Source organism: Salmo salar, unplaced genomic scaffold (genome assembly GCF_905237065.1).
Source record: "Salmo salar unplaced genomic scaffold, Ssal_v3.1, whole genome shotgun sequence".
NCBI lineage: Eukaryota > Metazoa > Chordata > Actinopteri > Salmoniformes > Salmonidae > Salmo > Salmo salar.
Window position 1 is genome coordinate 1205 of NW_025547481.1, and position 71802 is coordinate 73006.

Genomic DNA, 71802 nt, shown 5'->3' on the forward strand with positions numbered 1-71802 from the left:
GACTATCCCCTCTAGTGATGGTGTTGTAGTGTGTTAGTTAAACCAGTTAGATAATGAACTGATGGACCATCCCCTCTAGTGATGGTGTTGTAGTGTGTTAGTTAAACCAGTTAGATAATGAACTGATGGACCATCCCCTCTAGTGATGGTGTTGTAGTGTGTTAGTTAAACCAGTTAGGTAATGAACTGATGGACCATCCCCTCTAGTGATGGTGTTGTAGTGTGTTAGTTAAACCAGTTAGATAATGAACTGATGGACCATCCCCTCTAGTGATGGTGTTGTAGTGTGTTAGTTAAACCAGTTGGGTAATGAACTGATGGACCATCCCCTCTAGTGATGGTGTTGTAGTGTGTTAGTTAAACCAGTTAGATAATGAACTGATGGACCATCCCCTCTAGTGATGGTGTTGTAGTGTGTTAGTTAAACCAGTTAGATAATGAACTGATGGACCATCCCCTCTAGTGATGGTGTTGTAGTGTGTTAGTTAAACCAGTTAGGTAATGAACTGATGGACCATCCCCTCTAGTGATGGTGTTGTAGTGTGTTAGTTAAACCAGTTAGATAATGAACTGATGGACCATCCCCTCTAGTGATGGTGTTGTAGTGTGTTAGTTAAACCAGTTGGGTAATGAACTGATGGACCATCCCCTCTAGTGATGGTGTTGTAGTGTGTTAGTTAAACCAGTTAGATAATGAACTGATGGACCATCCCCTCTAGTGATGGTGTTGTAGTGTGTTAGTTAAACCAGTTAGATAATGAACTGATGGACTATCCCCTCTAGTGATGGTGTTGTAGTGTGTTAGTTAAACCAGTTAGATAATGAACTGATGGACCATCCCCTCTAGTGATGGTGTTGTAGTGTGTTAGTTAAACCAGTTAGATAATGAACTGATGGACCATCCCCTCTAGTGATGGTGTTGTAGTGTGTTAGTTAAACCAGTTGGGTAATGAACTGATGGACTATCCCCTCCAGCTAGATGTCCTCCTTCCAACCTGGTTTATCTTCAGTTGTATTCAGACCTTTCCCAGTCATGTCGATGGACATGGGAGAAGAGAGCATCTGTTAACAGCCTTGCATCCCCATCACCTTCAGGCATAAGCCATATTGGCTGACAGCAGTGTGACTCATTTAGCTAACTCTGTCTCTTTCTGTCTCTCTGTTTCTCTCCCTCTCTCTGTCTTTCTCCTCTCCAACCCCCTCCCCCATGTTTCTCTCCCTCTCTCTGTCTTTCTCCTCTCCAACTCCCTCCCCCATGTTTCTCTCCCTCTCTCTCTGTCTTTCTCCTCTCCAACCCCTCCCCCATGTTTCTCTCCTCTCTCTGTCTTTCTCCTCTCCAACCCCCTCCCCCATGTTTCTCTCCCTCTCTCTGTCTTTCTCCTCTCCAACCCCTCCCCCCATGTTTCTCCCCCTCTCTCTGTCTTTCTCCTCTCCAACCCCCTCCCCCATGTTTCTCCCTCTCTCTCTGTCTTTCTCCTCTCCAACCCCCCTCCCCATGTTTCTCTCCCTCTCTCTGTCTTTCTCCTCTCCAACCCCCTCCCCCATGTTTCTCTCCCTCTCTCTGTCTTTCTCCTCTCCAACCCCCTCCCCCATGTTTCTCTCCCCTCTCTCTGTCTTTCTCCTCTCCAACCCCCTCCCCCATGTTTCTCTCCCTCTCTCTGTCTTTCTCCTCTCCAACCCCCTCCCCCATGTTTCTCTCCTCTCAACCCTCCCCATGTTCTTCCCCTCTCTCTGTCTTTCTCCTCTCCAACCCCCTCCCCCATGTTTCTCTCCCCTCTCTCTGTCTTTCTCCTCTCCAACCCCCTCCCCATGTTTCTCTCTCCCCTCTCTGTCTTTCTCCTCTCCAACCCCCTCCCCATGTTTCTCTCCCCTCTCTCTGTCTTTCTCCTCTCCAACCCCCTCCCCCATGTTTCTCTCCCTCTCTCTGTCTTTCTCCTCTCCAACCCCCTCCCCCATGTTTCTCTCCCCCTCTCTCTGTCTTTCTCCTCTCCAACCCCTCCCCCATGTTTCTCTCCCTCTCTCTGTCTTTCTCCTCTCCAACCCCCTCCCCCATGTTTCTCTCCCTCTCTCTGTCTTTCTCCTCTCCAACCCCCCCCCCATGTTTCTCTCCCCTCTCTCTGTCTTTCTCCTCTCCAACCCCCTCCCCCATGTTTCTCTCCCCCTCTCTCTGTCTTTCTCCTCTCCAACCCCCTCCCCCATGTTTCTCTCCCCCTCTCTCTGTCTTTCTCCTCTCCAACTCCCTCCCCCATGTTTCTCTCCCCTCTCTCTGTCTTTCTCCTCTCCAACTCCCTCCCCCATGTTTCTCTCCCTCTCTCTCTGTCTTTCTCCTCTCCAACCCCTCCCCCATGTTTCTCTCCCCTCTCTCTAGGCTCGGCCCTGGCTGCCAGCGTGTGTAAAAAGATCACAGGCCGTCTGACCAGTGCCATCGCCAAGCAGGAGGATGTTTCAGTTCAGCTGGAGGCCCTGGACATCATGGCTGACATGCTCTGCAGGTTGGTGTGTTCTCACTGTCTGACCGCTGGCCTGGACCCAGGTTGGTGTGTTCTCACTGTCTGACCGCTGGCCTGGACCCAGGTTGGTGTGTTCTCACTGTCTGACCGCTGGCCTGGACCCAGGTTGGTGTGTTCTCACTGTCTGACCGCTGGCCTGGACCCAGGTTGGTGTGTTCTCACTGTCTGACCGCTGGCCTGGACCCATTATACACTATAGATGGGTCTTTGTTATTGGATTAGGTTATTACAGTGAATTGAATATCTGAAGTTATTTCTGATTTCTGCCTGTAATGGTTATATATATAACGGTTGCTGGATCAGGACAGTACGGGAAAATATTTGACAAGACAGGACAGGAATTCATTTTCACTCCTGCTGCCAACCTCTAGTCTGCTGGTGAACTTTCACCCCTCCATCCTGTCCTGCCTGCTCTCCCAGCTGACCAGACCCTACGCAGCCTATCATACCGCCTGATGACACTACATAACACTACTTAACATAGTGCTAACCTCTCTCCCTCTCCTCTAACAGACAGGGTGGTCTCCTGGTGAACTTTCACCCCTCCATCCTGTCCTGCCTGCTTCCTCAGCTGACCAGACCCTACGCAGCCTATCATACCGCCTGATGACACTACATAACACTACTTAACATAGTGCTAACCTCTCTCCCTCTCCTCTAACAGACAGGGTGGTCTCCTGGTGAACTTTCACCCCTCCATCCTGTCCTGCCTGCTTCCTCAGCTGACCAGCCCCCGCCTGGCGGTCAGGAAGAGGACCATCATCGCTCTGGGTCACCTGGTCATGTCCTGTGGGAACCTGGTCTTTGTGGACCTTATTGAACACCTGCTGTCAGAGTTATCCCGTAATGACTCCATGTCCACTACTCGTACCTACATACAGTGTATCGCAGCCATCAGCAGACAGGCCGGACACAGAATCGGTGAGTTCCATAGAGACACACAGACATGGGCTAGTGATATCACTAATGTACATAACATATTCCAATAGGTTTCTTTTTCTAGTTGAACGGTTGAAAAACAAACCCTGCAGTAATTTGTATGAGACACAATGTCAGAACATTTTGGACCTTTTTTATATTTGGAAATGTCAAACAATTTAGCCAACATTTTCCAGTTAATGACCCCTTCTTTAGGTGGCAGGTAGCCTAGTGGTTAGAGTGTTGGACTAGTAACCGAAAGGTTGCGAGATTGAATCCCCGAGCTGACGAGGTAAAAATCTGTCGTTCTGCCCCTGAACAAGGCAGTTAACCCACTGTTCCTAGGCCGTCATTGTAAATAAGAATTTGTTCTTAACTGACTTGCCTAGTTAAATAAAGGTAAAACAAAGAAATATATATTTTTTGGCTTTCTCATAATTACATGATGTAATATTACTGTAGGAGCTAGGAACACAAGCATTCACACTACACCCTCTAAATATGTGTATGTGATCAATAAAATGTGGTTTGAGTTGTGCAGTTCATATAAGAGATGTTTTGGGGTATACATAGTGTCATTTCTCCAGGAGAATGAAATGACTCGCCAGCCAGCGTCTTGTGACCTGCTTTAGTTGCAGTCAGCTACAGGAGAATTAAATTGGAGCTCACCGGGGTCGACGTTGAATCTTGATTATATTTTGGGATGGGCTGAATTAATATGGATCAGTTAGAGCTGTTCTGTCTTCTCTCTCCCATCTCTTCTCTCTCTCTGTCTCTGTCTCTCCCATCTCTTCTCTCTCTCTCCCATCTCTTCTCTCTCTCTCTCTCTCTCTCTCTCTCTCTCTCTCTCCATCTCTTCTCTCGTCTCTCTCTCTCTCTCTCTCTCTCTCTCCCATCTCTTCTCTCTCTTCTCTCTCTCCCATCTCTTCTCTCTCTCTCTCTCTCATCTCTTCTCTCTCTCTCTCCCATCTCTTCTCTCTCTCTCTCTCTCTCTCTCTCTCTCTCTCTCTCCCATCTCTCGCTCTTTCTCTCTCTCTCTCTCTCTCTCTCCCATCTCTCTCTCTCTCTCTCTCTCCCATCTCTCTCTCTCTCTCTCTCTCTCTCTCTCTCTCTCTCTTCATCTCTTCTCTCTCCCATCTCTCTCTCTCTCCCATCTCTTCTCTCTCTCTCTCTCCCATCTCTTCTCTCTCTCTCCTCTCTCTTCTCCCATCTCTCCTCTCTCTTCTCCCATCTTCTTCTCTCTCTCTCTCTCCCATCTCTTCTCTCTCTCTCCCATCTCTTCTCTCTCCCATCTCTTCTCTCTCTCTCTCTCTCTCCCTATCTCTCTCCCATCTCTTCTCTCTCTCCCATCTCTCTCTCTCTCTCTCTCCCATCTCTTCTCTCTCCCATCTCTTCTCTCTCTCCCATCTCTCTCCCATCTCTTCTCTCTCTCCCATCTCTTCTCTCTCTCTCTCTCCCATCTCTTCTCTCTCTCTCTCTCTCTCCCATCTCTCTCTCTCTCCCATCTCTCTCTCTCTCTCTTTCTCTCTTTTCCCCCCCTAGCTTTTATTGACAGCCAGACTGTAGCCAAGTCCATCTGGGAACACCTTTTGGATTTCAGTTAGGCTAGATGTGTTTGTTTTAGCTATTTTACTTAGTCATGCCCACTGCTCCTCGGGGAGCCTAGGCTATTGACAACATTGAAGTATTTTATCATTTTCTAGGTGAAAGAATATATTAGACTATTTCTTTTCCATTAGACTTCTTTTAAAAGAACCCCTGAAGGAAGTCAGTGTCTCCTTGATGTTTGAGAGAAGCCATTACTCCTGGTCAGGGACGTGGAGGGACGTGACACTTTGTGACAGGAGGCAGGAGAGTCTCCTCTTTCTGTCCTTATTTACCTGTCAATCTGTCACTTTCTCCTCTCTCTGGAAGAGTGGTGGAGGGAAATGGAGAGATGAGTCATTGAGGCTAGCCTAGCTCCTCTTTTCCTCTCTCTGGAAGAGTGGTGGAGGGAAATGGAGAGATGAGTCATTGAGGCTAGCCTCGCTCCTCTTTTCCTCTCTCTGGAAGAGTGGTGGAGGGAAATGGAGAGAGGAGTCATTGAGGCTAGCCTAGCTCCTCTTTTCCTCTCTCTGGAAGAGTGGTGGAGGGAAATGGAGAGAGGAGTCATTGAGGCTAGCCTCGCTCCTCTTTTCCTCTCTCTGGAAGAGTGGTGGAGGGAAATGGAGAGAGGAGTCATTGAGGCTAGCCTAGCTCCTCTTTTCCTCTCTCTGGAAGAGTGGTGGAGGGGAAATGGAGAGAGGAGTCATTGAGGCTAGCCTCGCTCCTCTTTTCCTCTCTCTGGAAGAGTGGTGGAGGGAAATGGAGAGAGGAGTCATTGAGGCTAGCCTCGCTCCTCTTTTCCTCTCTCTGGAAGAGTGGTGGAGGGAAATGGAGAGAGGAGTCATTGAGGCTAGCCTCGCTCCTCTTTTCCTCTCTCTGGAAGAGTGGTGGAGGGAAATGGAGAGAGGAGTCATTGAGGCTAGCCTAGCTCCTCTTTTCCTCTCTCTGGAAGAGTGGTGGAGGGGAAATGGAGAGAGGAGTCATTGAGGCTAGCCTCGCTCCTCTTTTCCTCTCTCTGGAAGAGTGGTGGAGGGAAATGGAGAGAGGAGTCATTGAGGCTAGCCTCGCTCCTCTTTTCCTCTCTCTGGAAGAGTGGTGGAGGGAAATGGAGAGAGGGGTCATTGAGGCTAGCCTCGCTCCTCTTTTCCTCTCTCTGGAAGAGTGGTGGAGGGAAATGGAGAGAGGAGTCATTGAGGCTAGCCTCGCTCCTCTTTTCCTCTCTCTGGAAGAGTGGTGGAGGGAAATGGAGAGAGGAGTCATTGAGGCTAGCCTAGCTCCTCTTTTCCTCTCTCTGGAAGAGTGGTGGAGGGAAATGGAGAGAGGAGTCATTGAGGCTAGCCTAGCTCCTCTTTTCCTCTCTCTGGAAGAGTGGTGGAGGGAAATGGAGAGAGGAGTCATTGAGGCTAGCCTCGCTCCTCTTTTCCTCTCTCTGGAAGAGTGGGGGAGGAAATGGAGAGAGGAGTCATTGAGGCTAGCCTAGCTCCTCTTTTCCTCTCTCTGGAAGAGTGGTGGAGGGAAATGGAGAGAGGAGTCATTGAGGCTAGCCTAGCTCCTCTTTTCCTCTCTCTGGAAGAGTGGTGGAGGGAAATGGAGAGAGGAGTCATTGAGGCTAGCCTCGCTCCTCTTTTCCTCTCTCTGGAAGAGTGGTGGAGGGAAATGGAGAGAGGAGTCATTGAGGCTAGCCTAGCTCCTCTTTTCCTCTCTCTGGAAGAGTGGTGGAGGGAAATGGAGAGAGGAGTCATTGAGGCTAGCCTCGCTCCTCTTTTCCTCTCTCTGGAAGAGTGGTGGAGGGAAATGGAGAGAGGAGTCATTGAGGCTAGCCTCGCTCCTCTTTTCCTCTCTCTGGAAGAGTGGTGGAGGGAAATGGAGAGAGGAGTATGAGGCTAGCCTCGTCCTCTTTCCCTCTCTGGAAGTGGTGGAGGGAAAATGGAGAGAGGAGTCATTGAGGCTAGCCTCGCTCCTCTTTTCCTCTCTCTTTTCTCCCTCTTTTTCTCCCACCCCATCAACCAATCACACGCTGTGTTTGATGAGCCAAAGACGGCAGTGATTAAGATGTGCAAGATTACTTCAGTGAAGAGCAACACTCCAAAACTATTTCTCTCCCCGCTCTCCCTCCGGTCTCTCCATATCCTGCTATCCCCTGTTTTAATTAACTTTTCTTGTGATCTTGAAAGAGCTCGCTCTACAATTTTGCTTAAAACACAAAAGCCTTTATCTAGCTGTAACTTGTAATTTGCTATTCTCAGTGAGTTCTGGGCTTTTTTTTTTGAAGTCAGAGGCTTGCTTCCCTTCATGTCACATTAGATGAAAGAATATGAAGTTGTTACTAATGGATTGACAGCTAACATTCAGTTTTAATGGAATGATTAACATGTGTGTCCTCAGGTGAATACTTGGAGAAGATCATTCCTCTGGTGGTGAAGTTCTGTAACATAGACGATGATGAGCTGAGAGAATACTGCATCCAGGCCTTCGAGTCCTTCGTCAGGAGGTGAGAGAGAGACGTCCTATTTTAAACGGCTTCAGAGCTAGTGAGGGGTATTGTTTTTATGTTCAGAGAAACAAACACAGAAGGACAGAAAAATGAATCCCAGAATTCTCAGTGAACTGGGTAGTTTATTCACGTTCACCCTAAAGTGTTTGACCTGTGTTGTGATTGGATACTCTAGTCTCTCTTCTCTTCTACGTTTAGCCTCCCACTGTTTCTGTGATTAGAAACCCTTTCATCCGTTCTATCTTGTGCCTTTTATGGATTACATCAAACAAGTGTTTGGGAGGGAGAGAGGGAGAACTAGTGTTGAAAGATTACTGTGGTGCTGTCTGTCCTCCCAGATTACCACGAGGAGAAGAAAGGCTGAGAGATGGGAGTCTTTTTATTAGTAGTGGAAACTAAACGGAACTCAACCATGACTTTTCAATCTCTCCCTCTCTCCAGGTGTCCAAAGGAGGTTTATCCACATGTGGGCACTGTCATCAGCATCTGTCTGAAGTATTTGACCTACGACCCTAACTATAACTACGATGATGAGGATGAAGATGAGAATGCCATGGATGCCGACGGAGCAGACGAAGACTATCAAGGTAAACACTCACTCACTCACTCACTCACACACTCACACACTCACACACTCACACACTCACACACTCACACACACACACACACAAAGAAGACTGAAGGTACTGCGAGCTCATGGTCATTCAACCTCAGGTTTATGTATCCAGGTTAGTGTCATTCAGATTATCAAGAAGTCTTTGGTGGTATTTGTAAATAGCCACAGGATAGTTTTTCAATACCGTCTATTATTTTATTTTTTAATAAATGTGAATATCTGTAGCTGCTTATTAAGTTAATACTTCAACGCGTTAGGAGATAAAGCAGGTGGCGTTCTTCACCTGTCACATTATTTTCCATTAGTTCCCCAGAACAGTTAAAGTAGTCAGGTGTTTTGTAAAAAGCACAACAGGAGAAAGATGGAGCTGGTGAGTCCGTAGAGTTCTGTGTTTATCGCTGAGTCTGTTGTCCAGCACATCAGGTGATGAAGTTACACTTGGATGTAATTCACTACTAAATCTTTACCATCAGATATCTTCTGATGGCTTTCTGCCAGAAGTCACAGAGCTCTGGAGGAGGTATCTGAACAGCTGCCATTTTGTCCCTGTGCTTCCTGCTAGTTTTGTTTCTCATCCGTTCTTCTCCCCTCTGCTCCGTGTGTACACGCTGCTCTTCTTTCAGAAAAGCATGTCACAACTTTGTTCATTTGCAAAAAAATTCACTTTTGCTTGTAAATGTCCACACTCACCGAAAATGACATCCGCTAGCTATGCTTGTGTAACTTTACATCCACTAGCTACTAGCTATGCTTGTGGAACGTTACATCTGCTAGCTATGCTTGTGGAACTTTACATCCGCTAGCTACTAGCTATGCTTGTGGAACTTTACATCCGCTAGCTACTAGCTATGCTTGTGGAACTTTACATCCGCTATCTACTAGCTATGCTTGTGGAACTTTACATCCGCTAGCTACTAGCTATGCTTGTGGAACTTTACATCCGCTAGCTACTAGCTATGCTTGTGGAACTTTACATCCGCTAGCTACTAGCTATGCTTGTGGAACTTTACATCCGCTAGCTACTAGCTATGCTTGTGGAACTTTACATCCGCTAGCTATGCTTGTGGAACTTTACATCCGCTAGCTACTAGCTATGCTTGTGGAACTTTACATCCGCTAGCTACTAGCTATGCTTGTGGAACTTTACATCCGCTAGCTACTAGCTATGCTTGTGGAACTTTATGAGCTGGATTTGCCTGTCTTCGCAATTAGTTTATGCTCGCGTACGCTCGTTAGCGTTTAACTATGTGTTTTTTGCGATTACTTGTGCTAATTTTGTTAGCGTTCTGGTAGCAGAGACCCAGTGGGCTTATCTTTATAGCGCCACCTTGTGTGCTATGTTGGTAATGGTCTAAATCCCGGGATGGCAGAAGAGCGGTATGACTGTATGAAAATCTGTATACCGCCCAAGCCTACTACAACTTTATTTACATCCCCTCAAGGACAATCATGAAAGGTACTGCCACAGCTATAATTATAACCTCCTCCACTTGTTAAGAAGAGAAACATATAGGACTCTACATCACTTCAGGAGAGACCTATAGGACTCTTCATCACTGCAGGAGAGATGTGTGTACAGTATACAGTTGAAGTCGGAAGTTTACATACACTTAGGTTGGCGTCATTAAAACCCGTTTTACAACCACTCCACACATTTCTTGTTAACAAACTATAGTTTGGCAAGTTGGTTAGGACATCTACTTTGTGCATGACACAAGTCATTTTTCCAACAATTGTTCACAGATGATTTCATTTGTAATTCACTGTATCACAATTCCAGTTGGTCAGAAGTTTACATACACTAAGTTGCCTTTAAACAGCTTGGAAAATTCCAGAAAATTATGTCATGGCTTTAGAAGCTTCTGATAGACTAATTTACGTAATTTGAATCAATTGGAGATGTGGATGTATTTCAAGGCCTACCTTCAAACTCAGTGCCTCTTTGCTTGACATCATGGGAAAATCAAAAGAAATCAGCCAAGACCTCAGAAAGAAATGTGTAGACCTCCACAAGTCTGGTTCATCCTTGGGAGCAATTTCCAAACGCCTGAAGGTACCACGTTCATCTGTACAAACAATAGTATGCAAGTATAAACACCATGGGACCACGCAGCCGTCATACCGCTCAGGAAGGTGACGCGTTCTGTCTCCTAGAGATGAACGTACTTTAGCGCGAAAAGTGCAAATCAATCCCAGAACAACAGCAAAAGACCTTGTGAAGATGCTGGAGGAAACAGGTACAAAGTATCTATATCCATAGTAAAATGAGTCCTATATCGACATAACCTGAAAGGCCGCTCAGCAAGGAAGATGCCACTGCTCCAAAACCGCCATAAAAAAGCCAGACTACGGTTTGCAACTGCACATCGGGACAAAGATCGTACTTTTTGGAGAAATGTCCTCTGGTCTGATGGAACAAAAATAGAACTGTTTGGCCATAATGACCATCGTTATGTTTGGAGGAAAAGGGGAAGGCTTGCAAGCCGAAGAACACCATCCCAACCGTGAAGCACGGTGGTGGCAGCATCATGTTGTGGGGGTGCTTTGCTGCAGGAGGGACTGGTGCACTTCACAAAATGAATGGCATCATGAGGCAGGAAATTTGTGGCTATATTGAAGCAACATCTGAAGACATCAGTCAGGAAGTTAAAGCTTGGTTGCAAATGGGTCTTCCAAATGAACAATGACCCCAAGCATACTTCCAAAGTTGTGGCAAAATGGCTTAAGGACAACACAGTCAAGGTATTGGAGTGGCCATCACAAAACCCTGACCTCAATCCTATAGAAAATTTGTAGGCAGAACTGAAAAAGTGTGTGTGAGCAAGGAGGCCTACAAACCTGACTCCATTACACCAGCTCTGTCAGGAGGAAAGGGCCAAAATCCACCCAATTATTGTGGGAAGCCTGTGGAAGGCTACCCAAAACGTTTGACCCAAGTTAAACAATTTAAAGGCAGTGCTACCAAATACTAATTGAGTGTATGTAAACTTCTGACCCACTGGGAATGTGATGAAAGAAATAAAAGTTTAAATAAATCATTCTCTCTACTATTATTCTGACATTTCACATTCTTAAAATAAAGTGGTGATCCTAACTGACCTAAGACAGGGATTTTTTTACTAGGATTAAATGTCAGGAATTGTGAAAAACTGAGTTTAAATGTATTTGGCTAAGGTGTATGTAAACTTCCGACTTCAACTGTATGTGACGTGTAAAGTGACACGTTCAGGAACATGGAAACATGTCACACAGCTGTATATAGGACTCTTCATCTCTTCAGAAGAGGTGTGTGTGTGTGTGTGTACAGGACTCTTCCTCTCTTCAGAAGAGACGTGTGTGTGTGTGTGTGTGTGTGTACAGGACTCTTCCTCTCTTCAGAAGAGACTTGTGTGTGTGTGTGTACAGGACTCTTCACCACTTCAGAAGAGGTGTGTGTGTGTGTGTGTGTGTGTGTGTGTGTGTGTGTGTGTGTGTGAATGTACAGGACTCTTCACCACTTCAGAAGAGGTGTGTAGGACTCATGTCTTTAGGACTTAGGTTTCTGTTTAGAGATCTGCCTCAGTGTGAGAGAAGTTAGTTCTATCTATTAAATGGTCTTCCATTTTCAGGACTCTTACTGTGCACAATAAACCCCCAGTTGTAAGTCCCCACTGCACTGACACTGTTAGTGTGTCGTTTGTTGCTATGACTGTAAGAGCTCAGCCAGAAAGACAATCTGTTGCTTGGCCACGCATGAGCACTGTGAAATCAACCTAGAATAATGCTAGTAAATATTGAAGCCAGCCAGCCAGCCTCTCTCTCTCCCTCTGTCTCTCTCCCTCTGTCTCTCTCCCTCTGTCTCTCTCCCTCTGTCTCTCTCTCTCCCTCTGTCTCTCTCTCTCCCTCTGTCTCTCTCTCTCCCTCTGTCTCTCTCCCTCTGTCTCTCTCTCTCCCTCTGTCTCTCTCTCTCCCTCTGTCTCTCTCTCTCCCTCTGTCTCTCTCTCTCTCCTCTGTCTCTCTCTCTCCCTCTGTCTCTCTCCCTCTGTCTGTCTCCCTCTGTCTCCCTCCTGCCTTGTCATGAGACTGAATGTTATTATCTACAGGCTGAATGGAGGACTGCTATTGGAGCAGGTAATGCAGCTGCTTTCAGCAGACCTCCAGTCATTACTTCTACTACAACTCATAGAGATGGCTCTTGTCATTACTTCTACTACAGCTCATAGAGATGGCTCTTGTCATTACTTCTACTACAGCTCATAGAGATGGCTCTTGTCATTACTTCTACTACAGCTCATAGAGATGGCTCTTGTCATTACTTCTACTACAGCTCATAGAGATGGCTCTTGTCATTACTTCTACTACAGCTCATAGAGATGGCTCTTGTCATTACTTCTACTACAGCTCATAGAGATGGCTCTTGTCATTACTTCTACTACAGCTCATAGAGATGGCTCTTGTCATTACTTCTACTACAGCTCATAGAGATGGCTCTTGTCATTACTTCTACCACAGCTCATAGAGATGGCTCTTGTCATTACTTCTACTACAGCTCATAGAGATGGCTCTTGTCATTACTTCTACTACAGCTCATAGAGATGGCTCTTGTCATTACTTCTACTACAGCTCATAGAGATGGCTCTTGTCATTACTTCTACTACAGCTCATAGAGATGGCTCTTGTCATTACTTCTACTACAGCTCATAGAGATGGCTCTTGTCATCACTAGCAGTGTGAGGACTGAGGACCAGACAGGCTTTTGTGTTGTCACCTTGTTGAAGCTTTCGCCTGAGTCTTCTCCTGTAACACTGTTCCTCCCAGATGGGTGCGTCTTGTACTGTGTTGCTGAGTCGCTCCTCTCCCTCCTCTCTGTCCCTTCCTCCTCTCTGTCCCCTTCCTCCTCTCCCTCCTCTCTGTCCCCTCCCTCCCTCCTCTCTGTCCCTCCCTCCTCTCTGTCCCTCCCTCCTCTCTGTCCCTCCCTCCTCTCACTCCTCTCTGTCCCCTCCCTCCCTCCTCTCTGTCCCCTCCCTCCCTCCTCTCTGTCCCTCCCTCCTCTCTGTCCCTCCCTCCTCTCTGTCCCTCCCTCCTCTCTGTCCCTCCCTCCTCTCACTCCTCTCTGTCCCCTCCCTCCCTCCTCTCTGTCCCCTCCCTCCCTCCTCTCTGTCCCTCCCTCCTCTCTGTCCCTCCCTCCTCTCTGTCCCTCCCTCCTCTCTGTCCCTCCCTCCTCTCTGTCCCTTCCTCCTCTCTGTCCCTTCCTCCTCTCTGTCCCTTCCTCCTCTCTGTCCCTCCCTCCTCTCTGTCCCTCCCTCCTCTCTGTCCCTTCCTCCTCTCTGTCCCTTCCTCCTCTCTGTCCCCTCCCTCCTCTCTGTCCCCTCCCTCCTCTCTGTCCCCTCCCTCCTCTCTGTCCTCTCCCTCCCTCTCTGTCCTCTCCCTCCCTCTCTGTCCTCTCCCTCCTCTCTGTCCTCTCCCTCCCTCTCCCTCCTCTCTGTCTTCTCCCTCCTCTCTGTCTTCTCCCTCCTCTCTGTCTTCTCCCTCCTCTCTGTCTTCTCTGTCCCCTCCCTCCCCTCCCTCCTATCTGTCCTCTCCCTCCTCTCTGTCTTCTCCCTCCTCTCTGTCTTCTCCCTCCTCTCTGTCTTCTCTGTCCCCTCCCTCCCCTCCCTCCTATCTGTCCTCTCCCTCCTATCTGTCCTCTCCCTCCTCTCTGTCCTCTCCCTCCTATCTGTCCCCTTCCTTCTCTCTGTACCCCTGTCTCACACACTCTCTGGTTGTCATGTCTCTCCACCAACCATAATGTGTGCTCCCAGAATGCTGAAGTATTTCATTTATAAAATGGCTCTTGACAACAATGAGTTTTTGTGGAGCCTGGAGTGTTGCTCATATCGTCTACAGCACTATGTTTTAGCACAGTTTGCCAGTCATCCATAAATCATATTCCTACTTATTCCTATTGGCTGGTTCCTTTAATAATTCATGGTGCTGACTGACTGACTGACTGTGTGTAGCTAGCTTGTAAACAGGCCCAGGGCAGCACAGTGCTGGGACTAGCCTCCTAGTCTTATTAGGCCCAGGGCAGCACAGTGCTGGGACTAGCCTCCCAGTCTTATTAGGCCCAGGGCAGCACAGTGCTGGGACTAGCCTCCCAGTCTTATTAGGCACAGGGCAGCACAGTGCTGGGACTAGCCTCCCAGTCTTATTAGGCCCAGGGCAGCACAGTGCTGGGACTAGCCTCCTAGTCTTATTAGGCCCAGGGCAGCACAGTGCTGGGACTAGCCTCCCAGTCTTATTAGGCCCAGGGCAGCACAGTGCTGGGACTAGCCTCCTAGTCTTATTAGGCCCAGGGCAGCACAGTGCTGGGACTAGCCTCCTAGTCTTATTAGGCCCAGGGCAGCACAGTGCTGGGACTAGCCTCCTAGTCTTATTAGGCACAGGGCAGCACAGTGCTGGGACTAGCCTCCTAGTCTTATTAGGCCCAGGGCAGCACAGTGCTGGGACTAGCCTCCTAGTCTTATTAGGCCCAGGGCAGCACAGTGCTGGGACTAGCCTCCTAGTCTTATTAGGCCCAGGGCAGCACAGTGCTGGGACTAGCCTCCTAGTCTTATTAGGCCCAGGGCAGCACAGTGCTGGGACTAGCCTCCTAGTCTTATTAGGCCCAGGGCAGCACAGTGCTGGGACTAGCCTCCCAGTCTTATTAGGCCCAGGGCAGCACAGTGCTGGGACTAGCCTCCCAGTCTGTGATGAGTGTATCTCTGTCAAACTTCACAGGTCAAATGTCATTGGAAGGATTTGAGGTTAGGCAGTGATAATGTCTTGACCTGGAACAACCATGTGATGACAGTAGTGTTTGTGGTAGTCAGGTGGTCGTTCTAGACTGGTGGATGAGCTGTGTATAACCTGTGTTTGAGATGTTTGTGTTTTCTACCAGCTAATGTGCATATCTGACATGGTCACAATGCTTACAGAAGCATTTAACTCTTTCATTCTCTGTAATAACTACTGCTAGACTGTGTTAAGTCTCTAACCTCACACCACCACCACCCTTTGACCTTTACAGGAAGTGATGATGAGTACAGCGACGACGACGACATGAGCTGGAAGGTTCGCCGTGCGGCCGCCAAGTGTCTGGACGCCGTGGTCAGCACACGCCACGAGATGCTGCCAGAGTTCTACCGGACCGTGTCGCCCGCGCTCATCGCCCGCTTCAAGGCCACACACACACACACACACTACCCCGTGTTCCTCTAGGTCTACATCTTCCAGGGAGTTTTACCTAGCCGTTGGGCATCTGTTTTGTGTTTTTGTTTGCTCTCTGAGTCTAGGCTGGGTTACTAAAAAGTAAAAGCACTTTAATATCAACAGTTGTCACAAAAGGGCTTTATCAATACATTTGATTGATTGACTGATGTATTGGCTGATGTATTGATTGCTGGATTGTAGGAGCGGGAGGAGAACGTGAAGGCTGACGTGTTCCATGCCTACCTGTCGCTGCTGAAACAGACACGTCCTGCTCAGAGCTGGCTGTGTGACCCAGATGCCATGGAACAGGGAGAGACTCCACTCACCATGCTGCAGAACCAGGTAAAACACACAGAGGGAGAGGCACTGCCCAGACCAAGGGTGTGATATTTCAGAATACACAATTTCAGTCTAGTTTGGCACGTTCCCTGCTAGCCTGGTCTTAAAAGTACTACCTGGTTACCTGTATTAACTTCTATGGGCTAGGTGGGACGTTAGCGTCCCACTCTATTCAACAGCCAGTGGAATCACGTGGCGTGAGATACAAATACCTCAAAAATGCAATAATTTAAATATTTCAAACATATGACTATTTTACACCATTTGAAAGATAAGACTCTCGTTAATCTAACCACATTGTCCGATTTTCAAAAAAGCTTTACAGCGAAAGCAAAACATTAGATTATGTTAGGAGAGTACATAGCCACAAATAATCACAGCCATTTTTCAAACTAGCATATATGTCACAAAAACCAAAACCACAGCTAAATGCAGCACTAACCTTTGATGATCTTCATCAGATGACACTCCTAGGACATTATGTTATAAAATACATGCATGTTTTGTTCAATCAAGTTCATATTTATATCAAAAAACTGCTTTTTACATTAGCATGTGATGTTCAGAACTAGCATTCCCACCCAAAACTTCCGGTGAATTGACTAAATTACTCATGATAAACGTTGACAAAATACATTAAGAATTATAGATACAGAACTCATTTATGCAACCGCTATGTCAGATTTTAAAATAGCTTTTCGGCAAAAGCACATTTTGCAATATTCTGAGTACATAGCTCAGCCATCACGGCTAGCTAATTTGACACCCGCCAAGTTCGAGGCAACCTAAACTCAGAATTACTATTAGAAAAATTGGATTACCTTTGCTGTTCTTCGTCAGAATGCACTCCCAGGACTGCTACTTCCACAACAAATGTTGTTTTTGTTCCAAATAATCCATAGTTATGTGCAAATACCCCCGTTTTGTTCGTGCGTTCAGGTCACTATCCAAAGGGTAACGTGCGAATGCATTTCGAGACCAAAAATTTCAAAATGTTTCATTACCGTACTTAGAAGCATGTCAAACGCTGTTTAAAATACATTTTTATGGTATTTTTCTCGTAAAATAGCGATAATATTCCAACCGGACAATACTGTATTCATTCAAAGAGGAAAATAAAAAATGGCGAGGTCTCGTGAACGCGCATTTCCATTCCCTTTGTCCTCAGGCAGACCACTGACAAACTGAGTTACTATACTTTGCCCAGAGATAGGAGATGCCCCAATCCGCTTTCTGGCGGCTTTAGAGAGCCAATGGAAGCCTTAGAAAGTGCAACACAACCCCATGGATACTGTAGTTTCGATAGACAAGCAAAAGGACAACTACAAAATCGCAGACAGGCCACTTCTTACTTGGAATTGTCTCAGGTTTTTGCCTGCCATATGAGTTCTGTTATACTCACAGACACCATTCAAACAGTTTTAGATACTTTAGAGTGTTTTCTATCCAAATCTACTAATAATATGCATATTCTCGTTTCTGGGCAAGAGTAGTAACCAGTTTAAATCAGGTACGTTTTTTTATCCAGCCATGAAAATACTGCCCCCTAGCCCAGACAGGTTAATGCATCACACCAATGTAATACTCCTATGTTAATACACACACACACACAGAGGGTAGAGAGAGTTGTATGTCTATTTCTCCTTCCTAGTGGTAGTTCTAGTATGTATTAGTCAGTAGTATGTCTGATATTTCTCCTAGTGGTAGTTGTAGTATGTATTAGTCAGTAGTATGTCTGATATTTCTCCTAGTGGTAGTTGTAGTATGTATTAGTCAGTAGTATGTCTGATATTTCTCCTAGTGGTAGTTCTAGTATGTATTAGTCAGTAGTATGTCTGATATTTCTCCTAGTGGTAGTTCTAGTATGTATTAGTCAGTAGTATGTCTGATATTTCTCCTAGTGGTAGTTCTAGTATGTATTAGTTAGTAGTATGTCTGATATTTCTCCTAGTGGTAGTTGTAGTATGTATTAGTTAGTAGTATGTCTGATATTTCTCCTAGTGGTAGTTGTAGTATGTATTAGTCAGTAGTATGTCTGATATTTCTCCTAGTGGTAGTTCTAGTATGTATTAGTCAGTAGTATGTCTGATATTTCTCCTAGTGGTAGTTGTAGTATGTATTAGTCAGTAGTATGTCTGATATTTCTCCTAGTGGTAGTTCTAGTATGTATTAGTCAGTAGTATGTCTGATATTTCTCCTAGTGGTAGTTGTAGTATGTATTAGTCAGTAGTATGTCTGATATTTCTCCTAGTGGTAGTTCTAGTATGTATTAGTCAGTAGTATGTCTGATATTTCTCCTAGTGGTAGTTGTAGTATGTATTAGTCAGTAGTATGTCTGATATATCTCCTAGTGGTAGTTGTAGTATGTATTAGTCAGTAGTATGTCTGATATTTCTCCTAGTGGTAGTTGTAGTATGTATTAGTCAGTAGTATGTCTGATATTTCTCCTAGTGGTAGTTGTAGTCTGTATTAGTCAGTAGTATGTCTGATATTTCTCCTAGTGGTAGTTGTAGTATGTATTAGTCAGTAGTATATCTGATATTTCTCCTAGTGGTAGTTGTAGTCTGGATTAGTCAGTAGTATGTCTGATATTTCTCCTAGTGGTAGTTGTAGTATGTATTAGTCAGTAGTATGTCTGATATTTCTCCTAGTGGTAGTTGTAGTATGTATTAGTCAGTAGTATGTCTGATATTTCTCCTAGTGGTAGTTGTAGTATGTATTAGTCAGTAGTATGTCTGATATTTCTCCTAGTGGTAGTTGTAGTATGTATTAGTCAGTAGTATGTCTGATATTTCTCCTAGTGGTAGTTGTAGTATGTATTAGTCAGTAGTATGTCTGATATTTCTCCTAGTGGTAGTATGTATTAGTCAGTAGTATGTCTGATATTTCTCCTAGTGGTAGTATGTATTAGTCAGTAGTATGTCTGATATTTCTCCTAGTGGTAGTATGTATTAGTCAGTAGTATGTCTGATATTTCTCCTAGTTGTAGTATGTATTAGTCAGTAGTATGTCTGATATTTCTCCTAGTGGTAGTTCTAGTATGTATTAGTCAGTAGTATGTCTGATATTTCTCCTAGTGGTAGTTCTAGTATGTATTAGTCAGTAGTATGTCTGATATTTCTCCTAGTGGTAGTTCTAGTATGTATTAGTTAGTAGTATGTCTGATATTTCTCCTAGTGGTAGTTCTAGTATGTATTAGTCAGTAGTATGTCTGATATATCTCCTAGTGGTAGTTCTAGTATGTATTAGTCAGTAGTATGTCTGATATTTCTCCCTCCCGCCGGGTGCTGCTGCAGGTGCCAATGATCGTTAAGGCCCTGCATAAGCAGATGAAGGAGAAAAGTGTCAAGACACGGCAGTGCTGCTTCAACATGCTGACGGAGCTGGTCAACGTGCTGCCTGGGGCCCTCACACTACATATCCCTGTCCTCGTACCAGGTAGGTTACTACCCTACCCTCACACTACATATCCCTGTCCTCGTACCAGGTAGGTTACTACCCTACCCTCACACTACATATCCCTGTCCTCGTACCAGGTAGGTTACTACCCTACCCTCACACTACATATCCCTGTCCTCGTACCAGGTAGGTTACTACCCTACCCTCACACTACATATCCCTGTCCTCGTACCAGGTAGGTTACTACCCTACCCTCACACTACATATCCCTGTCCTCGTACCAGGTAGGTTACTACCCTACCCTCACACTACATATCCCTGTCCTCGTACCAGGTAGGTTACTACCCTACCCTCACACTACATATCCCTGTCCTCGTACCAGGTAGGTTACTACCCTACCCTCACACTACATATCCCTGTCCTCGTACCAGTTATGTACAATATAACTTGCACTCAGTGGGCAGTTTATTAGCTACACTACCCCGTTCAGAAAACATGTTTTGCTTCTACAGACAGTGAGTCGTGTGGCTGTGGCTTGCTATATAAAGCAGGCAGACAGGCATCAAGGCATTCAGTTACTGTTCCATTAGAATGGGTAACCTAAGGTGTGACGGTTCCACTATCTCAGAAACGGCCTCCTGGAATTTTGACGCACGACAGTGTCTAGGGTTTACAGAGAATGGTGTGACAAACAAAACACGTCCAGTCAGCAGCAGTGCTGTGGGTGAAAACAGCTCGTTGATGAGAGAGGTTGAAGGAGAATGGAAAGAATGGTGCAAGCTAACAGGTGGAACACAAACAGGCAAATAACGGCTCAGCACAGCGTCTCGGAACTCACAACTCGTGGGTCCTTGTCACGGATTGGCTATTGTAGCAGACGACCACCCTGGGTTCCTATCAGCTAAAAACAAGAAGAAGATGCTCCAGTGGGCAGGCCATCACCAACACTGGGTTCCTATCAGCTAAAAACAAGAAGAAGTGGCTCCAGTGGGCAGGCCATCACCAACACTGGGTTCCTATCAGCTAAAAACAAGAAGAAGATGCTCCAGTGGGCAGGCCATCACCAACACTGGGTTCCTATTAGCTAAAAACAAGAAGAAGATGCTCCAGTGGGCAGGCCATCACCAACACTGGGTTCCTATCAGCTAAAAACAAGAAGAAGATGCTCCAGTGGGCAGGCCATCACCAACACTGGGTTCCTATCAGCTAAAAACAAGAAGAAGATGCTCCAGTGGGCAGGCCATCACCAACACTGGGTTCCTATCAGCTAAAAACAAGAAGAAGATGCTCCAGTGGGCAGGCCATCACCAACACTGGGTTCCTATCAGCTAAAAACAAGAAGAAGAGGCTCCAGTGGGCAGGCCATCACCAACACTGGGTTCCTATCAGCTAAAAACAAGAAGAAGATGCTCCAGTGGGCAGGCCATCACCAACACTGGGTTCCTATCAGCTAAAAACAAGAAGAAGTGGCTCCAGTGGGCAGGCCATCACCAACACTGGGTTCCTATCAGCTAAAAACAAGAAGAAGATGCTCCAGTGGGCAGGCCATGACCAACACTGGGTTCCTACCAGCTAAAAACAAGAAGAAGTGGCTCCAGTGGGCAGGCCATCACCAACACTGGGTTCCTATCAGCTAAAAACAAGAAGAAGTGGCTCCAGTGGGCAGGCCATCACCAACACTGGGTTCCTATCAGCTAAAAACAAGAAGAAGTGGCTCCAGTGGGCAGGCCATCACCAACACTGGGTTCCTATCAGCTAAAAACAAGAAGAAGATGCTCCAGTGGGCAGGCCATCACCAACACTGGGTTCCTATCAGCTAAAAACAAGGAGAAGCAGCTCCAGTGGGCAGGCCATCACCAACACTGGGTTCCTATCAGCTAAAAACAAGGAGAAGTGGCTCCAGTGGGCAGGCCATCACCAACACTGGGTTCCTATCAGCTAAAAACAAGAAGAAGATGCTCCAGTGGGCAGGCCATCACCAACACTGGGTTCCTATCAGCTAAAAACAAGAAGAAGATGCTCCAGTGGGCAGGCCATCACCAACACTGGGTTCCTATCAGCTAAAAACAAGAAGAAGATGCTCCAGTGGCCAGGCCATCACCAACACTGGGTTCCTATCAGCTAAAAACAAGAAGAAGATGCTCCAGTGGGCAGGCCATCACCAACACTGGGTTCCTATCAGCTAAAAACAAGAAGAAGATGCTCCAGTGGGCAGGCCATCACCAACACTGGGTTCCTATCAGCTAAAAACAAGAAGAAGTGGCTCCAGTGGGCAGGCCATCACCAACACTGGGTTCCTATCAGCTAAAAACAAGAAGAAGATGCTCCAGTGGGCAGGCCATCACCAACACTGGGTTCCTACCAGCTAAAAACAAGGAGAAGATGCTCCAGTGGGCAGGCCATCACCAACACTGGACAACTGAGGAGTAGGAAAACATTGCCTTGTCCGACAAATCTCCTGGTCCGACAAATCCTTACATAAGTCAGGATTTGGCATAAGCAGCAAGAGTCCATGGTCCCATCCTGCCTGGTGTGAACGGTACAGGCTGGTGACGGTGGTATAATGGTGTGGGGAATGTTTTCCCGTCACACGTTCAGTCACTTGATACCAATTTCAGCAATGTTTCAGTGCCCTGAAGAATTCAGGCTGTTCTGGAGGCAATGGGGGGGGGTCTGACCCGGTACTACATGGGTGTACCGAATGTGAATCTGAAATTTGTCCCCCAGACACACACACACACACACACACACACACACACACACACACACACACACACACACACACACACGAGAGGCTGGAAGCAGCGTTGGATCAGCTACAGAGCTACATTTCCCCTGGAGCATCCCTTGCTCAAGGGCACAATGGCAGTAGTTGGCACCCCGAGATTCTGATCTCACTCCTGCCAGACTTTTACCCCGGGCTAGCCTGGGCTCTCACCCAACATCTCTGTGCCGGTCCCAGGAACAAGGCTCCCGCCCTGGGCACGTTCTTCAGCCTCATCCATCTGGTCTGGAGGTCACTCTCTCTGACGGAGGCTGACTGACTTATGAAACTATGACATTAAATGCCTTTCACGTTTTAGTGGAATGAGAGTTATTGAGTTGACAGGAAAGATGCTGAAGTAGAAAATGAATTATTTGACCTAGTCAACGTGTTACCCTAGAGGAATGGATGGATTGGTACTTTTGCATGTTGTTATTGCAGGTTGCAGCCATAGTGTCTCCTTTCCCTTTAGGCAAATACAAGTGATTTTATTAGGGCTTGTTCAGAGTTAAATGGCATACCTCGAAAGGCAACAGAGAAGGTTTAATATCTTGTTCTGTCCTTTCTAAATGACTTTGGGGTGAAACCAGTTTTTCTAGTTTCCCCAATATGCTCCTCCAAACTCCATTCTACAGTACCACTGCACTGCTTCAGTACCCCACCGCTGATACAATGGGATTATTTAGGATACATTACAATGAGAAGCTATCTGGTTATTTTGTGTTTTCCACCAGGGGAGTGGAGGATCTGAAAGAAGGCTGATCATCAGCCTTGTTGTATTGACTCTTACTGTAAACCTTCCTGTGGTCGTATTGACTCGTACTGTAAACCTTCCTGTGGTCGCATTGACTCGTACTGTAAACCTTCCTGTGGTCGTATTGACTCGTACTGGAAACCTTCCTGTGGTCGCATTGACTCGTACTGGAAACCTTCCTGTGGTCGCATTGACTCGTACTGGAAACCTTCCTGTGGTCGCATTGACTCGTACTGTAAACCTTCCTGTGGTCGTATTGACTCGTACTGTAAACCTTCCTGTGGTCGTATTGACTCGTACTGTAAACCTTCCTGTGGTCGCATTGACTCGTACTGTAAACCTTCCTGTGGTCGTATTGACTCGTACTGGAAACCTTCCTGTGGTCGTATTGACTCGTACTGGAAACCTTCCTGTGGTCGCATTGACTCGTACTGGAAACCTTCCTGTGGTCGTATTGACTCGTACTGGAAACCTTCCTGTGGTCGCATTGACTCGTACTGGAAACCTTCCTGTGGTCGCATTGACTCGTACTGGAAACCTTCCTGTGGTCGTATTGACTCGTACTGGAAACCTTCCTGTGGTCGTATTGACTCGTACTGGAAACCTTCCTGTGGTCGCATTGACTCGTACTGGAAACCTTCCTGTGGTCGCATTGACTCGTACTGGAAACCTTCCTGTGGTCGCATTGACTCGTACTGGAAACCTTCCTGTGGTCGCATTGACTCGTACTGGAAACCTTCCTGTGGTCGCATTGACTCGTACTGGAAACCTTCCTGTGGTCGCATTGACTCGTACTGGAAACCTTCCTGTGGTCGCATTGACTCGTACTGGAAACCTTCCTGTGGTCGCATTGACTCGTACTGGAAACCTTCCTGTGGTCGCATTGACTCGTACTGGAAACCTTATATTTTTAGTAATTAAGCTCTCTGTTTCCCTCATTTTTATTTTCTGTTCCCTGAAACACGTGTCAGGTTTCTGACCTCACCAGCACCGCTTCTCTCAGCTGTTTCTCTTCTTTCCTTTTAATATTCTAATTCATTGGGCCGGTTTCCCAGACACACATTCCACCCAGTCCTGGACTGAAAAGCACTTTCAATGGAGGAACTATTCTAGGAATAGACTTAATCTGTGTCCGGGAAACCCTCCCTAAATGTTCATATTGACTAAACTAACCTAATCTCCTCTCTCCCAACAGGAATCATCTTCTCTCTCAACGACAAGTCCAGCTCGTCCAACCTGAAGATCGATGCCCTGTCCTGTCTGTATGTGGTCCTATGTAACCACCAGCCTCAAGTCTTCCACCCCCATGTCCAGGTTGGATAATAGGACTGATGTTGATGATATCATGGATTATCAGTGCTTTTAAAATAGTCTCAGAAATCTCACTGACTGGTCCATTCACCATTTTTTTAAATGTATCTGTAAAATGTCTTGTCAATTGTGAAGTGACACTTGAATGAACTTGTCTAACCTTTGACCTCCACAGGCCCTGGTGCCGCCCGTGGTGGCGTGTGTAGGAGACCCCTTCTATAAAATCACCTCTGAGGCCCTGCTGGTCAGCCAACAGCTGGTCAAGGTCATCAGGTAAGGTTATCTGGTCTATTCTAATACACCTGTATTGATGTGTTCTCTTGTTTAGTAGAATAACTACCTGGTTTACCAGAGGTAACTTCAGGTGAGTGTTGCTGTTCTTTTCATTCCGTCTGTACGTTTTTTGTTTTAATCTGCTGCAACCTCGTGACACGGTTTGGGAAAATGAAGCTTTTGTCAATGTGAAACCTCTCAGACCTCTGGACCAGCCGGAGAGAGACACCTTCGATGCTTCTCCCTACATCACGGACCTCTTCACCTGCACCATCAAACGCCTCAAGGCTGCCGACATCGACCAGGAAGTGAAAGAGAGGGCCATTTCCTGTATGGGTCAGATCATCTGTAACCTAGGAGACAGCCTGGGGGACGACCTCCCTGGGACGCTGCACATCTTCCTGGAGCGCCTGAAGAATGAGATTACCAGACTGACGACGGTCAAGGCCCTCACGCTCATCGCAGGTTGGGAGGGGATGATGTTGGAGTCCATACGGCCAATTTTCAGAATCTGTTGATGAGGGCAGATTTTTTTAAATGGCTTAACAAGTTGTTACTAATAAATCAGTTTCCCTGCTAGATAAGAGAGAGTGTGTGTGTGTGTGTATATTATTTTCATACTTGCTATCATCCCTAATCACAGGCTCCACGCTGAAGATCGACCTTCGACCTATCCTTGACGAGGCAGTGCCCATCCTGGCGTCGTTTCTGCGTAAGAACCAGCGGGCGCTGAAACTGAGCACCCTGGCAGCGCTGGACATCCTGGTGAAGAACTACAGCGACAGCGTGACTCCGGCCATGATCGACGCGGTGCTGGCCGAACTGCCTCCGCTGATCAGCGAGAGCGACATGCATGTGTCTCAGATGGTCATCAGCTTCCTGACCACCCTGGCCCGGGTCCACCCTCTCTCCCTGGCTAAGATCGGGGGGTCATCCATCCTCTCAGAGCTCATCTCTCTGGTCAGGTCTCCTCTGCTGCAGGGAGGGGCCCTCAGTGCCATGCTAGAGTTCTTCCAGGTACGCATGGTTACCAGTTCCAGTTTCAACAGATAAGGGAATGCTATCTAAATGTCTAGGACAGCGGGTGGGTGAGTTCAATTGAGGTACTGTGTTGTAAAATAGTTTGTGAACCGCTTGTAAAATCCGCTAATAGATGATCAGGTGTTTCGGGCCTACTTTGTCCCTAATAGATGATCAGGGAGTTAGGGCCTACTTTGTCCCTAATAGATGATCAGGGAGTTAGGGCCTACTTTGTCCCTAATAGATGATCAGGGAGTTAGGGCCTACTTTGTCCCTATAGATGATCAGGTAGTTAGGGCCTACTTTGTCCCTAATAGATGATCAGGTGTTTTGGGCCTACTTTGTCCCTAATAGATGATCAGGTGTTTCGGGCCTACTTTGTCCCTAATAGATGATCAGGTAGTTAGGGCCTACTTTGTCCCTAATAGATGATCAGGGAGTTAGGGCCTACTTTGTCCCTAATAGATGATCAGGTAGTTAGGGCCTACTTTGTCCCTAATAGATGATCAGGGAGTTAGGGCCTACTTTGTCCCTATAGATGATCAGGTAGTTAGGGCCTACTTTGTCCCTAATAGATGATCAGGTGTTTCGGGCCTACTTTGTCCCTAATAGATGATCAGGTGTTTCGGGCCTACTTTGTCCCTAATAGATGATCAGGTAGTTAGGGCCTACTTTGTCCCTAATAGATGATCAGGGAGTTAGGGCCTACTTTGTCCCTAATAGATGATCAGGGAGTTAGGGCCTACTTTGTCCCTAATAGATGATCAGGGAGTTAGGGCCTACTTTGTCCCTAATAGATGATCAGGTAGTTAGGGCCTACTTTGTCCCTAATAGATGATCAGGGAGTTAGGGCCTACTTTGTCCCTAATAGAAGATGTTCTATAGATGTTCAACTTCATATCTAGAAGTGTCACTGCTCAATGTTAATTTATTAAACACCCCTCTCTGACCCAGCAGTATTGTAGCACTCAGTAAATTGTATTCTGTTCTTCTATATTCAGGCTCTGGTGGGTACAGGGACATCCTCTCTGGGTTAGGGTTGTATTAAAAGCTGTATTATTGTGTCCTCTCCCAGGCTCTGGTGGGTACAGGGACATCCTCTCTGGGTTACATGGACCTGCTCCGTATGCTGACCGGTCCAGTCTACGCCCAGAGTGCTGCTCTGACACACAAACAGTCCTACTACTCTATCGCTAAATGTGTGGCCGCCCTGACCCGCGCCTGTCCTGATGTGGGTTCACTGTTCTACTGACCTTTAGACATACTTCCTGTGTTATGTTTGTATTCATGTTCTCCTGGAGGACTTTAAGATCTCCTTCCTGTGTTCTGTTATCCTGGAGGACTTTCAGACCTCCTTCCCGTGTTCTCCTGGAGGACTTTCAGACCTCCTTCCTATGTTCTGTTATCCTGGAGGACTTTTAGATGCCCTTCCTGTGTTCTGTTCTCCTGGAGGACTTTCAGACCTCCTTCCCGTGTTCTCCTGGAGGACTTTCAGACCTCCTTCCTATGTTCTGTTATCCTGGAGGACTTTTAGATGCCCTTCCTGTGTTCTCCTGGAGGACTTTCAGACCTCCTTCCTGTGTTCTGTTATCCTGGAGGACTTTCAGACCTCCTTCCTGTGTTCTGTTCTCCTGGAGGACTTTCAGACCTCCTTCCCGTGTTCTGTTCTCCTGGAGGACTTTCAGACCTCCTTCCTGTGTTCTGTTCTCCTGGAGGACTTTCAGACCTCCTTCCCGTGTTCTGTTCTCCTGGAGGACTTTCAGACCTCCTTCCTGTGTTCTGTTCTCCTGGAGGACTTTCAGACCTCCTTCCTGTGTTCTGTTCTCCTGGAGGACTTTTAGATGCCCTTCCCGTGTTCTGTTCTCCTGGAGGACTTTCAGACCTCCTTCCTGTGTTCTGTTCTCCTGGAGGACTTTCAGACCTCCTTCCTGTGTTCTGTTATCCTGGAGGACTTTTAGATGTCCTTCCTGTGTTCTCCTGGAGGACTTTCAGACCTCCTTCCTGTGTTCTGTTCTCCTGGAGGACTTTTAGATGTCCTTCCTGTGTTCTCCTGGAGGACTTTCAGACCTCCTTCCTGTGTTCTGTTCTCCTGGAGGACTTTCAGACCTCCTTCCCGTGTTCTGTTCTCCTGGAGGACTTTCAGACCTCCTTCCTGTGTTCTGTTCTCCTGGAGGACTTTCAGACCTCCTTCCCGTGTTCTGTTCTCCTGGAGGACTTTCAGACCTCCTTCCTGTGTTCTGTTCTCCTGGAGGACTTTCAGACCTCCTTCCTGTGTTCTGTTATCCTGGAGGACTTTTAGATGTCCTTCCTGTGTTCTGTTCTCCTGGAGGACTTTCAGACCTCCTTCCTGTGTTCTGTTCTCCTGGAGGACTTTCAGACCTCCTTCCTGTGTTCTGTTCTCCTGGAGGACTTTCAGACCTCCTTCCTGTGTTCTGTTCTCCTGGAGGACTTTCAGACCTCCTTCCCGTGTTCTGTTCTCCTGGAGGACTTTCAGACCTCCTTCCTGTGTTCTGTTCTCCTGGAGGACTTTCAGACCTCCTTCCTGTGTTCTGTTCTCCTGGAGGACTTTTAGATGTCCTTCCTGTGTTCTCCTGGAGGACTTTCAGACCTCCTTCCTGTGTTCTGTTCTCCTGGAGGACTTTTATTGTCTATTTTGTTTTGGTGTTTTTTTCAATCTCAGATTTTTGGTTTGACTATTTCCTCTTTTGTTTCTTTGTTTGTTCATTATCTTAACAGAATGTTTTATAATGTGATCACTAGGGGTGGGGTGCCCTAAAGGCTTTTTCCGTATTTAATGCATTTGAAATAAAGTTTGGTTTGTATTTGTAGGAGGGTCCTGCCGTGGTCGGCCAGTTCATCCAGGATGTGAAGAACTCTCGGTCGACAGACTCCATCAGGCTGCTGGCCCTGCTGTCACTGGGAGAGGTGGGTCACCCTTTGAAATACAACTATTCAAATAAACAGAAGGTGTGTGTGCATGTCCAAGTCATTTTATAGTTGTGGGCCTCCCGAGTGGCGCAGTGGTCTAAGGCACTGCATCGCAGTGCTAGCTGTGTCACTAGAGATTCTGGGTTCGAGTCCAGGCTCTGTCGCAGCCGGCCGAGACCGGGAGACCCATGGGGCGGAGCACAATTGGCCCAGCGTTGTCTGGGTTAGGGGAGGGTTTGGCTGGCAGGGATGTCCTTGTCCCATCGCGCACTAGCGACTCCTGTGGCAGGCCGGGCACAGTGCACGCTGACAAGGTGGCCAGGTGTACGGTGTTTCCTCCAACACATTGGTACAGCTGGCTTCCGGGTTAAGTGGGCATTGTGTCAAGAAGCAGTGCGGCTTGGTTGGGTTGTGTTTCAGAGGATGCACGGCTCTCGACCTTCACCTCTCCTGAGTCCGTACGGGAGTTGCAGCGAAGAGACAAGACTGTAACTACCAATTGGATACCATGAAATTGGGGAGAAAAAGGGGTACAAAAATTGTAGTTTTATTGCTGCTGGTAGTGGTTTTACTGGTAGTGGGACTAATAGGGGTTTTACTGGTAGTGGGACTAATAGGGGTTTTGCTGGTAGTGGGACTAATAGGGGTTTTGCTGGGAGTGGGACTAATAGGGGTTTTACTGGTAGTGGGACTAATAGGGGTTTTACTGGTAGTGGGACTAATAGGGGTTTTACTGGTAGTGGGACTAATAGGGGTTTTGCTGGTAGTGGGACTAACAGGGGTTTTGCTGGTAGTGGGACTAACAGGGGTTTTGCTGGTAGTGGGACTAACAGGGGTTTTGCTGGTAGTGGGACTAACAGGGGTTTTGCTGGTAGTGGGACTAACAGGGGTTTTGCTGGTAGTGGGACTAACAGGGGTTTTGCTGGTAGTGGGACTAACAGGGGTTTTGCTGGTAGTGGGACTAATAGGGGTTTTGCTGGTAGTTGGACTAATAGGGGTTTTGCTGGTAGTGGGACTAACAGGGGTTTTGCTGGTAGTGGGACTAACAGTGGTTTTGCTGGTAGTGGGACTAACAGTGGTTTTGCTGGTAGTGGGACTAACAGGGGTTTTGCTGGTAGTGGGACTAACAGGGGTTTTGCTGGTAGTGGGACTAACAGGGGTTTTGCTGGTAGTGGGACTAACAGGGGTTTTGCTGGTAGTGGGACTAACAGGGGTTTTGCTGGTAGTGGGACTAACAGGGGTTTTGCTGGTAGTGGGACTAACAGGGGTTTTGCTGGTAGTGGGACTAACAGGGGTTTTGCTGGTAGTGGGACTACAGGGGTTTTGCTGGTAGTGGGCAGTAACAGGGGTTTTGCTGGTAGTTGGACTAATAGGGGTTTTGCTGGTAGTGGGACTAACAGGGGTTTTGCTGGTAGTGGGACTAACAGTGGTTTTGCTGGTAGTGGGACTAACAGTGGTTTTGCTGGTAGTGGGACTAACAGTGGTTTTGCTGGTAGTGGGACTAACAGTGGTTTTGCTGGTAGTGGGACTAACAGTGGTTTTGCTGGTAGTGGGACTAATAGGGGTTTTGCTGGTAGTGGGACTAATAGGGGTTTTTGCTGGTAGTGGGACTAGTAGGGGTTTTGCTGGTAGTGGGACTAATAGGGATTTTGCTGGTAGTGGGCTAGTATCTGATGTCGTGGGCTAGTATCTGATGTCGTGGGCTAGTATCTGATGTCGTGGGCTAGTATCTGATGTCGTGGGCTAGTATCTGATGTCGTGGGCTAGTATCTGATGTCGTGGGCTAGTGTCTGATGTCGTGGGCTAGTGTCTGATGTCGTGGGCTAGTGTCTGATGTCGTGGGCTAGTGTCTGATGTCGTGGGCTAGTGTCTGATGTCGTGGGCTAGTGTCTGATGTCGTGGGCTAGTATCTGATGTCGTGGGCTAGTATCTCGATGTCGTAGGCTAGTATCTGATGTCGTGGGCTAGTATCTGATGTCGTGGGCTAGTATCTGATGTCGTGGGCTAGTATCTGATGTCGTGGGCTAGTATCTGATGTCGTGGGCTAGTATCAGATGTCGTGGGCTAGTATCAGTAGTGAGGGAATCATTAATATCTGTCTCTGTGGTAGGTGGGACACCACGTAGACCTGAGCGGCCAACCAGAGCTCAAGACGGTCATCCTGGACGCCTTCTCTTCCTCCTCTGAAGAGGTCAAGTCTGCCGCATCGTACGCCCTAGGATCCATCGCCGTGGGCAACCTGCCGGAATACCTGCCCTTCGTTCTGGGGGAGATCTCAGGACAGCCCAAGAGGCAGTATCTGCTGCTACACTCGCTCAAAGAGATCATCAGGTAGGATAGTCCAGCGGTTAGAGAGGTGGAACCCGAAAGGTTGCTGGTTCAAGTCCCGGGTCGGGTGACTGAACTGGCTAATTGCGGGTTGCTGTTTTCACCTTGTAACCAAATAGTATCTGTTCTGTTCTCTCCAGCTCGGCGTCTGTGACGGGTCTGAAACCTTACGTAGAGGGCGTATGGACCCTGCTGTTGAAGCACTGTGAGTGTGCAGAGGAGGGCACCAGGAACGTGGTAGCAGAATGTCTGGGGAAACTCACCCTCATAGACCCAGAAACCCTGCTGCCCAGGCTTAAAGGATACTTGCTCTCAGGTGGGGAACAGGAACACCCTGCAGGTTTTGATTGGCAAGACTTGATTTAAATAAAATAAATACAGTTGGTTCATTGTGCATGATATGAATCATTCATGTAAAGAAATATGACCTGGGTATTAATTTACTCTGCTATTGCAGGTATGTGATGTGAAATATGACCTGGGTATTAATTTACTCTGCTATTGCAGGAATGTGATGTGAAATATGACCTGGGTATTAATTTACTCTGCTATTGCAGGTATGTGATGTGAAATATGAATGTTTTCTGTCTCCAGGATCATCTTACGCCAGAAGCTCAGTGGTGACAGCAGTGAAGTTCACCATCTCAGACCACCCACAGACAATAGACCCTCTCCTGAAAAACTGCATAGGTGTTTTATCTATACTATTTCATCTATCCATAGCTATCTACTGCTAACCTATCCTCTTTGTGACTAATGCTATGGTATCTATCGGTATTTATATCAGGCAGACTGGTATGGTTTCTAATGACAAACTGACCCTTGCCCCCAGCACAGACTATTACAGCATAAATACAGCGCATTCAGAAAGTTTTCAGACCCCTTGACTTTTTCCACATTTTGTTACGTTACAGACTTATTCTAAAATTGATTAAATTGTAGTTTTTCCCCCCTCATCAATCTACACACAATACCCCATAATGACAAAGCAAAAACAGGTTTTTAGGCATTTTTACAAATGTATACAAAATAAAAACCGGCAATATTACATTTACATAAGTATTCAGACCCTTCACTCAGTACTTTGTTGAAGCACCTTTGGCAGCAATTATAGCCTCGAGTCTTCTTGGGTATGACGCTACAAGCTTGGCACACCTGTATTTGGGGAGTTTCTCCCATTCTTCTCTGCAGATCCTCTCAAGCTCTGTCAGGTTGGATGGGGAGCGTCGCTGCACAGCTATTTTCAGGTCTCCAGAGATGTTTCGATCGGGTTCAAGTCCGGGCTCTGGCTGGGCCAATCAAGGACATTCAGACACTTGTCCTGAAGCCACTCCTGCGTTGTCTTGGCTGTGTGGTTAGGGTCATTGTCCTGTTGGAAGGTGAACCTTCGCCCCAGTCTGAGGTCCTAAGTACTCTGAAGCAGGTTTTCATCAAGGATCTCTTTACTTTGCTCCGCTCATCTTTGCCTCGATCCTGACTAGTCTCCCAGGCCCTGCTGCTGAAAACCATCCCCACAGCATGATGCTGCCAACACCATGCTTCACCCTAGGGATAGTGCCAGGTTTCCTCCAGATGTGACGCTTGACATTCAGGCCATAGAGTTCAATCTTGGTTTAATCAGACCAGAGAATCTTGTTTCTCATGGTCTGAGAGACCTTTAGGGGCCTTTTGGCAAACTCCAACCAGCCTGTCATGTGCCTTTTTACTAAGGAGTGGTTTCCATCTGGCCACTCTACCATAAAGGCCTGATTGGTGGAGCGCTGCAGAGATTGTTGTCCTTCTGGAAGGCTCTCCCATCTCCACAGAGGAACTCTGGAGTTCTGTCAGAGTGATCATCGGGTTCTTGATCACCTCCCTGACCAGGGCCCTTCTCCCCCTGATTGTTCAGTTTGTCCGGGCGGCCAGCTCTAGGAAGAGTCTTGGTGGTTCCAAACTTCTTCCATTTAAGAATGATGGAGAATGCTGCAGAAATCGTACCCTTTCCCAGATCTGTGCCTCGACACTCCTGTCTCAGAGCTCTACGGACAATTCCATCGACCTCATGGCTTGGTTTTTGCTCTATCAAATGTTGGACCTTATAAAGACAGGCGTGTGCCTGTCCAATCAATTGAATTGACCACAGGTGAACTCCAATCAAGTTGTAGAAACATCTCAAGGATGATCAATGGAAACAGGATGCACCTGAGCGCAATTTTGAGTCTTATAGTAAAGGGTCTCAATACTTATGTAAATAAGGTATTTCTGTTTTTTATTTGTAATAAATTAGCTAAAATTTGTAAACCTGTTTTCGCTTTGTCATTATGGGGTATTGTGTATAGATTGATAAGAGAAAACATTTATTTCATCCATTTTAGAATAACGCTGTAACGTAACAAAATGTGGAAAAGGGGAAGGGGTCTGAATACTTTCATTATTCACTGTACTGGAGACTGAGACTGTTTTTACTGAGACAGACTGAGGAAATATAGACTAGAGATGTGTATATGTCTATTGACTAGAGGAGCTTTTCATTTGACTTGTCATATATTGATGTTAATTGTATATGTGAAAGGTTCATGATGACTGACTGTTGTTCTGTATTCCAGGTGACTTCTTGAAGACGTTGGAGGACCCGGACCTGAACGTGCGGCGGGTTGCCCTGGTAACCTTCAACTCAGCAGCCCATAATAAGCCCTCTCTCATCAGAGACTTACTGGATACGGTCCTGCCACACCTCTACAACGAGACCAAAGTCCGCAAGGAACTCATCAGAGAGGTACAGGATAAACCAAGCTGATTTCCCTCTCCTTTTCTGCTTGTGTTCACACGTTCTGTCATTCTTCATCTACTCTTCCCTTGTTTTCTGTTATCCCTAGTTTGACATGTCATTCATTGGTGCTTCACCTCCTTTTTCCTTCCTTCCTTCCTTCCTTCCTTCCTTCCTTCCTTCCTTCCTTCCTTCCTTCCTTCCTTCCTTCCTTCCTTCCTTCCTTCCTTCCTTCCTTCCTTCCTACCTTTGTCTGTTATCCTCCTTTCATTCTTCATTCACTCACATCTTCCTTTCTTGTTTTTTTTAAGGTTTTAAGTTTTATTGACAAAGGATTTACTTGCAATTGTTGTCCTCTGTAGTCGTTCTACCTCCATTTTTAGTTGAGTTACTTTAGATAAGAGGGTCGTCTAAATGACGTCAGGGTTTTTGTCTTCTCCCCCAGGTTGAGATGGGTCCCTTTAAACACACAGTGGATGATGGTCTGGACATCAGGAAGGCAGCGTTTGAGTGCATGTACACACTCCTGGACAGCTGTCTAGACAGACTAGACATCTTTGAGTTCCTCAACCACGTAGAAGACGGACTCAAGGATCATTATGACATCAAGGTATTCTGAACAACTTCCTGACAGGACTCCGTTACAGGACCATTGTTGACCTACTCATGAATATGAACAATAGCCTGCCTGGAGAGAGAGAAAGGTAGTCTGTATGAAGATCAGACAACAGGAGAGAGAGAGAGGTAGTCTGTATGAAGATCAGACAACAGGAGAGAGAGAGAGGTAGTCTGTATGAAGATCAGACAACAGGAGAGAGAGACAGGTAGTCTGTATGAAGATCAGACAACAGGAGAGAGAGAGAGAGAGAGGTAGTCTGTATGAAGATCAGACAACAGGAAGAGAGAGAGAGAGAGGTAGTCTGTATGAAGATCAGACAACAGGAGAGAGAGAGAGGTAGTCTGTATGAAGATCAGACAACAGGAGAGAGAGAGAGGTAGTCTGTATGAAGATCAGACAACAGGAGAGAGAGAGAGAGAGAGGTAGTCTGTATGAAGATCAGACAACAGGAGAGAGAGAGAGAGAGAGGTAGTCTGTATGAAGATCAGACAACAGGAGAGAGAGAGAGAGGTAGTCTGTATGAAGATCAGACAACAGGAGAGAGAGAGGTAGTCTGTATGAAGATCAGACAACACGAGAGAGAGAGAGAGAGAGGTAGTCTGTATGAAGATCAGACAACAGGAGAGAGAGAGAGGTAGTCTGTATGAAGATCAGACAACAGGAGAGAGAGAGAGAGAGGTAGTCTGTATGAAGATCAGACAACAGAGAGAGAGAGAAAGGTAGTCTGTATGAAGATCAGACAACAGGAGAGAGAGAGAGAGGTAGTCTGTATGAAGATCAGACAACAGGAGAGAGAGAGAGAGGTAGTCTGTATGAAGATCAGACAACAAGAGAGAGAGAGGTAGTCTGTATGAAGATCAGACAACAGGAGAGAGAGAGAGAGGTAGTCTGTATGAAGATCAGACAACACGAGAGAGAGAGAGAGAGAGAGAGGTAGTCTGTATGAAGATCAGACAACAGGAGAGAGAGAGAGGTAGTCTGTATGAAGATCAGACAACAGGAGAGAGAGAGAGAGAGGTAGTCTGTATGAAGATCAGACAACAGGAGAGAGAGAAAGGTAGTCTGTATGAAGATCAGACAACAGGAGAGAAAGAGAGGTAGTTGTATGAAGATCAGACAACAGGAGAGAGAGAGAGAGGTAGTCTGTATGAAGATCAGACAACAGGAGAGAGAGACAGGTAGTCTGTATGAAGATCAGACAACAGGAGAGAGAGAGAGAGGTAGTCTGTATGAAGATCAGACAACAGGAGAGAGAGAGGTAGTCTGTATGAAGATCAGAAAACAGGAGAGAGAGAGAGGTAGTCTGTATGAAGATCAGACAACAGGAGAGAGAGAGGTAGTCTGTATGAAGATCAGACAACAGGAGAAAGAGAGGTAGTCTGTATGATTTAAAGGCCAGACTGCATAATGCATCATAGTATTGAGGAGGAGTGTTGGTTTCTGGAGCTGGAGGATAATGGGGATGTTGTTTATCTGATCAGATGCTGACGTTCCTGATGCTGGCTAGACTCTCCACTCTGTGTCCCAGTGCTGTGCTACAGAGGCTGGACAGGCTGGTTGAGCCGCTACGTGCCACCTGCACCACCAAGGTGAGACCAGACACACTGTCCCTGGTATAGTACCATTCACACTGTCCCTGGTATAGGACCATTCACACTGTCCCTGGTATAGGACCATTCACACTGTCCCTGGTATAGGACCATTCACACTGTCCCTGGTATAGTACCATTCACACTGTCCCTGGTATAGTACCATTCACACTGTCCCTGGTATAGGACCATTCACACTGTCCCTGGTATAGTACCATTCACACTGTCCCTGGTATAGTACCATTCACACTGTCCCTGGTATAGGACCATTCACACTGTCCCTGGTATAGTACCATTCACACTGTCCCTGGTATAGGACCATTCACACTGTCCCTGGTATAGTACCATTCACACTGTCCCTGGTATAGTACCATTCACACTGTCCCTGGTATAGTACCATTCACACTGTCCCTGGTATAGGACCATTCACACTGTCCCTGGTATAGTACCATTCACACTGTCCCTGGTATAGTACCATTCACACTGTCCCTGGTATAGTACCATTCACACTGTCCCTGGTATAGTACCATTCACACTGTCCCTGGTATAGTACCATTCACACTGTCCCTGGTATAGGACCATTCACACTGTCCCTGGTATAGTACCATTCACACTGTCCCTGGTATAGGACCATTCACACTGTCCCTGGTATAGGACCATTCACACTGTCCCTGGTATAGGACCATTCACACTGTCCCTGGTATAGGACCATTCACACTGTCCCTGGTATAGGACCATTCACACTGTCCCTGGTATAGGACCATTCACACTGTCCCTGGTATAGGACCATTCACACTGTCCCTGGTATAGGACCATTCACACTGTCCCTGGTATAGGACCATTCACACTGTCCCTGGTATAGGACCATTCACACTGTCCCTGGTATAGTACCATTCACACTGTCCCTGGTATAGGACCATTCACACTGTCCCTGGTATAGTACCATTCACACTGTCCCTGGTATAGTACCATTCACACTGTCCCTGGTATAGTACCATTCACACTGTCCCTGGTATAGTACCATTCACACTGTCCCTGGTATAGTACCATTCACACTGTCCCTGGTATAGTACCATTCACACTGTCCCTGGTATAGTACCATTCACACTGTCCCTGGTATAGTACCATTCACACTGTCCCTGGTATAGTACCATTCACACTGTCCCTGGTATAGGACCATTCACACTGTCCCTGGTATAGGACCATTCACACTGTCCCTGGTATAGGACCATTCACACTGTCCCTGGTATAGGACCATTCACACTGTCCCTGGTATAGGACCATTCACACTGTCCCTGGTATAGGACCATTCACACTGTCCCTGGTATAGGACCATTCACACTGTCCCTGGTATAGGACCATTCACACTGTCCCTGGTATAGGACCATTCACACTGTCCCTGGTATAGGACCATTCACACTGTCCCTGGTATAGGACCATTCACACTGTCCCTGGTATAGGACCATTCACACTGTCCCTGGTATAGGACCATTCACACTGTCCCTGGTATAGGACCATTCACACTGTCCCTGGTATAGGACCATTCACACTGTCCCTGGTATAGGACCATTCACACTGTCCCTGGTATAGGACCATTCACACTGTCCCTGGTATAGGACCATTCACACTGTCCCTGGTATAGGACCATTCACACTGTCCCTGGTATAGGACCATTCACACTGTCCCTGGTATAGGACCATTCACACTGTCCCTGGTATAGGACCATTCACACTGTCCCTGGTATAGGACCATTCACACTGTCCCTGGTATAGGACCATTCACACTGTCCCTGGTATAGGACCATTCACACTGTCCCTGGTATAGGACCATTCACACTGTCCCTGGTATAGGACCATTCACACTGTCCCTGGTATAGGACCATTCACACTGTCCCTGGTATAGGACCATTCACACTGTCCCTGGTATAGGACCATTCACACTGTCCCTGGTATAGGACCATTCACACTGTCCCTGGTATAGGACCATTCACACTGTCCCTGGTATAGGACCATTCACACTGTCCCTGGTATAGGACCATTCACACTGTCCCTGGTATAGGACCATTCACACTGTCCCTGGTATAGGACCATTCACAGAGACCAGACACAACGCTGTCCCTGGTATAGGACCATTCACACTGTCCCTGGTATAGGACCATTCACACTGTCCCTGGTATAGTACCATTCACACTGTCCCTGGTATAGTACCATTCACACTGTCCCTGGTATAGTACCATTCACACTGTCCCTGGTATAGTACCATTCACACTGTCCCTGGTATAGTACCATTCACACTGTCCCTGGTATAGTACCATTCACACTGTCCCTGGTATAGTACCATTCACACTGTCCCTGGTATAGTACCATTCACACTGTCCCTGGTATAGGACCATTCACACTGTCCCTGGTATAGGACCATTCACACTGTCCCTGGTATAGGACCATTCACACTGTCCCTGGTATAGGACCATTCACACTGTCCCTGGTATAGGACCATTCACACTGTCCCTGGTATAGGACCATTCACACTGTCCCTGGTATAGGACCATTCACACTGTCCCTGGTATAGGACCATTCACACTGTCCCTGGTATAGGACCATTCACACTGTCCCTGGTATAGGACCATTCACACTGTCCCTGGTATAGGACCATTCACACTGTCCCTGGTATAGGACCATTCACACTGTCCCTGGTATAGGACCATTCACACTGTCCCTGGTATAGGACCATTCACACTGTCCCTGGTATAGGACCATTCACACTGTCCCTGGTATAGGACCATTCACACTGTCCCTGGTATAGGACCATTCACACTGTCCCTGGTATAGGACCATTCACACTGTCCCTGGTATAGGACCATTCACACTGTCCCTGGTATAGGACCATTCACACTGTCCCTGGTATAGGACCATTCACACTGTCCCTGGTATAGGACCATTCACACTGTCCCTGGTATAGGACCATTCACACTGTCCCTGGTATAGGACCATTCACACTGTCCCTGGTATAGGACCATTCACACTGTCCCTGGGGACCAGACACAAGCTGTCCCTGGTATAGGACCAGACACAACGCTGTCCCTGGTATAGTACCATTCACACTGTCCCTGGTATAGGACCATTCACACTGTCCCTGGTATAGGACCATTCACACTGTCCCTGGTATAGGACCATTCACACTGTCCCTGGTATAGTACCATTCACAACGCTGTCCCTGGTATAGTACCATTCACACTGTCCCTGGTATAGTACCATTCACAGAGACCAGACACAACGCTGTCCCTGGTATAGGACCATTCACAGAGACCAGACAGAATAGGTCAATATACTGTTTCCAGACATCCCATGCAGATGGCTTTATCAATATTTAATTTTGTCTGAAGTTAATTTGCCATGGAAATGTACCTCTGACTGTCAATAGCCTCCTTTGTTTTCACTGGGTGGCGTGATAAGAGTCCCATCTCTCTCCATCAACCACATACAGTATGTCAACCCTACTTTCTCTCTCGCTCCCCCCAGGTGAAGGCCAACTCAGTGAAGCAGGAGTTTGAGAAGCAGGATGAGTTGAAGCGTTCAGCCATGCGGGCGGTGGTCGCCCTCCTCACCATCCCCGAGGCAGAGAAGAGTCCCCTGATGAGTGAGTTCCAGTCCCAGATCTCCTCCAACCCCGAGCTGGCTGCCATCTTTGAAAGCATCCAGAGGGACTCGTCCTCCGCTAACATGGAGTCCATGGACACCAGCTAAACTATGACTCTCCCACAATTCCCCTCTTCTTCCTTTCATTCCCAAAACAACATGATGCCGCAACAACAAAAAATACCTGGGGGGACCCTTTTATCAATCGTTCCATGATGCATTGCACTGAATCAGCAACAGTTATAGGAGAAAAGAAAAATAATTGAACTTTAAAACAACAAAAAAATGTTAAATGTAAAAAAATACAAGTAAAAGGAAGGTTCGCTTTTAAGCTCATCACATTTCTCATTTAATTTTTTCTAAAGAAAACACAAAATAAATCCGTTTTTGGTTTGTTCCATCGTTCCTTTTTTTTTTGGTTGGGTTTTCTAATAATTCCTGAATTCGACAGGTACCTCCATGCAGATTTTGGATGCTGCTTCAGAGTGACTGTTTTTGCTGAGATGATGACATATGAACTGACTTAAATGGAAACGGACTGACTGCCTACAGCTTAACTCTACGAACGATGGGATATATATATATATATACATACACACTGCTCCTAACATACAAGACAGGAGACTTGACTAACATGGGATCTACAGGGGTTAAATCAATAAAATGATAGCATATTGAGTTTAATGGTTTCTGGACCATCACTTTGAGTTTTTGTTACCATGTTTCTTATCAGATTGGGTTGAATTGAATGGGGGGAGGGTTTATTTTTGGTTTTTGTAAGAATTGAATGTCCATCTCTTTTATTATCGTTTTTTTTGTTTGTCTTGTCGGCTGTTGGTTAGGACAAAGGTTTGGGGGAAGGGATTCAAGCAATCAGAAGAGGTGATGTTTAAGACTGTTCATAAATCTTCTATTAAAGAGGTGTGAGAGACATGTTCAGGACAGGGTGTTCTGTTGAATAAGTGGATAAATATTTACAATATTTTTGCCCTAATTTTAATTTGTACATGTCTCTTGCATCGACTAGTGGTAGTGTGCAGACGGTATTTGACCTTTGACTCCATTAGCATGTTCAAAACAACCCAATAAGGGAAGGAACGTGTCTTCTACAAGGCAGCACGTACCTTGGTGAAAGCCCAGCATTAGGAACAGGCATCTGTATATGGACAGAAGTACATTTTGTGAATAAAAGAGTGAACTGATTTTTTTTTTAGCCTCAGATCCAGGATCATCAAATTGTATTGGTCACATGTCCCTAATACAACGATGTAGACAGTGAAATGCTTACTGACAGGCCTCGTTATGTATTCCTTGGTATAGTCTCTACCCTCAGCTGATGTAGAGAGGTTATGAGTAAACACAAAGTTAAAACAGCCAATAACCTGGACCTGATGTTACTGCTCCCTTCCTTATCCTGTCAGGCTGGGTCACAAATGGCTTCCTATTCCCTATATAGTGCATTGCTTTTGAGTGGGAAGAAACGTTAACCTTTTTCAGGACGCTCTCTTATCTGTTTCAACAAAATGACCATCAGTCTGATGTCCCCCACTGAGAGGCAGTCCTTCCGTCAGTCTGATGTCCCCCACTGAGAGGCAGTCCTTCCGTCAGTCTGATGTCCCCCACTGAGAGGCAGTCCTTCCGTCAGTCTGATGTCCCCCACTGAGAGGCAGTCCTTCCGTCAGTCTGATGTCCCCCACTGAGAGGCAGTCCTTCCATCAGTCTGATGTCCCCCACTGAGAGGCAGTCCTTCCGTCAGTCTGATGTCCCCCACTGAGAGGCAGTCCTTCCGTCAGTCTGATGTCCCCCACTGAGAGGCAGTCCTTCCGTCAGTCTGATGTCCCCCACTGAGAGGCAGTCCTTCCGTCAGTCTGATGTCCCCCACTGAGAGGCAGTCCTTCCGTCAGTCTGATGTCCCCCACTGAGAGGCAGTCCTTCCGTCAGTCTGATGTCCCCCACTGAGAGGCAGTCCTTCCGTCAGTCTGATGTCCCCCACTGAGAGGCAGTCCTTCCGTCAGTCTGATGTCCCCCACTGAGAGGCAGTCCTTCCGTCAGTCTGATGTCCCCCACTGAGAGGCAGTCCTTCCGTCAGTCTGATGTCCCCCACTGAGAGGCAGTCCTTCCGTCAGTCTGATGTCCCCCACTGAGAGGCAGTCCTTCCGTCAGTCTGATGTCCCCCACTGAGAGGCAGTCCTTCCGTCAGTCTGATGTCCCCCACTGAGAGACAGTCCTTCCGTCTGTCTGATGTCCCCCACTGAGAGGCAGTCCTTCCGTCAGGCTGATGTCCCCCACTGAGAGGCAGTCCTTCCGTCAGTCTGATGTCCCCCACTGAGAGGCAGTCCTTCCGTCAGTCTGATGTCCCCCACTGAGAGGCAGTCCTTCCGTCAGTCTGATGTCCCCCACTGAGAGGCAGTCCTTCCGTCAGTCTGATGTCCCCCACTGAGAGGCAGTCCTTCCGTCAGTCTGATGTCCCCCACTGAGAGGCAGTCCTTCCGTCAGTCTGATGTCCCCCACTGAGAGGCAGTCCTTCCGTCAGTCTGATGTCCCCCACTGAGAGGCAGTCCTTCCGTCAGTCTGATGTCCCCCACTGAGAGGCAGTCCTTCCGTCAGTCTGATGTCCCCCACTGAGAGGCAGTCCTTCCGTCAGTCTGATGTCCCCCACTGAGAGGCAGTCCTTCCGTCAGTCTGATGTCCCCCACTGAGAGGCAGTCCTTCCGTCAGTCTGATGTCCCCCACTGAGAGGCAGTCCTTCCGTCAGTCTGATGTCCCCCACTGAGAGGCAGTCCTTCCGTCAGTCTGATGTCCCCCACTGAGAGGCAGTCCTTCCGTCAGTCTGATGTCCCCCACTGAGAGGCAGTCCTTCCGTCAGTCTGATGTCCCCCACTGAGAGGCAGTCCTTCCGTCAGTCTGATGTCCCCCACTGAGAGGCAGTCCTTCCTGAAGGAACTGAGAAATGGAACCTTAACAGTATGGATTTGGACGTAGCTGCTGTTGACTTGAGCTTCATGTGCAGGAGTATAGCTTATACACTGACTACAGGTTTATATGTATAGATATATAACTATAGGTTTATATGTATAGATATATAAAGCTATAGGTTTATATGTATAGATACAGTTGAAGTGGGAAGTTTACATACACCTTAGCCAAATACATTTAAACTCAGTTTTTCACAATTCCTGACATTTAATCCTAGTAAATATTCCCTGTTTCAGGTCAGTTAGGATCAACACTTCATTTTAAGAATGTGAAATGTCAGAATAATAGAGAATTATTTCTTTCAGCTTTTATTTCTTTCATCACATTCCCAGTGGGTCAGAAGTTTACATACACTCAATTAGTATTTGGTAGCATTGCCTTTAAATTGTTTAAGTTGGGTCAAATGTTTTGGGTAGCCTTCCACAAGCTTCCTACAATAAGTTGGGTGAATTTTGGCCCATTCCTCCTGACAGAGCTGGTGTAATGGAGTCAGGTTTGTAGGCCTCATTGCTCGCATACACTTTTTCAGTTCTGCCCACAAATTTTCTATAGGATTGAGTGATGGCCACTCCAATACCTTGATTTTTCTGTCCGTAAAGCCATTTTTCCACAACTTTGGAAGTATGCTTGGGGTCATTGTCCATTTGCGACCAAGCTTTAAATTCTTGACTGATGTCTTGAGATGTTGCTTCAATATATCCACATAATTTTCCTTCTCATGATGCCATCTATTTTGTGAAGTGCACCAGTACCTCCTGCAGCAAAGCACCCCCACAATATGATGCTGCCACCCCCGTGTTTCACGGTTGGGATGGTGTTCTTCGGCTTGCTAGCCTCCCCCTTTTTCTTCCAAACATAACGATGGTCATTATGGCCAAACGGTTCCATTTTTGTTTCATCAGACCAGAGGACATTTCTCCAAAAAGTACAATCTTTGTCCCCATGTGCAGTTGCAAACCGTAGTCTGGCTTTTTTATGGCAGTTTTGGAGCAGTGGCTTCTTCCTTGCTGAGCGGCCTTTCAGGTTATGTCGATATAGGACTTGTTTTACTGTGGGTATAGATACTTTTGTACCCGTTTCCTCCAGCATCTTCACAAGGTCCATTGCTGTTGTTCTGGGATTGATTTGCACTTTTCGCACCAAAGTACGTTCATCTCTAGGAGACAGAACACGTCTCCTTCCTGAGCGGTATGACGGCTGCGTGGTCCCATGGTGTTTATACTTGCATACTATTGTTTGTACAGATTAACGTGGTACCTTCAGGCATTTGGAAATTGCTCCCAAGGATGAATCAGACTTGTGGAGGTTTTTTCTGAGGTCTTGGCTGATTTCTTTTGATTTTCCCATGATGTCAAGCAAAGAGGCACTGAGTTTGAAGGTAGGCCTTGAAGTACACCTCCAATTGACTCAGGCTAATTGACATTTATCAGAAGCTTCTAAAGCAATCACATTTTCTGGAATTTTCCAAGCTGTTTAAATGCACAGTCAACTTAGTGTATGTAAACTTCTGACCCACTGGAATTGTGATGCAGTGAATTATAAGTGAAATAATCTGTCTGTAAACAATTGTTGGAAAAATTACTTTTGTTATGCACAAAGTAATGTCCTAACCAACTTGCCAAAACTAGTTTGTTAACAAGACATTTGTGGAGTGGTTGAAAAACAAGTTTTAATGACTCCAACCTAAGTGTATGTAAACTTCTGGCTTCAACTGTATATAAAGCTCAGTATTTCATGCTCTTGAGAGTTAAGGTGTGATGAGGTATGGTAAATAATCCATCTATGGAAAAATGCCCAAATAAAGAGGTCAATTTCTGCCTGAATTAATGCTGTCATTCATGATAGGCACATTTGATGGGGGCCACAAAAAATCTGAACACATGAGGGGCCGCAGTGGGTCTGCGTACCCAGATATGCAGCCAGAGCCGGCCCTAGCCTTTTGGGGGCCCTATCCATACCCGGAAATGCAGCCAGAGCCGGCCCTAGCCTTTTGGGGGCCCTATCCATACCCAGACATGCAGCCAGAGCCAGCCCTACTCATTTTGGGGGCCCTAACCATACCCGGACATGTAGCCAGAGCCGGCCCTAGCCTTTTGGGGGCCCTATCCATACCCGGACATGCAGCCAGAGCCGATGTTGTTGCAGTTACAAGTGTGTGACCATGGTTGTGTTTGGCCTCCAAGCGGCAGGCCAGTACCATAATGCTACCCTCCAAGCGGCAGGCCAGTACCATAATTCTACCCTCCAAGCAGCAGGCCAGTACCATAATGCTACCTTCCAAGCAGCAGGCCAGTTCCATAATGCTACCTTCCAAGCAGCTGGCCAGTTCCATAATGCTACCCTCCAAGCAGCAGGCCAGTACCATAATGCTACCTTCCAAGCAGCAGGCCAGTTCCATAATGCTACCTTCCAAGCGGCAGGCCAGTTCCATAATGCTACCTTCCAAGCGGCAGGCCAGTACCATAATTCTACCCTCCAAGCAGCAGGCCAGTTCCATAATGCTGCCCTCCAAGCAGCAGGCCAGTACCGTAATGCTATCCTCCAAGCAGCAGGCCAATACTCACCAATCATTCTAAAGATGGTAAAAGACGTGCCGATTCTCTTCAAAAAACCAAACCTTTGCTGTGTTAACTGACTGCAGTGAGCCTCATAACCCAACATCGATAATACGTTCAGTTGATGAAAACCAAACCTTTAAAGATCACGTTCATCATAGAAAATCAATTTCTGCAAAGGTCACTAGCTACTCAACCCTAAACGACTGGTCCGTGTCTGTTCACTTTTATAGTCCTAACAAGTACATCTATCAGCACGTATACGTGTCAAAGATGGCAGGGACACCCCACATCATCAAAATAATAATGTTTTATTGTCACATACACCAGATAGGTCAGTGAAATGTGTGGTTTTACAGGGTTTAGCCATAGTAGTATGGTACCCCTAGAGCAAATTAGGATTAAGTGCCTTGCTCAAGGGCACATCGTCTGCTCAAGTATTCGAACCAGCAACTTTTTAGTTACTGAACCAACACTTTAACCGCTAGGCTACATGCCACTTCAGAATCAGAAATTAACTTCTGTAAAGTTACTCAACGTATGCCTCACTTGTCCCCATTTTGTTGCTGATCAGATGAAAATGGTGTCTAATGTTCCACGCTAGCAAGTAAGCTAATTAATTAATTAACGTGAAGGGTCAATTAGAGGGCTGCTAATAAGCTTTGGAAGGTTGAAGGGTAATTTAGTTAGCTCATTAAGGAGGAGAAAACTGGAGTGGACATCTATACCTCAGGTTGTGTCCCCATTCTCCACCCTTCTCCTGAAGTATGCAGGTTTACACTGGTATACACACTTCCAGGGGAAGGATGGTCAATTCGGACGTAGCCTTTGACTCCGTTGAGGTCCTTGGACTTACTTCATTCTGCCATTTACCAGTAGGGAGCAGTGGTCATCAGTAAATATTATAGATTAAAACCAAAAAGAATGAAAAATTTTGACTGGTTTTATTTAACCACTAGGCTACCTGGGGCAGCAGGTAGCCTAGTGGTTACAACATCGAGCCAGTAACGGGAAGGTTGCTGGATCGAATCCCCGAGAAGACAAGGTAAAAATCTGTTCTTCTGCCCTTGGACAGTTCCGCGATAGTCCATCATTGTAAATAAGAATTTGTTCTTAACTGACTTGCCTAGTTAAATAAAGGTACAAATTATTTCTCTCCAAACAACATTAAGTGAGCTAGTTTATTTCTCTCCAAACAACATTAACTTATCTCTGAAACTGCAAAAAAATAAAAAAATAAACAATGACAGAAAGACTATCAGGTATTTAGGTCCCACTTCATTGGATAGTTCCCTGTAAATGGTCTATATATGCTGGAACTAACAACAACAGCTCAATGCTTGGTGAGTGTGTGCTCTGTGTGGATTATGTGAGGGAGCTAATGATTGTAGTGTCTGGAATGTGTGTGATGCTGGTGTGGTCTGTTAGGAGAGCTCTCCTCTGGGAGACATCACAGTAGGAGGTGGTTAGTCCCTCTGGTGTGGCCTGTTAGGAGAGCTCTCCTCTGGGAGACATCACAGTAGGAGGTGGTTAGTCCCTCTGGTGTGGCCTGTTAGGAGAGCTCTCCTCTGGGAGACATCACAGTAGGAGGTGGTTAGTCCCTCTGGTGTGGCCTGTTAGGAGAGCTCTCCTCTGGGAGACATCACAGTAGGAGGTGGTTAGTCCCTCTGGTGTGGCCTGTTAGGAGAGCTCTCCTCTGGGAGACATCACAGTAGGAGGTGGTTAGACCCTCTGGTGTGGCCTGTTAGGAGAGCTCTCCTCTGGGAGACATCACAGTAGGAGGTGGTTAGTCCCTCTGGTGTGGCCTGTTAGGAGAGCTCTCCTCTGGGAGACATCACAGTAGGAGGTGGTTAGACCCTCTGGTGTGGCCTGTTAGGAGAGCTCTCCTCTGGGAGACATCACAGTAGGAGGTGGTTAGACCGTCTGGTGTGGCCTGTTAGGAGAGCTCTCCTCTGGGAGACATCACAGTAGGAGGTGGTTAGACCCTCTGGTGTGGCCTGTTAGGAGAGCTCTCCTCTGGGAGACATCACAGTAGGAGGTGGTTAGTCCCTCTGGTGTGGCCTGTTAGGAGAGCTCTCCTCTGGGAGACATCACAGTAGGAGGTGGTTAGTCCCTCTGGTGTGGCCTGTTAGGAGAGCTCTCCTCTGGGAGACATCACAGTAGGAGGTGGTTAGTCCGTCTGGTGTGGCCTGTTAGGAGAGCTCTCCTCTGGGAGACATCACAGTAGGAGGTGGTTAGACCCTCTGGTGTGGCCTGTTAGGAGATCTCCTCTGGGAGACATTGTCCAGGGTGGTCCCTCTGTTAGTCTCCTCTTCTACGCTGGTCTCTCTGTTAGGAGAGCTCTCCTCTGGAGACACCACAGTAGTCCAGGTTGGTCCCTCTGGGCTGTTAGGTCTCCTCTGGGATCTACAGTAGGAGGCTGGTCCTCTCTGTTATCTCCTCTTCTACATTGTTCAGGCTGGTCCTCTCTGTTATCTCCTCTTCTACAGTACCAGTCTGGTCCTCTGGCTGTTAAGAGCTCTCCTCTGAGCATCACATTGTCAGGCTGGTCCTCTGGCTGTTGGATCTTTCTACATTGTTCAGGCTGGTCCTCTCTGTTATCTCCTCTTCTACTATAAAGGAGGTAACAGAGAGGACCAGCCTGGTAGGTAACAGAAGTATGCAGGCTGGTCCTCTCAGTCCCTCTCTGTGTCTGTGCTGACAGGAATGTTCACAGTCCACTGAGCCTCGTCTAAAGCCGTGTTTCTCAACCCTCCCTTCGGGGTCTCCCAGACGTTTCACAATGTTGTTGTAGTTCTCAACAAGCTCACCTGATTCACCTATTCAAGGGCTTGGTGATTAGTTGACAAGTTGAATCAGGTGGGGGTCCCCGATGCAACTAGAGTTTAATACAGTGGGGGGGAAAAGTATTTAGTCAGCCACCAATTGTGCAAGTTCTCCCACTTAAAAAGATGAGAGGCCTGTAATTTTCATCATAGGTACACGTCAACTATGACAGACAAAATTTAAAAATAAATCCAGAAAATTACATTGTAGGATTTTTAATGAATTTATTTGCAAATTATGGTGGAAAATAAGTATTTGGTCAATAACAAAAGTCTATCTCAATACTTTGTTATATACCCTTTGTTGGCAATGACACAGGTCAAACGTTTTCTGTAAGTCTTCACAAGGTTTTCACACGCTGTTGCTGGTATTTTGGCCCATTCCGCCATGCAGATCTCCTCTAGAGCAGTGATGTTTTGGGGCTGTCGCTGGGCAACACTGACTTTCAACTCCCTCCAAAGATTTTCTATGGGGTTGAGATCTGGAGACTGGCTAGGCCACTCCAGGACCTTGAAATGCTTCTTACGAAGCCACTCCTTTGTTGCCCGGGCGGTGTGTTTGGGATCATTGTCATGCTGAAAGACCCAGCCATGTTTCATCTTCAATGCCCTTGCTGATGGAAGGAGGTTTTCACTCAAAATCTTACGATACATGGCCCCATTCATTCTTTCCTTTACACGGATCAGTCGTCCTGGTCTCTTTGCAGAAAAACAGCCACAAAGCATGATGTTTCCACCCCCATGCTTCACAGTAGATATGGTGTTCTTTGGATGCAACTCAGCATTCTTTGTCCTCCAAACACGACGAGTTGAGTTTTTACCAAAAAGTTAGATTTTGGTTTCATCTGACATTCTCCCAATCCTCTTCTGGATCATCCAAATGCTCTCTAGCAAACTTCAGACGGGCCTGGACATGTACTGGCTTAAGCAGGGGGACACGTCTGGCATTGCAGGATTTGAGTCCCTGGCGGCGTAGTGTATTACTGATGGTAGGCTTTGTTACTTTGGTCCTAGCTCTCTGCAGGTCATTCACTAGGTCCCCCCGTGTGGTTCTGGGATTTTTGCTCACCGTTCTTGTGATAATTTTGACCCCACGGGGTGAGATCTTGCGTGGAGCCCCAGATCGAGGGAGATTATCAGTGGTCTTGTATGTCTTCCATTTCCTAATAATTGCTCCCACAGTTGATTTCTTCAAACCAAGCTGCTTACCTATTGCAGATTCAGTCTTCCCAGCCTGGTGCAGGTCTACAATTTTGTTTCTGGTGTCCTTTGACAGCTCTTTGGTCTTGGCCATAGTGGAGTTTGGAGTGTGACTGTTTGAGGTTGTGGACAGGTGTCTTTTATACTGATAACAAGTTCAAACAGGTGCCATTAATACAGGTAACGAGTGGAGGACAGAGGAGCCTCTTAAAGAAGAAGTTACAGGTCTGTGAGAGCCAGAAATCTTGCTTGTTTGTAGGTGACCAAATACTTATTTTCCACCATAATTTGCAAATAAATTCATTAAAAATCCTACAATGTGATTTTCTGGATATTTTTTTCTCATTTTGTCTGTCATAGTTGACGTGTACCTATGATGAAAATTACAGGCCTCTCTCATCTTTTTAAGTGGGAGAACTTGCACAATTGGTGGCTGACTAAATACTTTTTTCCCCCACTGTATCTAATCACAAACACAGATATCTCTCAAACACAGGGCTCAACTTACATATCTCTCAAACACAGGGCTCAACTTACATATCTCTCAAACACAGGGCTCAACTTACATATCTCTCAAACACAGGGCTCAACTTACATATCTCTCAAACACAGGGCTCAACTACATATCTCTCAAACACAGGGCTCAACTTACAATCTCTCAAACACAGGGCTCAAATCAAGATCTCTCAAACACAGGGCTCAAATCACAGATCTCTCAAAACAGCCGGCTCAAAGGTCTCTCAAACACAGGGCTCAACTCACAGGTCTCCTCTCAAACACAGGGCTCAACTCACAGGTCTCCTCTCAAACACAGGGCTCAACTCACAGGTCTCCTCTCAAACACAGGGCTCAACTCACAGGTCTCCTCTCAAACACAGGGCTCAACTCACAGGTCTCCTCTCAAACACAGGGCTCAACTCACAGGTCTCTTCTCAAACACAGGACTCAACTCACAGGTCTCCTCTCAAACACAGGGCTCAACTCACAGGTCTCTTCTCAAACACAGGACTCAACTCACAGGTCTCCTCTCAAACACAGGGCTCAACTCACAGGTCTCCTATCAAACACAGGGCTCAACTCACAGATCTCTCAAGCACATATCTCTCAAACACAGGGCTAAATTCACAGATCTCTCAAACACAGGGGTAAACTCACAGATCTCTCAAACACAGGGCTCAACTCAGGATACCAGTCAGAGGAAATAAGTTCATAGTTTAGGTAATGTTTTGTTCTGTTAATCAGTGATAATGGTATACCTGAAAAAAAGCACATACTGTAAGGGCAAAATCATTTCAACCCTCAAGGTAAAATCCTATAAATCTAGATGATGGTAGCCTAAATCTACTCTGATGCAATCAACTGTGGTAATGTCTTACAGTAATAGGTCTAACAGGTCACACTACGTCTGTTATATCAGGTTCACCTCACAGCGTTACAGTACTGAGTACTCCCTGTATTACTCAGAAACTCACTCATGAATAATTAGAATAGAGAGTCCCTTTGGAATGGACTTTAGACTGAGTGGTCCCTGTTCCTTTAGACGGAGTGGTCCCTGTTCCTTCAGACGGAGTAGTCCCTGTTCCTTCGGACGGAGTGGTCCCTGTTCCTTCGGACGGAGTGGTCCCTGTTCCTTCGGACTGAGTGGTCCCTGTTCCTTCGGACGGAGTGGTCCCTGTTCCTTCGGACGGAGTGGTCCCTGTTCCTTCAGACGGAGCGGTCCCTGTTCCTTCAGACGGAGTAGTCCTGTTCCTTTAGACGGAGTGGTCCCTGTTCCTTTAGACGGAGTGGTCCCTGTTCCTTTAGACGGAGTGGTCCCTGTTCCTTAGACGGAGCGGTCCCTGTTCCTTCAGACGGAGCGGTCCCTGTTCCTTCAGACGGAGCGGTCCCTGTTCCTTCAGACGGAGCGGTCCCTGTTCCTTCAGACGGAGCGGTCCCTGTTCCTTCAGACGGAGCGGTCCCTGTTCCTTCAGACGGAGCGGTCCCTGTTCCTTCAGACGGAGCGGTCCCTGTTCCTTCGGACTGAGCGGTCCCTGTTCCTTCGGACGGAGCGGTCCCTGTTCCTTGGCTGTTCTTCAGACTGAGTCGTCCCTGTTTTGTGTGGGGTCTTATTAAAGGAGTACAGCCAGCCCCTAGCCCTGATATGGCTAGCTTAGGATGTCATAGACAGCTACACTCTTAGGGGGGGAAAAAAGGTTCCAAAAGTTTTATTTGGCTGTCCCCATAGAAGAACCAATCAGCAGCAGTGGGGTGGCTTAATAACTGGGATTTTAGAGCTGACCTATCCCCTCAGTGTTAGTTCATGGTGTTCTCTGCAAGAGGTAGGAGGGGGCAGGCAGCAAGAGCCTCAACACTTTACCTCCCACTATCCACCCTGCTCAACGGCTGACATGACCAGCACTCAGGTACGTCTCACTACTGAACTTTACACAGTAACTTAACTCAGTGTCTTTAAGGTAGATGTATGCTATAGCTTTATTCTGCAGAAATGCTAAGCACATTTGAGTTTGTTCTTCAACTCAAGAAAGAGCTTTGTCACACGCCAGACATCTGATTTTTTCTGAATACTCAGAATTATCATGAGGTTATAGGCAGCATTCCCTAGTTCATGTGAGGGTTAAGGACCACTTGAAATGACTTGACGGAGTATTTTCAAGGTTGTGTTTTGGGAGAGAGACGGGAGAGGACCAGATACAACCGGTTATTTCATGGCAAATTTTAAACTTAATCAACAATTTACCTTTAAAAACACAAACTGGGTTAATTTAAAAGACTTCTCTTGAATCAGTTTGTCAGATTAACACCCAAGCAATCATTAAACATGTTTTCCTCTGCCCAGAGCTGGAATTAATGCAGCAAAATGCTATTTATATGCAAATAGCTTTCCGCACTAATAGAATCTTACCGGTGCTGCTGGCTTGGGTTGAAAGAATGAATAATTACCACAACAAAAAGACTCATTCTAATGAATAGGAATGTTTAGATTAATTCTCAGTTTGGAAACGTAATTTAAAGGTTTTTAAGCTATTTTCTGTCTCCCGGCTCTTCTACAGTAGATATGAGGACAACAGCAGCATCCTGAGCTGACAAAGAAACACTTCATGGAAGGAACAAGAGGCTGGTGAGTGTGTTTCCAATATATATAAATTGATGCAAAAAAAGTTTGAAGTTATGAGTTTGTATGTCTCTGAAGAAGTTGTCCAATATCAGGATTGGATATACGTTGACGATAAACAACGTTTCTTTATCTCTAGGGAAGTTGTACACACACTACACAATATCAGGATTGGATATACTTTGATGCTGCAGACAGTTTCAAGTTGTGACATTGTTTATTTCTAGAAAAGTTGTACAACGTAGCTTCATAGGTACCAACGATATATATATATAACCCTGTTTCCTTGTCCATTCTGAGGAAACATCCATGTCTCTTGTGGACAGGCCCTCTGATCAGCAGTACTTCCTTAAGATGCACCTCCCCAGGATCAAGAAGAGAACCCAGTCACCCCACAGAGAGACCGTTTCCCCTGTCCTCTCATACTACTCAGAGCCAGCCTACCTGCAGCACCGTAAGGTAAAGTATAGGAAGCAGCAGCTAGTAAGTCATCTTCATACAGATACTATCCTCTCTTCTAACACTCTGGAATAGGGTTTAGGGAAAGCACAGACTTCTTGAAATGATCAATACACAGTGGTTGATTGTTAGATCTCAAATTGACCCCCAGTCTTCGACCCTCTACGCCCTTCCTGTAGATCTGGAAAGGTCAGATAGGGTTTTCAGACAGAGCATCATATGAACACAACCCCCACCCCCACTGTGTTTTCATTTTGTTCAGGATGTGACTAGAGATTTGGCCCCGCTGCCTGGTGGAACGAGAAGAGGAGCGCTGGAGGAGGAAGACCAGGAAGAGACGCTGAGCCTACGGAGCATGCCCAGTATGAGAAGCACCCTGAGTCACGCCTCAAAGGTGAAAAGGTCACGGGGGTTCCCGAAGAGACACACCATCCCCGAGCTCAGACTGCCCCCTGTTACTAAGATTCATCCTGACCCCAGGTACTTCCTCACTTCTTTTATTGACATGTTTCTATCAAGACCACTCCTCGACATGCAACACTTCCTGTCCCTGAGGGAAAATGCTTTGGATTGAACTGGAGTCTATATAACCTCATGTCTATATGAGTCTATATAACCCCATGTCTATATGAGTCTATATAACCCCATGTCTATATGAGTCTATATAACCCCATGTCTATATGAGTCTATATAACCCCATGTCTATATGAGTCTATATAACCCCATGTCTATATGAGTCTATATAACCCCATGTCTATATGAGTCTATATAACCCCATGTCTATATGAGTCAATATAACCCCATGTCTATATGAGTCAATATAACCCCATGTCTATATGAGTCAATATAACCCCATGTCTATATGAGTCTATATAACCCCATGTCTATATGAGTCTATATAACCCCATGTCTATATGAGTCTATATAACCCCATGTCTATATGAGTCTATATAACCCCATGTCTATATGAGTCTATATAACCCCATGTCTATATGAGTCTATATAACCCCATGTCTATATGAGTCTATATAACCCCATGTCTATATGAGTCTATATAACCCCATGTCTATATGAGTCTATATAACCCCATGTCTATATGAGTCTATATAACCCCATGTCTATATGAGTCTATATAACCCCATGTCTATATGAGTCTATATAACCCCATGTCTATATGAGTCTATATAACCCCATGTCTATATGAGTCTATATAACCCCATGTCTATATGAGTCTATATAACCCCATGTCTATATGAGTCTATATAACCCCATGTCTATATGAGTCTATATAACCCCATGTCTATATGAGTCTATATAACCCCATGTCTATATGAGTCAATATAACCCCATGTCTATATGAGTCTATATAACCCCATGTCTATATGAGTCTATATAACCCCATGTCTATATGAGTCTATATAACCCCATGTCTATATGAGTCAATATAACCCCATGTCTATATGAGTCAATATAACCCCATGTCTATATGAGTCAATATAACCCCATGTCTATATGAGTCTATATAACCCCATGTCTATATGAGTCTATATAACCCCATGTCTATATGAGTCTATATAACCCCATGTCTATATGAGTCTATATAACCCCATGTCTATATGAGTCTATATAACCCCATGTCTATATGAGTCTATATAACCCCATGTCTATATGAGTCAATATAACCCCATGTCTATATGAGTCTATATAACCCCATGTCTATATGAGTCAATATAACCCCATGTCTATATGAGTCTATATAACCCCATGTCTATATGAGTCTATATAACCCCATGTCTATATGAGTCAATATAACCCCATGTCTATATGAGTCAATATAACCCCATGTCTATATGAGTCTATATAACCCCATGTCTATATGAGTCAATATAACCCCATGTCTATATGAGTCTATATAACCCCATGTCTATATGAGTCTATATAACCCCATGTCTATATGAGTCTATATAACCCCATGTCTATATGAGTCTATATAACCCCATGTCTATATAACCCCATGTCTATATGAGTCAATATAACCCCATGTCTATATGAGTCAATATAACCCCATGTCTATATGAGTCTATATAACCCCATGTCTATATGAGTCAATATAACCCCATGTCTATATGAGTCTATATAACCCCATGTCTATATGAGTCTATATAACCCCATGTCTATATAACCCCATGTCTATATGAGTCTATATAACCCCATGTCTATATGAGTCTATATAACCCCATGTCTATATGAGTCTATATAACCCCATGTCTATATGAGTCTATATAACCCCATGTCTATATGAAGTCTATATAACCCCATGTCTATATGAGTCAATATAACCCCATGTCTATATGAGTCTATATAGTCTATATAACCCCATGTCTATATGAGTCTATATAACCCCATGTCTATATGAGTCTATATAACCCCATGTCTATATGAGTCTATATAACCCCATGTCTATATGAGTCTATATAACCCCATGTCTATATGAGTCTATATAACCCCATGTCTATATGAGTCTATATAACCCCATGTCTATATGAGTCAATATAACCCCATGTCTATATGAGTCAATATAACCCCATGTCTATATGAGTCTATATAACCCCATGTCTATATGAGTCTATATAACCCCATGTCTATATGTGTCAATATAACCCCATGTCTATATGAGTCAATATAACCCCATGTCTATATGAGTCAATATAACCCCATGTCTATATGAGTCAATATAACCCCATGTCTATATGAGTCTATATAACCCCATGTCTATATGAGTCAATATAACCCCATGTCTATATGAGTCAATATAACCCCATGTCTATACACTTACTATACCAAACATTAGGAACACCTTAATATTGAGTTGCACCCTTCCCCCTTTTGCACTCAGAACAGCCTCAATTAGTCGGGGCATGGACTCTACAAGGTGTGGAAAGCGTTCCACAGGGATGCTGGCCCATGTTGACTCCAATGCTTCCTACAGTTGTGTCCAGTTGGCTGGATGTCCTTCGGGTGGTGGACCATTCTTGATACACACAGGAAACTGTTGAGTGTGTAAAAACCCAGCAGCGTTGCAGATCTTGACACCAACCGGTGCACCTGGCACCTACTAACATACCCTGTTCAAAGGCACTAAAATAAGTTATGTTGCCCATTCACCCTCTGAATGGCACACATACACAATCCATGTCTCAAAGCTTAAAAATCCTTCTTATACCTGTCTCCTCGCTTTCATCTACACTGATTGAAGTAGACTTAACGTGTGACATCAATAAGGGATCATAACTTTCAGCTGGATTGACCTGGTCATGTCTACAGTATGTAATGGAAAGAGCAGGTGTTCCTAATGTTTTAATACTCAGTGGATGTGTCTTTGTTTGTCATAGAGCCAGTCTGGAATTGAGGGGAACTGGCTACCTGGGATGTTCCAGACTTCCACCCATCATCAAATCTACCAGAACCCATGAGCCTCTGCACCAGGAGAGACCCCCAGGTCCAGCTGGGTACAGGTTCGATACCTTTCTCCATGTAGGTTCTAACTAATTACTCACAACCCAATGTGAGGGAGAGGAGCTACTCACACAGTAAATCTACAGGGGCGTCAGGACACACCCCTGGGGGACCCCGCCTCAGTACTGCTAATAATGGAGTCTCACGCTTCTCCCTCCCCAGGTATAGTCTACATACAGCAATCATCCCTCCCCAGGTATAGTCTACATACAGCAATCATCCCTCCCCAGGTATAGTCTACGTACAGCAATCATCCCTCCCCAGGTATAGTCTACATTCATACAGCAATCATCCCTCCCCAGGTATAGTCTACATTCTTTCCTACATACATACATACATACATACATACATACATACATACATACATACATACATACATACATACAGCAAACATCCCTTCCCAGGTATAGTCTACATACATACATACATACATACATACATACATACATACATACATACATACATACATACATACATACATACAAACATCCCTTCCCAGGTATAGTCATATATATACATATATACATATACATACATATACATACATACATACATACATACATACATACATACATACATACATACATACAGCAAACATCCCTTCCCAGGTATAGTCTACATACATACATACATACATACATACATACATACATACATACATACATCAGTCATCCCTCCTCAGGTATAGTCTACATACATACATACATACATACATACATACATACATACATACATACATACATACAGCAAACATCCCTTCCCAGGTATAGTCTACATACATACATACATACATACATGCATACAGCAAACATCCCTTCCCAGGTATAGTCTACATACATACATACATGCATGCATGCATGCATACATACATGCATACATACAGCAATCATCCCTCAGGTATAGTCTACATGCATGCATACATACATACATACATACATACATACATACATACAGCAATCATCCCTCCCCAGCTGTAGTCTACATACAGTAATCCGTTTTTCACAGCTTTAGCTCCTCTAAATATGAGTGGCTTGTTGGTTAAATTCACGGCATCAAATGAAAGAGAGGTGAAGAGGAGAAAGAAGTGCCTAGTCAATATCTCCGGCAGCAGACATATGCAGTTTCATTTTCTGCTTATTAATGATTTAAAGGCTGGTTAGTCTGCTGCCTGAGGCAGGAGGAGAAGGGGGAAGCAGGGCGGAAAGAGGGGGAGGCAGGGGGAGAGGAGCTCTGCAACATTCATTTGTCTATCTGGTGAGAGAAAGAGGGAGAGAGCAGTTGGAGAGAGACGTTAAGAGCCTGAGCGAAACTGGAGAGTTGTGAGGGCCATGCAGTTTACACACTCATACAGACACACACACACACACACACACACACACACACACACACACACACACACACACACACACACACACACACACACACACACACCACAATCACTTCTAGCATGGAACGCAGTTGGACTAATAAAATGGGCGTAAAGTGGCTCAATATGAAATGAAAAGGAAGTGCTTCTGGAATGCAAACAGCCAATACGGAGGGCGAGCTTTCTGTCAAACAGCCAATACGGAGGGCTAGCTTTCTGTCAAACAGCCAATACGGAGGGCCAGCTTTCTGTCAAACAGCCAATACGGAGGGCCAGCTTTCTGTCAAACAGCCAATACGGAGGGCTAGCTTTCTGTCAAACAGCCAATACGGAGGGCTAGCTTTCTGTCAAACAGCCAATACGGAGGGCTAGCTTTCTGTCAAACAGCCAATACGGAGGGCCAGCTTTCTGTCAAACAGCCAATACGGAGGGCTAGCTTTCTGTCAAACAGCCAATACGGAGGGCTAGCTTTCTGTCAAACAGCCAATACGGAGGGCCAGCTTCTGTCAAACAGCCAATACGGAGGGCTAGCTTTCTGTCAAACAGCCAATACGGAGGGCTAGCTTTCTGTCAAACAGCCAATACGGAGGGCTAGCTTTCTGTCAAACAGCCAATACGGAGGGCTAGCTTTCTGTCAAACAGCCAATACGGAGGGCCAGCTTTCTGTCAAACAGCCAATACGGAGGGCCAGCTTTCTGTCAAACAGCCAATACGGAGGGCTAGCTTTCTGTCAAACAGCCAATACGGAGGGCTAGCTTTCTGTCAAACAGCCAATACGGAGTGCTAGCTTTCTGTCAAACAGCCAATACGGAGGGCCAGCTTTCTGTCAAACAGCCAATACGGAGGGCTAGCTTTCTGTCGAACAGCCAATACGGAGGGCTAGCTTTCTGTCGAACAGCCAATACGGAGGGCTAGCTTTCTGTCGAACAGCCAATACGGAGGGCTAGCTTTCTGTCGAACAGCCAATACGGAGGGCTAGCTTTCTGTCGAACAGCCAATACGGAGTGCTAGCTTTCTGTCGAACAGCCAATACGGAGGGCTAGCTTTCTGTCGAACAGCCAATACGGAGGGCTAGCTTTCTGTCAAACAGCCAATACGGAGGGCTAGCTTTCTGTCAAACAGCCAATACGGAGGGCCAGCTTTCTGTCAAACAGCCAATACGGAGGGCTAGCTTTCTGTCAAACAGCCAATACGGAGGGCTAGCTTTCTGTCAAACAGCCAATACGGAGGGCTAGCTTTCTGTCAAACAGCCAATACGGAGGGCTAGCTTTCTGTCAAACAGCCAATACGGAGGGCTAGCTTTCTAGTAAAGCCTGAAATGAGGTTCTTAATTTAATATTGTCTACATCACCTCGGGTTTACCAGAGTGCATTTCATAATGTCTCCATTTTTGCCCCAAATAATTTATTCACTGTAAGTGATATTGGAGTTTCGGTGTTCCTTTGAATAAAGTTAAAATGTCAAAGCATCATTAGTGGAACGAACAAACTGCTGGTGATTCAATATTTTATTGGTCTTTTATTGAATTGAGATATCCACCCCTAACACAATAATGAGAAGATTCAGAACAATTCATAAAACAGAGGATGGATCTCTCCAGGGGTATAAAACACGGAGCTTGTTTAGGAGAATATACTGTGCTGCTGTGTTCACTCTGCAAACTGACTCTGACATTAATGTCAATGTACAACATTTATACTAGAAATTACAGCCATTTTCACAGAGAAAATATGAAATCTCTTTAAACACGTTAGAAATCAGAGCCCCTACATGTCCTTGTTGTCTCTCTATCTCTCTGATTTGCATGATGGTAAGACTGAATTCTCAGTCTCAATTCACATTTTGTCTATCACCTGTTGCTGTAGGCCTGAGAAGAAGGGAGACGTCACCCCTGGACTTCCAGAGAAGGAGGCTGTTGGTCTGAAGAAGCAGGGAGACGTCACCCCTGGACTTCCAGAGAAGGAGGCTGTTGGTCTGAAGAAGAAGGGAGATGTCACCCCTGGACTTCCAGAGAAGGAGGCTGTTGGTCTGACGAAGCAGGGAGACATTCCCCCTGGACTTCCAGAGAAGCGAGGCTGTTGGTCTGAAGAAGCAGGGAGACATTCCCCCTGGACTTCCAGAGAAGGAGGCTGTTGGTCTGAAGAAGCAGGGAGACATTCCCCCTGGACTTCCAGAGAAGGAGGCTGTTGGTCTGAAGAAGCAGGGAGACATTCCCCCTGGACTTCCAGAGAAGGAGGCTGTTGGTCTGAAGAAGCAGGGAGACATTCCCCCTGGACTTCCAGAGAAGGAGGCTGTTGGTCTGAAGAAGCAGGGAGACATTCCCCCTGGACTTCCAGAGAAGAAGGCTGTTGGTCTGAAGAAGAGTTTTAATAATGAGGACCTCCTCGAAGTACCTGTTGTGACCATGTCCAAGGTAATTTCTGATCAACCTCCACCCAAGACCCAACGCATCACGTTCCACAGCCCCGTGCTGCAGGCCGTGTACCCTATCACCCCTAACAATGAAACACAAACCAGGAAGGCAGAGGAAGATAGGAAACCCCTGTATCCCAGAGTCCTCTCTTCTACATCCACCTGCGCTGTATCTAACACCATCGGTCCTGAGAAAGTATACAGATTCCAGCCACATCTTCTGAGAGATAACCCCCCTCCATACTCCTCTGAGTGGACCGATCCAAAGGCTTTAACCCAAGGAAGGACTGAGTGGACTGAACCAAGGGCTCCAACCCAGGGGAGGAGAGAGATGCTGTTGATCAGACTGAGCATCACATGGTCCAAAGCCGAGAACAGCAGCAACCTGAGACAGCCACAGTCCCAGTCTCAGCTCCAGCGTTGCCCCATCCGTCCTCTGAAACCACCCCTGAGAAGACTGCCCATTTCCAACACAAGGAGGCTGAGGGACTGGGGGAGACGGGGGACGACGTTGGGGTGTCTGTGGGAGGAGGAGGAGGGGTGTGTCCCACCCCGGTCCCAGTCCAGCCTGGGTTACTGGAACCCTTTACAGGGTTCAAAGAGCACCTCTGTCGCCAGCTTCTCCACTCCCCCACCCCCTGGCCCAGCTTCTGGAGAAGGCCTCCGAGGTAGACCATATGACAGACAGGGGGAGACAGACAGGCAGACAGACAGGCAGACAGACCAGTAGATAGACAGATAATGTCCCAGGTTCCTCAGGTGCATACCCTCCAGACCCCCTGCAGTACTCTACCAGCCCATACCGTGCAGCTGTCTGGATCTCAGGGTCCAGGAGGGGCTCTGCCCAGAATCACCATGACCAGACCAACTCCTTCCCCCCAAACTCCCCCTCCTTCAGTCACACAATAAGAACAGGCATGCAGCATAGATAGATAGATAGATAGATAGATAGATAGATAGATAGATAGATAGATAGATAGATAGATAGATAGATAGATAGATAGATAGATAGATAGATAGATAGATAGATAGATAGATAGATAGATAGATAGATAGATAGATAGATAGATAGTCTATTTTACATGGAACTGTCAACCTACAGTGGTGTTCTAACTCGAAACCGTCACTCTACAGGCCTGTTCTACCATGGAACCGTCACTCTACAGGCCTGTTCTACCATGGAACCGTCACTCTACAGGCCTGTTCTACCATGGAACCGTCACTCTACAGGCCTGTTCTACCATGGAACCGTCACTCTACAGGCCTGTTCTACCATGGAACCGTCACTCTACAGGCCTGTTCTACCATGGAACCGTCACTCTACAGGCCTGTTCTACCATGGAACCGTCACTCTACAGGCCTGTTCTACCATGGAACCGTCACTCTACAGGCCTGTTCTTACATGGAACCGTCACTCTACAGGCCTGTTCTACCATGGAACCGTCACTCTACAGGCATGTTCTACCATGGAACCGTCACTCTACAGGCCTGTTCTACCATGGAACCTTCAATCTTTAGGGGCGCCGAGACACAGCCCTGGGGGACTCTGCCTTCAGCACTGCTAATAAGGAGGATAATTGTTTTAGCTATACAGGATTGCTACGGCCTGGTCTGCTGAGACGAGCACAATCCCAACGTCAATGACTATAGATCAGGCCTTGACTGAGTCCCTATTTCGTATAGAGTTGCACTACTTCTGACCAGAGCCCTATGGGCCCTGTATAAGGATAGTGTACTATTTAGGAGGCATGCCTCGTCTCTGTGGTGTCTGGACTGACCATGCTGTGTGTTGTAGTGGTGTGAGAGAGAGTTGTTTGTTAGCTGTGACAAGACTGAAAACTCTGTCAAATATGTGTCCTGTGTAGTTAGCTGCTACATTCTGTTCTCTATGTGTTGTGTAGTTAGCTGCTACATTCTGTTCTCTATGTGTTGTGTAGTTAGCTGATACATTCTGTTCTCTATGTCCTGTGTAGTTAGCTGCTACATTCTGTTCTCTATGTCCTGTGTAGTTAGCTGCTACATTCTGTTCTCTATGTCCTGTGTAGTTAGCTGCTACATTCTGTTCTCTATGTCCTGTGTAGTTAGCTGCTACATTCTGTTCTCTCTGTCCTGTGTAGTTAGCTGCTACATTCTGTTCTCTATGTCCTGTGTAGTTAGCTGCTACATTCTGTTCTCTATGTCCTGTGTAGTTAGCTGCTACATTGTGTTCTCTATGTCCTGTGTAGTTAGCTGCTACATTCTGTTCTCTATGTCCTGTGTAGTTAGCTGCTACATTCTGTTCTCTATGTCCTGTGTAGTTAGCTGCTACATTCTGTTCTCTATGTGTTGTGTAGTTAGCTGATACATTCTGTTCTCTATGTCCTGTGTAGTTAGCTGATACATTCTGTTCTCTATGTGTTGTGTAGTTAGCTGCTACATTCTGTTCTCTATGTGTTGTGTAGTTAGCTGCTACATTCTGTTCTCTATGTCCTGTGTAGTTAGCTGATACATTCTGTTCTCTATGGCCTGTGTAGTTAGCTGATACATTCTGTTCTCTTGTCCTAGTTAGCTGCTACATTCTGTTCTCTCTGTCCTGTGTAGTTAGCTGCTACATTCTGTTCTCTATGTCCTGATTAGTTAGCTGCTACATTCTGTTCTCTATGTCCTGTGTAGTTAGCTGCTACATTCTGTTCTCTATGTCCTGTGTAGTTAGCTGCTACATTCTGTTCTCTCTGTCCTGTGTAGTTAGCTGCTACATTCTGTTCTCTATGTCCTGTGTAGTTAGCTGCTACATTCTGTTCTCTATGTCCTGTGTAGTTAGCTGCTACATTCTGTTCTCTATGTCCTGTGTAGTTAGCTGCTACATTGTGTTCTCTATGTCCTGTGTAGTTAGCTGCTACATTCTGTTCTCTATGTCCTGTGTAGTTAGCTGCTACATTCTGTTCTCTATGTCCTGTGTAGTTAGCTGCTACATTCTGTTCTCTATGTGTTGTGTAGTTAGCTGCTACATTCTGTTCTCTATGTGTTGTGTAGTTAGCTGATACATTCTGTTCTCTATGTCCTGTGTAGTTAGCTGATACATTCTGTTCTCTATGTGTTGTGTAGTTAGCTGCTACATTCTGTTCTCTATGTCCTGTGTAGTTAGCTGATACATTCTGTTCTCTATGGCCTGTGTAGTTAGCTGATACATTCTGTTCTCTATGTCCTATGTAGTTAGCTGCTACATTCTGTTCTCTCTGTCCTGTGTAGTTAGCTGCTACATTCTGTTCTCTATGTCCTGTGTAGTTAGCTGCTACATTCTGTTCTCTATGTCCTGTGTAGTTAGCTGCTACATTGTGTTCTCTATGTCCTGTGTAGTTAGCTGCTACATTCTGTTCTCTATGTGTTGTGTAGTTAGCTGCTACATTCTGTTCTCTATGTGTTGTGTAGTTAGCTGATACATTCTGTTCTCTATGTCCTGTGTAGTTAGCTGATACATTCTGTTCTCTATGTGTTGTGTAGTTAGCTGCTACATTCTGTTCTCTATGTCCTGTGTAGTTAGCTGATACATTCTGTTCTCTATGTCCTGTGTAGTTAGCTGATACATTCTGTTCTCTATGTCCTATGTAGTTAGCTGCTACATTCTGTTCTCTCTGTCCTGTGTAGTTAGCTGCTACATTCTGTTCTCTATGTCCTGTGTAGTTAGCTGCTACATTCTGTTCTCTATGTGTTGTGTAGTTAGCTGCTACATTCTGTTCTCTATGTGTTGTGTAGTTAGCTGCTACATTCTGTTCTCTATGTCCTGTGTAGTTAGCTGATACATTCTGTTCTCTATGGCCTGTGTAGTTAGCTGATACATTCTGTTCTCTATGTCCTGTGTAGTTAGCTGCTACATTCTGTTCTCTATATGTTGTGTAGGTAGCTGCTACATTCTGTTCTCTATGTCCTGTGTAGTTAGCTGCTACATTCTGTTCTCTATGTCCTGTGTAGTTAGCTGCTACATTCTGTTCTCTATGTCCTGTGTAGTTAGCTGCTACATTCTGTTCTCTATGTGTTGTGTAGTTAGCTGCTACATTCTGTTCTCTATGTGTTGTGTAGTTAGCTGCTCCATTCTGTTCTCTCTGTGTTGTGTTGTTAGCTGCTACATTATGTTCTCTCTGTGTTGTGTAGTTATCTGCTACATTGTGTTCTCTATGTCCTGATTAGTTAGCTGCTACATTCTGTTCTCTATGTCCTGTGTAGTTAGCTGCTACATTCTGTTCTCTATGTCCTGTGTAGTTAGCTGCTACATTCTGTTCTCTATGTCCTGTGTAGTTAGCTGCTACATTCTGTTCTCTATGTCCTGTGTAGTTAGCTGCTACATTCTGTTCTCTATCTGTTGTGTAGTTAGCTGCTACATTCTGTTCTCTATCTGTTGTGTAGTTAGCTGCTACATTCTGATCTCTATCTGTTGTGTAGTTAGCTGCTACATTCTGTTCTCTATCTGTTGTGTAGTTAGCTGCTACATTGTGTTCTCTATGTCCTGTGTAGTTAGCTGCTACATTGTGTTCTCTATGTCCTGTGTAGTTAGCTGCTACATTCTGTTCTCTATGTCCTGTGTAGTTAGCTGCTACATTGTGTTCTCTATGTCCTGTGTAGTTAGCTGCTACATTCTGTTCTCTATGTCCTGTGTAGTTAGCTGCTACATTCTGTTCTCTATGTCCTGTGTAGTTAGCTGCTACATTGTGTTCTCTATGTCCTGTGTAGTTAGCTGCTACATTCTGTTCTCTATGTCCTGTGTAGTTAGCTGCTACATTGTGTTCTCTATGTCCTGTGTAGTTAGCTGCTACATTCTGTTCTCTCTATGACAAGTTGGCTTGTGAAGATCACTCTGTCAATGCATGACGTTTTTGTAGTTGTTGTTATCTCGACAAATCCTCTATTTTGGAGAGCACCATTTTATTCTGTATGCTGATTATTATATTACCATTGTAATATGTATCCCCCTTACATTTCCATGTGTTGAATTGCGACAACGGTTTCTTAACCAGCATTCACTAAAATGTTTCTTTACATGACGATTTTCTCTATTGAAGAAATAAACATTCGCTTCTATAAGCTATAATGGACATCATATGTTGGCAAGATAAGCAATAATTCAGGAGGGAGAGGGAGAGGGAGAGGGAGAGGGAGAGGGAGAGAGAGAGAGAGAGAGAGAGAGAGAGAGAGAGAGAGAGAGAGAGAGAGAGAGAGAGAGAGAGAGAGAGAGAGAGAGAGAGAGAGAGAGAGAGAGAGAGAGAGAGAGAGAGAGAGAGAGAGAGAGAGAGAGAGAGAGAGAGAGAGAGAGAGAGAGAGAGAGAGAGAGAGAGAGAGAGAGAGAGAGAGAGAGAGAGAGAGAGAGAGAGAGAGAGAGAGAGAGAGAGGGGTTTTAGAAAAGACTCTGGAGTCAATCCCTGGTTTAACACTCGGATAGTCTGGTCAGTCATCTGGTTAGTCATTAGCCAGCAGACTGGTCTCCCGGGGCCTGGGAGAAAGGCCCCCTACTGCGGACACAACATTCTCTACATTCCTGACTAGGACAGGGTGTGGGCCCCTACAACAGGGCTTGGGTTGGAGGAGCAGGGTGGGCCCTATGAGCCCTGGTCTAAAGTAGTGCACCATATACAGTGAGGGAAAAAAGTATTTGATCCCCTGCTGATTTTGTACGTTTGCCCACTGACAAAGAAATGATCAGTCTATAATTTTAATGGTAGGTTTATTTGAACAGTGAGAGACAGAATAACAAAAAAATCCAGAAAAACACATGTCAAAAATGTTATAAATTGATTTGCATTTTAATGAGGGAAATAAGTATTTGACCCCTCTGCAAAACATGACTTAGTACTTGGTGGCAAAACCCTTGTTGGCAATCACAGAGGTCAGACGTTTCTTGTACTTGGCCACCAGGTTTGCACACATCTCAGGAGGGATTTTGTCCCACTCCTCTTTGCAGATCTTCTCCAAGTCATTAAGGTTTCGAGGCTGACGTTTGGCAACTCGAACCTTCAGCTCCCTCCACAGATTTTCTATGGGATTAAGGTCTGGAGACTGGCTAGGCCACTCCAGGACCTTAATGTGCTTCTTCTTGAGCCACTCCTTTGTTGCCTTGGTCGTGTGCTTTGGGTCATTGTCATGCTGGAATACCCATCCACGACCCATTTTTAATGCCCTGGCTGAGGGAAGGAGGTTCTCACCCAAGATTTGACGGTACATGGCCCCGTCCATCGTCCCTTTGATGCGGTGAAGTTGTCCTGTCCCCTTAGCAGAAAAACACCCCCAAAGCATAATGTTTCCACCTCCATGTTTGACGGTGGGGATGGTGTTCTTGGGGTCATAGGCAGCATGCCTCCTCCTCCAAACACGGCGAGTTGAGTTGATGCCAAAGAACTCCATTTTGGTCTCATCTGACCACAACACTTTCACCCAGTTGTCCTCTGAATCATTCAGATGTTCATTGGCAAACTTCAGACAGGCATGTATATGTGCTTTCTGAGCAGGGGGACCTTGCGGGCGATGCAGGATTTCAGTCCTTCACGGCGTAGTGTGTTACCAATTGTTTTCTTGGTGACTGGTCCCAGCTGCCTTGAGATCATTGACAAGATCCTCCCGTGTAGTTCTGGGCTGATTCCTCACCGTTCTCATGATCATTGCAACTCCACGAGGTGAGATCTTGCATGGAGCCCCAGGCCGAGGGAGATTGACAGTTCTTTTGTGTTTCTTCCATTTGCGAATAATCGCACCAACTGTTGTCACCTTCTCACCAAGCTGCTTGACGATGGTCTTGTAGCCCATTCCAGCCTTGTGTAGGTCTACAATCTTGTCCCTGACATCCTTGGAGAGCTCTTTGGTCTTGGCAATGGTGGAGAGTTTGGAATCTGATTGATTGATTGCTTCTGTGGACAGGAGTCTTTTATACAGGTAACAAACTGAGATTAGGAGCACTCCCTTTAAGAGTGTGTTCCTAATCTCAGCTCGTTACCTGTATAAAAGACACCTGGGAGCCAGAAATCTTTCTGATTGAGAGGGGGTCAAATACTTATTTCCCTCATTAAAATGCAATTCAATTTATAACATTTTTTACATGTGTTTTTCTGGATTCTTTTGTTGTTATTCTGTCTCTCACTGTTCAAATAAACCTACCATTAAAATTATAGACTGATCATTTCTTTGTCAGTGGGCAAATGTACAAAATCAGCAGGGGATCAAATACTTTTTTCCCTCACTGTAGGGAATAGGGCTCTGGTCTAAAGTAGTGCACTATATAGGGAATAGGGCTCTGGTCTAAAGTAGTGCACTATATAGGGAATACGGCTTTGGTCTAAAGAAGTGCACTATATAGGGAATAGGGCTCTGGTCTATAGTAGTGCACTATATAGGGAATAAGGCTCTGGTCTAAAGTAGTGCACTATATAGGGAATAGGGCTCTGATCTAAAGTATTGCACTATATAGGGCTCTGGTCTAAAGTAGTGCACTATATAGGGAATAGGGTTCCTTTGGAGATGTAACCATGGTCTAATAGTGGTTAACTGGGATTAATCCATTTTAAAGGTCCCTAACTAGAACTACCAGTCCAGTAGTGGTGGAAACACCAGCAGCAAGTCAGGAGATTCAACTGAACACCACTAGAGGGCAGTACTGGACTACTGTGAACTGGGATATCTGCTAGACCAGGCACAACACACTTCTAATGTACCTCAACCAACCACTGTGTGTGTGTGTGTGTGTGTGTGTGTGTGTGTGTGTGTGTGTGTGTGTGTGTGTGTGTGTGTGTGTGTGTGTGTGTGTGTGTGTGTGTGTGTGCGTGTGCGTGCAGGATTGAGAGAGAGAGGGACAGAGACATAGACAGAGAGGGCGCGAGAGACAGGGAGGGCGCGAGAGACAGGGAGGGCGAGAGAGACAGGGAGGCGAGAGAGACAGGGGAGAGAGACAGAGAGAGAGATTTGAATAAATTACAGGACAAAATACAAACCCTCCAACCCCAAAATGTTGAAATGTCTTTATTCTTTTGGAACTTTTGTTAATGTCATGTTTACTGTTAAACAATAAAAAATGATCTGCTTCAAAATCAAATAAAACTTTTTTTGTGACATGTGCCAAATACAACAAGTGTAGACTTTACCGTGAAACGCTTACTTACAAGCCCTTAACCAACAATGCAGTTCAAGAAAGTGTTAAGAAAAATATTTACCAAAATAAACCATAAAACAACACGATAATGACAGTGACAAGACAGCCATAATAAATGGAGGATGATTGACAGGACAATACTCAACCAGACAGACAATACAACAACATTTGGACAAGACAGTTATCAGTAATCCTATGGTGTAGCGGGATGCAATGAAAAATAAGGTCATATTGTTTCATTCCATGGGATATGGAGCATTTTTCCCTTATAGTAACATAAAGTGCATTCGGAATGTATTCAGACCCCTTGACTTTTTCCACATTTTGTTATGTTACAGCCTAATTTTAAAATTGATTCAATTGTCCCCCACTCATTAATCTACACACAATACCCCATAATGACAAAGCGAAAACAGGTTTTTAAGAATGTTTGCAAATTGAGCAATCAGGGGAGAAGGGCCTTGGTCAGGGAGGTGACCAAAAACTGATGGTCACTCTGACAGAGCTCCAGAGTTCCTCTGTGGAGATGGGATAACTTTCCAGAAGGACAACCATCTCTGCAGCGCTCCACCAATCAGGCGTTTATGGTAGAGTGGCCAAATGTAAGCCACTCCTCAGTAAAAGGCACATGCCAAAAGTAACCTAAAGGACTCAGACCATGAGAAACAAGATTCTATGGTCTGATGAAACCAAGATTGAACTCTTTTTGGCATGAATGCCAAGCGTCACGTCTGGTGGAAACCTGCCAACATCCCTACGGTGAAGCATGGTGGTGGCAGCCATCATGCTGTGGGGATGTTTTTCAGTGGCAGGGACTGGGAGACTAGTCAGGATTGAAGGAAAGATGAACAGAGAAATCCTGCTCCAGAGTACTCAGGACCTTAGACTGGGGGTGAATGTTCATCTTCAAACATGACAACGACCCTAAGCACACAGCCAAGACAACGCAGGAGTGGCTTCGGGACAAGTCTCTGAATTTCCTTGAGTGGCCCAGCCAGACTTGAACCCGAACGAATATCTTGACGCTCCCCATCCAATCTGACAGAGCTTGAGAGGATCTGCAGAGAAGAATGTGAGAAACTCCCCAAATACAGGTGTGCTTGTTGCATCATACGCAAGAAGACTCGAGGCTGTAATCGCTGCGAAAGGTGCTTCAACAAAGTACTGAGTAAAGAGTCTGAATACTTACGTTAATGTGATATTTTTATAAAACCTGTGTGTGCTTTGTCATTATGGGGTATTGTGGGTACATTGAGGGGATCCGTCTTAGAATAGGGCTGTAACGTAACAAAATGTGGAAAAAGTCACAGGAATACTTTCCTTATGGTACTGTATGTTCATTTTAATTAATATTCTTCAATCAAATGTTGATATTTGGTTGCGTTGACAACCAAAAACAATAACACTTTTGAAATAGACTAAATAGCCTATTAACCTGCCTCCAGCTCAACCAGAAGTTAAAGAATGGGATGAAGCCAGTGGTTCAGATGGAACCATCCAACCAGAAGTTAAAGAATGGGATGAAGCCAGTGGTTCAGATGGTACTATCCAACCAGAAGTTAAAGAATGGGATGAAGCCAGTGGTTCAGATGGAACTATCCAACCAGAAGTTAAAGAATGGGATGAAGCCAGTGGTTCAGATGGTACTATCCAACCAGAAGTTAAAGAATGGGATGAAGCCAGTGGTTCAGATGGTACTATCCAACCAGAAGTTAAAGAATGGGATGAAGCCAGTGGTTCAGATGGAACTATCCAACCAGAAGTTAAAGAATGGGATGAAGCCAGTGGTTCAGATGGTACTATCCAACCAGAAGTTAAAGAATGGGATGAAGCCAGTGGTTCAGATGGAACTATCCAACCAGAAGTTAAAGAATGGGATGAAGCCAGTGGTTCAGATGGTACTATCCAACCAGAAGTTAAAGAATGGGATGAAGCCAGTGGTTCAGATGGTACTATCCAATCAGAAGTTAAAGAATGGGATGAAGCCAGTGGTTCAGATGGTACTATCCCAGCAGTAGATACATCTATAAATGTTCATATCTGCTTGCCTCTGCAACCAAACACAATTCAATATTACTTTTGTAATACAGCAAATATCTGAAAGTTAAGGCTATAATACAAACTAATGTAACATTCGACCTTTAAATGAACAACATCCCTGGTTACATGTTGAGGCTACAGTAACTACCTGGATACGTTTCTTCTGGTGTAATCTCATAGAGCGTGCACGTTCCAGATAGCAGGTCATAGGTCATCACAGGTCTGTGGAGATCTTCACAATGGGCTCTAATTATCTGTCAGGAATCTACAACAGCATTGATCACTTGCACCGTGTACTTTTAATGTCATCTCAACTACAACCCAGGTCATTAGGTTATTAGATGAAGCACAGTGATACCACGTTAATATGTTGTATAAATTAACTAAATACCTGACATTGTCTTCCCATTTCAACTTTGCTGCCCTTTTAAATGGTTGAAAGCATAGTAATAACACACTGGAAATTCAAGTAACTTTTGGCTGTCTGAGTGGGTGAATATAGGTTATAATCTCATTTATCAACTTCTAAACCAAATATTACCCAATTATCCACGTTTTTATTTATTTATTTAACCTTTATTTTTAACTAGGCAAGTCAGTTAAGAACAAATTCTTATTTACAATGACGGCCTACCCCCAGCCAAACCTGGACGATGCCGGGCCAATTATGCACCGCCCTATGGGACTCCCAATCACGGCCGGATGTGATACAGCCCGGAATCGAACCAGGGACTGTAGTGACGCCTCTTGAACTGAGATGCAGTTCCTTAGACCGCTGCGTCACCCGGGAGCCATGACGTGCTGTGCCCAGTGGGTATTTAATTTGGCTGTTCATTAGAAGACTCTTTCATTGATCCTTAAAGCTCTAAACCCAGCGAGGCTTTTATTTGACAACGTGTGAAACTGTGAAAGACCTTGATGGAGGCTGCATCCAGGGGTGGAGAGAAAGACCTTGATGGAGGCTGCATCAGGGGTGGAGGGGAAGACATTGATGGAGGCTGCATCCAGGGGTGGAGGGGAAGACCTTGATGGAGGCTGCATCCAGGGGTGGAGGGAAGACCTTGATGGAGGCTGCATCCAGGGGTGGAGGGGAAGACCTTGATGGAGGCTGCATCCAGGGGTGGAGGGGAAGACCTTGATGGAGGCTGCATCCAGGGGTGGAGGGAAGACCTTGATGGAGGCTGCATCCAGGGGTGGAGGGGAAGACCTTGATGGAGGCTGCATCCAGGGGTGGAGGGAAGACCTTGATGGAGGCTGCAGAAACAAACTTTCAAACAAAATTAAACTTATCCTACAAAAGGAAACGTCTCCTACAACTACCCAGGGTTAAAGGCCTCCAAGAGATGACATCCTCTCCTACAGCTACCCAGGGTTAAAGGCCTCCAAGAGATGACATCCTCTCCTACAGCTACCCAGGGTTAAAGGCCTCCAAGAGATGACATCCTCTCCTACAGCTACCCAGAGTGAGGGAGTTAAAACCAACAGATGCCATTTTGCAGCCTTTGCTGTTCACTAGGGCTTTCTTTGTAACATGTCCTACTTTGACAAAATAATGAATACATCAAATGAACAAATCCCTTTTAATATCCAGTATCTATCGTATCACCTCGTAGTTAAATGTGAATGTTTGTAGTTAAACTCAGCAAAAAAAAGAAACGTCCTCTCACTGTCAACTGCGTTTATTTTCAGCAAACTTAACATGTGTAAATATTTGTATGAACCGAACAAGATTCAACAACTGAGACATAAACTGAACAAGTTCCACAGACATGTGACTAACAGAAATGTAATAATGTGTCCCTGAACAAAGGGGGGGTCAAAATCAAAAGTAACAGTCAGTATCTGGTGTGGCCACCAGCTGCATTAAGTACTGCAGTGCATCTCCTCCTCATGGACTGCACCAGATTTGCCAGTTCTTGCTGTGAGATGTTACCCCGCTCATCCACCAGGGCACCTGCAAGTTCCAGGACATTTCTGATGGGAATGGCCCTAGCCCTCACCCTCCGATCCAACAGGTCCCAGACGTGCTCATTGGGATTGAGATCAGGGCTTTTCGCTGGCCACGGCAGAAGACTGATATTCCTGTCTTGCAGGATATCACGCACAGAACGAGCAGTATGGCTGATGGCATTGTCATGCTGGAGGGTCATTTCAGGATGAGCCTGAAGGAGGGGTACCACATGAGGGAGGAGGATGTCTTC

The 71802-nt window shown here is 45.9% G+C and overlaps 2 protein-coding genes across 3 annotated transcripts; both read left to right on the plus strand.

Moving 5' to 3' along the window:
* Positions 1–2358: 2358 nt before the first annotated feature.
* Positions 2359–40238, plus strand: LOC106576631 (cullin-associated NEDD8-dissociated protein 1; the record flags this gene model as incomplete). The annotated part of the gene is made up of 20 exons (XM_045711291.1): positions 2359–2492; positions 3175–3431; positions 7398–7503; positions 7948–8093; positions 15150–15301; positions 15533–15673; positions 18967–19108; positions 23783–23901; positions 24074–24171; positions 24374–24636; positions 24815–25188; positions 26267–26422; positions 28021–28116; positions 30230–30450; positions 30588–30763; positions 31042–31137; positions 33033–33202; positions 33639–33803; positions 35294–35401; positions 38920–40238. Coding segments are annotated over 20 exons (3345 nt in total), but the record flags the coding sequence as incomplete, so codon positions are not given.
* A 10654-nt stretch (positions 40239–50892) lies between these two features.
* LOC106576636 (uncharacterized) lies at positions 50893–59426 on the plus strand. 2 transcript variants are annotated; one of them, XM_045711292.1, is made up of 6 exons: positions 50893–50994; positions 51643–51710; positions 52031–52163; positions 52426–52643; positions 55556–55678; positions 58911–59426. In XM_045711292.1, the coding sequence occupies exons 2-6, from the start codon at positions 51691–51693 to the stop codon at positions 59413–59415; spliced, it is 999 nt and encodes a 332-aa protein (XP_045567248.1). In that variant the 5' UTR covers positions 50893–50994; positions 51643–51690; the 3' UTR covers positions 59416–59426. The 2 variants fall into 2 exon arrangements, with proteins under 2 accessions (XP_045567248.1, XP_045567249.1); XM_045711293.1 differs by having other exon boundaries at positions 51646–51710.
* Positions 59427–71802: the final 12376 nt, after the last annotated feature.

What these genes read in the sequence shown, in the direction of transcription:
- LOC106576636 (XM_045711292.1), top strand. Translation starts at nt 51,691, where the DNA reads ATGGAAGGAACAAGAGGCTG. An exon ending in ATGGAAGGAACAAGAGGCTG is followed by an intron (nt 51,711 to 52,030) that starts GTGAGTGTGTTT and finishes TCTTGTGGACAG; the next exon opens with GCCCTCTGATCAGCAGTACT. An exon ending in CCAGGTCCAGCTGGGTACAG is followed by an intron (nt 55,679 to 58,910) that starts GTTCGATACCTT and finishes CTGTTGCTGTAG; the next exon opens with GCCTGAGAAGAAGGGAGACG.